This window comes from Carassius gibelio, chromosome B2 (genome assembly GCF_023724105.1).
Source record: "Carassius gibelio isolate Cgi1373 ecotype wild population from Czech Republic chromosome B2, carGib1.2-hapl.c, whole genome shotgun sequence".
Taxonomy (NCBI): domain Eukaryota; kingdom Metazoa; phylum Chordata; class Actinopteri; order Cypriniformes; family Cyprinidae; genus Carassius; species Carassius gibelio.
This window is the reverse complement of record NC_068397.1, coordinates 31,363,133-31,435,221: the sequence shown is the minus strand read 5'-3', so window position 1 is coordinate 31,435,221 and position 72,089 is coordinate 31,363,133. Positions and strand designations below refer to the sequence as shown.

The following is a 72,089-nucleotide window of genomic DNA, read 5'->3' as shown; positions in this document are numbered from 1 at the left end:
ATATACCATTTTTCTCTAAGAAGGAATATTATTGTGAGGATACCACCTTTTCAAATAACTCAGACAGAAAATCAGTACATTATTTAATCAAGTCTGTATGGTAACACTGCAAGTTGTCATAAAAATCATGTAATCATGTAAATTGTGTTTACATTCCATCTCGATTATCACAAAACCCTAGACGCATGAAAAACAGCTCCAATCACAGCATCCTCCATTCATTAGTTATTGACGTTTGTAAATGCTGTGAATAAAGACATCGCTGTCGCTGCTTCAGAGTTCAGAGTGAATATAACCAGGAAAATGGCCCGAAATCTATGTGGTGTGAAAGCGCCTTATATGTGAACTTTCTAGGAATAGTTTGGATGCTAAAACATCTAACAGCTCAAGCACATCAATGGAGTCTCAGTGTAGGGTTGAGTAGATTTGCTCAGGAAAAGCAGTCCAAAGGCTATGATTAGATTGACCATTGCTTATAACTTTAGAGACACCGAAACTTCACAAGAACGATGTCTTTCAGACGTTTCTGGAGCTTGACAAAGTAATTTAGTTGGCAGTCAATGAGACAGTCACAAAGTTCCCGATTTTCATCCAAAATATCTTAAATTGTGTTCTGAAGACGAACAAAGCTTTTATGGGTTCGCAAGGACATGGGGGTAAGTAATTAATAAATAATATTTTAATTTTGGTGTGGACTATCCCTTTAAGACATGCTCAGGTTTGGTTTGGTTTCAATCAGTGCTTGAAGTGGGCCAGTATGCACCACAGTACCGCCACTTCCAAATATAGCTCTAGAGCGTACCGCCACCTCTCCGTGCGGCCAGAATGTGCTTTTAGCATATCAGTACATCTTTTGGACATCTTTTGCTCATTTGGACATCTTTTCAGAGCGCCCTTCACAATGCACGCTTCCTAATTCGTCCCACCCAGAGCAGAGACTACATTACCCATACACCCTTGAGTTTTACAAGTGAAAAGCGGATGCGTCGCTTTTGCCGCTGTCAGTGTCAACAACTCTACGTGGCTGGAGAGGGTGTGTGAAACGCATACATTCGGCTCGGTAAAAATACAAATACAGTGAACAGCACTTAATATGCTCTCCTTTCTTCAGACTCTGAGTACTGAAAGAACATGGTCAGAATCAGATGACTCGCTAGCTGACACCCCACCAAGCCAGAATGATATCGTTTTTCTAAATCCTTTTGCACATTTTATTTATGTTCAGTAGCTCTTTCTAGCTCAAGCAAATCCACAAACGAATAAAAGGATTTATTATTTTTTATAAGGTAGTCTGTTGACTGCTGTATATAAAACCCCTTCGATATAGTTGTTACCTCAGGGGATGAGGGGAGTCATCAAAAAAAAAATATATATATATATATATATATATATATATATATATAGGCTATAATAGAGTACCGGCACCTCTTGTGAGCCACTTAAAGCACTATTAATGATTGTAATTAATTTTGCTTTGTGCTTTATTTCTTCTGCAGTGCGTTAGTATGTTCTTGGTGTTGGTTTTCACTACATTTATTGATCAATATTGATTTGTAACATATGGTTTAGATTTAGCAGTTTAAGAAATAATAAGAAGAAATATTGGAAGTTTAATAAAATAAAAAACTGTATATGTTAAGGAATACCACAGGAGGTTGAGGAATAACATAAAGACAGTTCATTGAGGCACAAGCAGAGGAGCGGGTAGTGCTGGGTAAAGTGATATGGAGTATGGCTGTGATGAAGTGATCTGTAGTAGCAGGGTAGAGACATCAAAGGAGGGAGGTGTACCACACACACGCACGGAGATGACTGGGAACTCCTGGAGATCGCTGGAGAGCGGGAAGTAGAGATAGAGTTAGTCCTTAGAGTTAGCATACAGGTAAGACCTTGTTGCGAAGGAGACCGGACGCTGACTGGGTGCGTGTGTGGTATTTGTAGTGCAGAGGTGATTGGATGATGATGAGGGTCAGGTGGAAGTGCTCAGTACTCAGGTGAGGGCGTGCGTTGTGAATGAGTGGAGGTGGAGCCTGGCGTGTCTGTAACAGTGTAGCTCTGAGGTTGCATTTTAATAGCTAGTTTTTTTTTTTTTTTTCACTCAACCCAATTCCATAATAATTAGACATAATTTAATATATTAAGCAGAAAAAGTGCATAAATTCTTAGCTTTTTATAAAAACCATTTTACCCTTTTTCATAAGAACATCATCTCACAAATTTAATCTATACAAGTAACAGAAAACAAGAATTTATTAGAACTGCACCTTTCATAAATCAATACAATTATTTCAAGTATTTTATATACAAACTATTCATTTTGAGTTATATATTCCTTTGCCCACCATTTTATTAATTTTTTCTTTGTTATTGTACAGTTATACCCCTTTGTCGCGGAATATCTATTTTTACATTGATTATATATTAATAATAACTAATATTTTGTATATGGCTTTCTTTTAAATATTAGAATATCTCTGTCATTTGTGAAGAAAATAATGTAGTGTGCAATTTTAAAATCTACCAGATCACCACATTTTATACATATCTGATAAATATATAGAAATAAAATATCCATATTTCCATTCCAAAGATAACTACATATTCAGGTGAGGTTTATACTGCTTACTAGTGAAACACTCATTAATAAGACGAGCTGCAGCTCAGAATACATGTTTGTGCTTAATGATTGCTGAGAGTTCAATAGAAATCATTTGAAAGCATCTCACACCACTGAAGTCAATGTTCAATTTATGTGATCGTATTAGTATATAGAGTAAAGTAGTCAATGTAGTGTAAGAAGTGTTTATTTGACGAGCTCTGTGCATGTGTGTGTGTGTGTGTGTGTGTGTGTGTGTGTGTGTGTGTGTGTGTGTGTGTGTGTGTGTGTGTGTGTGTGTGTGTGCGTGTGTGTGTGTGTGTGTGCGTGTGTGTGTGCGTGCGTGCGTGCGTGTGTGTGTGTGTGTGTGTGTGTGTGTGTGTGTGAGAGAGAGCCTATGTTTGCTCACAGATGCTGCAGTTAAACTGATTGATCAGAAGCCGTTCTTCGTTGTGTGTTCAGTGAGGAACACGCTGACAGATCTGCATGTGAATGTGTTTTCCTGCACTAATGCGGCTGGAATTACTGTAATTATGAGTTGGCAGCATGCTTGTTTCTTCACGCTCAGATGAAATTTGTTTTTATGCCAAAGCATCTGCGCAGCACTGCATTCTTTCACACTGGGAACTACTAAAGCGGAAGAAACACTATAAAAACACAAATATGTGTAAAACATCTGTACCTGTTGAGTCTGCTGCAGTTTACACTTTACATCGTGATATAATGATGTAAAGAGCAAACATTTAAATGATCTGGAAATGTGCTCATCTGAGATCAGGATGAGTTTGTTTCTTCATCAGGTTTGTAGAAATGTAGCACTGCATCAGTGTCTCATCAATGGATGCTCTGCAGTGAATGGGTGCCGTCAGAATGAGAGTCTGATAAAAACATCACAATAATCCACAGCACTCCAGTCCATCAGTGAACATCTGGAGAAGACAAACGGTTTAAAGTTTGGAGTGTTTTTTGGACTGTTTTGGCTTGTAAACAATGCAGATTTCTCTCCTGATTCAGACCAGAACACTTTTTCACTGGAGGAAGTGTTATTCTGGATTATAGACTCTATGTGTTTGAGTTAAAATCATCTTAATGCTGGATGTGTTTCAGGTTTTGTCTTCTCCAGATGTTCACTGATGGACTGGAGTGCTGTGGATCAGGGGCGGAGCCAGAAGATGTAAACATTCGGGGCTTAGCCCAAACCTAGGGGGCTGCAGGGGTTTACTCCGCAGGGGAGATTTCCCCCCCCCCCCATTTATGTCAGCTAAATGCACTATTTTTCAGGCTGTTTGAGATAACAGAATGCCTAAAAATCTATACACTATCTGGGAAAATGATGGTTACTAAATATTCACCCAGTAGAACCTACAAACTATTTTGTATTTAATTGTTCTCCAGCTATATTTCTCAATTAATCTATCTTCTTATCCCACTAATGTGCCGAGAAAAGTTGTAAAACATGCCCTGAAATAACTTAGCATTTGATACATTGGGATATATTGCTTTTGAATCTCTCTCTGGCCGGTGAGGTTTGCTGTTACGAGTTCCTTTTAAAAAAAATTGTTATGTCCATAATGTTAATTTCAGGCGGTTAGTCAGTGAGCTCGCTACGACGGCGGTGAAATAAAAAGCCCACCAGCCCCTAATGACAACGACGAAGAAGATGATTTATATTCTTCTTCGTTAGTTTTTATCAGCAGTTGCCAAACAAGCGAAGTGATGCGTGATGCTTTACCGTCCGCCACAACGCACAGTAATAGAGCTTTTGTTTCTTTTTTTTGCCGCTCCAGTCTGAGAGACTGAGAGGAAATGAAACAAAGTTGAAATTATTTTAAAAAAGCTAAAAGATTCGGGGCTTTTGACAAAACATTCGGGGCTTAAGCCCCATTAGCCACCCCCCCGCTCCGCCCCTGCTGTGGATTATTGGGATGTTTTTATCAGACTCTCATTCTGACGGCACCCATTCACTGCAGAGGATCAAAATCCTGTCTGGTGTTCCAAAAATTAACTGTAGTTATAAACACATTCTGAGTTCAGTTCTGAATGATGGTCAAGCTGAAACATCAGATTGCTTTCATCATGATCGCATCATCTCCCGGTGAATAAAGAGATGCACTGGATGAAAACCAGCGTGAAGGTGTTTCATGATGCATGATGAAGCGGTTGCCATGGCGACGTGGTCCTCTGAACAGCCAGTGAGCATTCTGAAGCGAATCTGAGATGACAGGTTGGATATTTGCTCATGTTCCTCTGGGCCTGACGGATTTGCCCTTCAGCACACAGACCTGCTGAATCCACCGCAGAAACAACTGCGTGTTCTGTCATCTGTCATTTGACCCACTTTCTCACAGAAGATGATGTGGTGTTTGGTGCTCGGGTGTTTTTATCACTGGCACAAGTTGTGGTTTTCAATTGTCTGTAACCCAGGAGAAATTTTGGTATCACATTCCTTGGGAAAATTCTTAAATTTATACATTTACATTTAGTCATTTAGCAGATGCTTTTATCCAAAGAGGACAATGAATAATTGTCTTCTAATTAATATTATAAATGTACACTTCTGCATTTGTTGAGATTTGTAAATTTTTCGGAAAGTAGTCTCTTCTGCTCATCGAGCTGCATTTATTTGATCAAAAATACAGTAAAAATATGATAATTTAATTCTAGTTTAAAACAAAGATGTGAATATCTGTTCAAATGTAATTAATCACGCTGAATTTTCAGCATCATTACTCCAGACTTAGTTGTTGTTTTTTCTGTCATTGTTGTGATAAGATTTATTTTTGAGAAATTGAAACTTTTATTAATCAAAGATGCATTAAAATGCTCAAAAGTGACATTTATAATGTTCCAAAAGATTTCTATTTCATATAAATGCTGTTCTTCTGAACTTTCTATTCCTCTGTGAATCCTGAAAAATAAAATGCATCACAGTTTCCACAAAAATATTGTGCAGCACGAGTGTTTTCAACATTTATAATAATCAAAGGTGTTTCTTGAATTATAAGAATGATTTCTGAAGGATAATTTAACACTGAAGACTGGAGGAATGATGCTGAAAATACAGCTGTGCATCACAGAAATAAATTACACTTTAACACAGATTCACATTTCATAATATTTCACTATTTTTATATCAACAACAACTTTATTTTTTCTTTTGATGTTCTATTTACCACTTTTATTTGATGCTGTAAAGCACATTTATCAGCTGCTGTTGTTGTCAATTGAAATAAATGGTGCTGTATGAAATAAATTAAACAAAACTATTTTTTACTGTATTTTTGATCAGTAGTTTTCATTTGGTTTTTTTATAGCTTCAGTTGAGTTTTTATACTTAGAGTATTTAACAATAGATTTTGTTAACATTAATAAAATGGCTCAGTCTTTCCTGTAATGTGCATCTGGTCCAGCAGCTGAAGATGGTGCGTCTGATCTTTCTTGTGTTCATATGCTTGTGTAAAATCTGAATATCTAAGTCTGATCTAATGAAACAGCATTAAACGGATCACTAGACTGTGTGAGGAGCTCAGCCTTTCCATATCATTCATTAATTCTCATTAGTGATTAAAGATGGAGACTCTCTGCTCTCTGAAAGCATCATGAAGTGACTCTATGAGCCGGTGTGACCCAGAAGGGGTTCATTGACGCTCCATCTGCGTCTCATTCATCCTCCTGCTCCAGTTCTGCTGCTCTGAACACAGTCAGAGTCTGTCGAGTCTCTCGTCTGACCTCAAGTCTTGCTCATTTGTTCACAGCTCTCTGGGGAATCTGTGGGATTTGCTGAAGCGCTGGAGATCTGTGTTACTGCAATTAAATATGACACTTACATTATGCTTTGCTCATAAAAAACAAGTCTGGCGGGAGGAAATATACAATCTGAATCTCGCAGAATGCAAAAATCACACCATTGATTATGATGTTTGTGCATCAAGGTGAATAATGCACACATCTTCTGCTTTATTATTCTCAGTGTTTGTGCTGCATATGCTTACAGTATTACCCCTCATAGTCTTCTGTTACTGTACACACAGATCTTTACATGAAAAAACATGACACAGGAGCCAAATAATCATCTTTAAAGACACTGCTTAACCAGAGAAGATATACATCCTAAAAACAGGCTAACTGAAAGAACACAAACTGATAAAAACACTGAACCCAATATTCAGTAATAATATAGCAATATTTCTGTATGTTTTTATTAGGAACACCACTGATTGATAAATAATCTCAAGAAAGTACAAAAACTATCTCAATTCTTAAGGAAGTTGTTATTCCCTGTTTGAGCAAAGTCAGTATGTTTTAGTCTGATGTGAGAACATTAGTATTTCCAGGAAAAAGAAAATCTGGGTCAAAATGACCCGAACACAGCGTGTTTATTCATGTATATTCATGAGTTTTCTGATTAATGGGAAACATGATGCGTGTCTGGACAAAACCCGTGAGAATACTTTAATTATTTCAGCACTCTAAGTGTGTGTGGTTGTGTGTGTGTGTGTGTGTGTGTGTGTGTGTGTGTGTGTAAGAGAGAGAGAGAGAGAGTGTGTGTGTGTGTGTGTTCTTGTTTTTGTATCATATCAGGACACAACTCTGTATAATGACATGGGTATGACACAGGTATTACAAGGAGAGGGTGACTTATGAGGACATAACCCATGTCCCCATTTTTCAAAACACTTATAAATCATACAGAATGAGTTTTTTTGAGAAAGTAACACAAAGTTTCCTGTGAGGGTTAGGGTTAGGTGTAGGGTTGGTGTAGGGCCATAGAATATACAGTTTCTACAGAATAAAAACCATTACACCTATGGGATGAACACACATTACACAAAAACAAACATGTGTGTGTGTGTTTGTGTGTGTGTGTGTACTTGTCTACCTTGTCTTGACCTGTAACACATTGATCAATTTGACCATGAGGACCCCAAACATGAAGTGAGGCTGTATATTAGCAATTCTTCAGTGTATTGAAACCAAACCAGACCTTAGCATGTCTTAAAGGCATACTCCACACCAAAATTAAAATATTGTCATTAATCACTTACCCCCATGTCCTTCCGAAACCATAAAAGCTTTGTTCATCTTCGGAACACAATTTAAGATATTTTGGATGAAAATCGGGAAGCTTGTGAGTGTCCTATTGACTGCCAACTAAATTACACTGTCAAGGTCCAGAAAAGTCTGAAAGACATTGTTCTTGTGAAGTTTCGGTGACTCTAAAGTCATAAGCAATGGTCAATCTAATCATAGCCTTTGAGCTGCTTTTCCTGAGCAAATTTACTCAACCCTACAATGAGACTCCATTGATGTGCTTGAGCTGTTAGATGTTTTAGCATCCAAACTATTCCTAGAAAGTTCACATATAAGGCGCTTTCTCACCACATAGATCTCGGGCCATTTTCCTGGTTATATTCACTCTGAACTCTGAAGCAGCGACAGCGACGTCTTTATTCGAAGCATTTACAAACGTCAATAACTAATGAATGGAGGATGCTGTGATTGGAGCTGTTTTTCATGCGTCTAGGGTTTTGTGATAATCGAGATAGAATGTAAACACAATTTACATGATTAAAAGTGCAAGGAAATCTGAATAAATTTTGTTATGACAACTTGCAGTGTTACCATTCAGACTTGATTAAAGAATATACTGATTTTATATCCGAGTTAGTTCTGGCTGCAGATAAAGTTTTAATAGTTGGGGATTTTAATATCCATGTCGATAATGAAAAAGATGCATTGGGATCAGCATTCACAGACATTCTGAACTCTATTGGTGTTAGACAACATGTTTCAGGACCTACTCATTGTCGAAATCATACTCTAGATTTAATACTGTCACATGGACTTGATGTTGATAGTGTTGAGATTATGCAGCCAAGTGATGATATCTCAGATCAATATTTAGTTCTGTGCAAACTTCTTATAGCTAAAACAGCAAATTCTACTCCTTGTTACTAAGTATAGTACTCAGGAGGTGATGCTGCTAAGTATGTTAGCATATCCAAAACCTCAGAACAACTTGATGATGTAACAGAAACTATGGACTCTCTCTTTTCTAGCACTTTAAATACAGTTGCTCCTTTACGCTTAAGAAAAGGTTAAGGAAACCAGTCTGACACCATGGTATAATGAGCATACTCGCACCCTAAAGAGAGCAGCCCAGAAAATGGAGCGCAGCTGGAGGAAAACAAAACTAGAGGTATTTCGTAGTGCTTGGTGGGAAATTAACCTATCCTAAAGAAAAGCATTAAAAACTGGTAGATCTGATTAGTTTTCATCTCTTCTAGAAGAAAACAAACATAACCCCAGTTATGTATTCAATACAGTGGATAAATTATCAAAACATAAATCATCAACAAATTTTGTAATTTCCGAAGAGCACAGAAGTAATGACTTTATGAACTACTTTACTTCTAAAATCAATACTATTAGAGATAAAATTGTAACCATGCAGCCGTCAGCTATAGTATCGCATAAGATAGCATGCTATAGATTGCCTGAGGAACAATTTCACTCATTCTCTACTATAGGAGAATAATTGTATAAACTTGTTAAATCATCTAAACAAACAACATGTATAATAATAATAATAATTCCTTACATTTATATAGCGCTTTTCTAGGCACTCAAAGCGCTTTACATAGACAGGGGGTATCTCCTCATCCACCACCAGTGTGCAGCATCCACTTGGATGATGCGACGGCAGCCATAGTGCGCCAGAACGCCCACCACACACCCGCTTATTGGTGGAGAGGAGACAGAGTGATGAAGCCAATCAGCGGATATGGGGATTGTTAGGAGGCCATGATGGTCAGAGGCCAATGGGCGAATTTAGCCAGGATGCCGAGGTCACACCTCTACTCTTTTCGAAAGACATCCTGGGATTTTTAATGACCACAGAGAGTCAGGACCTCGGTTTAACATCTCATCCGAAGGACAGTGCTTGTTGACAGTATAGTGTCCCCATCACTACACTGGGGCGCTAGGACCCACACAGACCACAGGGTGAGCACCCCCTGCTGGCCTCACTAGCACCTCTTCCAGCAGCAACCTAGTTTTCTCAGGAGGTCTCCCATCCAGGTACTGACCAGGCTCAGCCCTGCTTAGCTTCAGTGGGAAACCGGTCTTGGGCTCCAGGGTGATATGGCTGCCGGCCAATGTATGTTAGACCCTATTCTATCTAAGCTCCTAAAAGAGGTGCTTCCAGAATTCATAGATCCTCTTCTATTAATAATTCATCAATGTCATCAGGATATGTCCCCAAAACCTTCAAACTACTTGACCCCAAAGAACTAGTTAATTATAGACCGATCTCAAATCTCCCTTTTCTGTCCAAGATATTTGAAGGTAGTATTCTCACAATTATATTCCTTCTTAGGGAAAAATGGTATATGTGAGGATTTCCAGTCAGGATTTAGACCGTATCATAGTACTGAGACTGCTCTCCTTAGAGTTACAAATTACTTGCTTTTATCATTGTTATGTTCATGGACTTTGAGTTTCCTTATTTGGTCATGTTCCTGTCCTTGTTTGGTTAATTGATTAATCCCCACCTGTTCTCCATTCCCCAGATTACCTCTCTTGTGTTTAAAACCCTATCTGTTTAGTTCCTCGGTGTCCGCGATGTTCATTAAACTCCTCTTTTGATTTATTATCCTCCTCGTTCCCATGCCTGCATACACACCATTGTAACAGAATCATGGACCTAAAAATAAATTAATTTTTTTGTTTTGTTTTCTCCCTCTCCTGGAATGGCAATCCCAGCAGTCCAACTCCTGTGCCTGGAGCAACTGGACCATTCGCTGGAGGACCACACCAGGGACTTTCTCGATCTGGCGTGCCTTACCCACTTCCCCGACCGCTCGTTCTGTAACTTTTATTACACCGGCCTGAGCAGTGTAAGGCACGCATGCCAGCGAACAGTCCCAGAGAGGATTTCGCCGCTTTCGTGGAGTGGGTGCTGGAGAAAAATGGATCGTCGTTCACCATCTGCACCACTGAAGAGAATATCTCCAGCCCCACTCCCGAACCAGAGACCAGCCAGCCATCATCCCGCTGCACAGAGATAAAGCCAGAGCCCACCACAGCCGCAGAGCCCGAGCCAATCACTGTCGGGGAGCAAGGTCTCAAGAGCGTGACTGACCAGGTTTGTGAGCCGGCAACACCGTGCGTTGTGGGATTATTGGTGGAGATTGAAGGTGTGGAGGAAAGCCCTGCCCACACTCCTGCGACTGAGGATGAGCTACAATTGGTTTCTGGGAATTATATGGAGGAATTAATGGACCTTATAGACTGGTTTGTGAAGGTAAATCCTGAATCTCCTATTTTCCCGCTAGTTCTGCCCAGCCCTGTATCTCCTGTTTCTCTGCTGGCTCTGTCCAGCCCTGATCCTCCTGTGTTTCCTCCCGGCCTCCCTCTCTCACCTCCTCTTAGACCAGCCAGTTCCTTGACCTCATCTCCGCTGGTGCCAGTCAGTCCCTCAGCTCACCCTCGGTCAGCGCCATCTGGGCATGACGGTTCGCATCGGGACCTCCAGTCTCCAGCTCCGCCTTGGCATGAGATTTCCCTGTCTCCACCTCCAGCCTCCGACCCCTGGACTCCACCTCGGTCCTTCGACCCAGCGGCTCTGCCTTGGCACCCTGCTCCCTCGTCTTCACTGTGGCCCGTCATCCCACCAGCTCCACTGGGCTCCCTCGACCCTCCAGCTCCACCTTGGTCAGTCCTCACCCACCCTCTGTGTCACCCTGGCTCTGCGGCTGCTCTGCTCCATCTTGGGCTCCTCACCCACCGGCACAGTCTCCGTCAGTCGACCCCCTCCCACCGTCGACTCCACCGTGGATCATCATCCTGGCTGGTCTCTGGAGCACCATCTGGCTCCTCCTGCTCCGGGCTCCTCCCTGGCTCCTTCATCCACTCCACCCTAGTTCCATGCTCCATGCTCCCTCCTGAACCCCCAACCTCCCCCAAACTCTCTTTCGGTGCGAGGATGCACCGTTCCGGGAGGAGGCCAACTGTTACATTCATGGACTTTGAGTGTCCTGATTTGGTCATGTTCCTGTTCTTGTTTGGTTAATTAATTAATCCCCACATGTTCTCCATTCCCCAGATTACCTCCCTTGTGTTTAAAGCCCTGTCTTTTTAGTTCCTAGGTGTCTGCGATTATCAGTGTTACCCTGTTGATGTTCATTAAACTCCTCTTTTAATTTATTATCCTCCTCGTTTGTCTGATTCCTACGCCTGTAAACAGACCATTGTAATAATCGTCTGATCGTGGTTGTATTTCTCTATTAGTGCTACTGGATTTAAGCACTGCGTTATACACTATTAACCACAACATTCTTTTGCATAGACTAAAAAACTTTATTGGCATTGGTGGAAGTGCATTAGCATGGTTCAAATCGTACTTGACCGCCATCAATTCGTAGCAGTGAATGAAGAGGTATCATATCGATCACAAGTGCAGTATGGAGTACCTCAAGGTTCAGTACTAGGGCCGTTACTCTTCACGCTTTACATGTTACCCTTGGGAGATATTATCAGGAAACACTGTGTTAGTTTTCATTGTTATGCTGATGATACTCAGCTCTATATTTCTTTGCGGCCCAGTGAAACATACCTAAAGCTCCTGGCAATTTACAAAACTCTTTCCAAAATTTGGATATAAATTGAGATCCCCTGTCAGAAACCACGACTACCGGGAGGCCATGAAGCCGAAAGACGTGATCTAGGACAGTGACTGCTGTCTCCTTGGCTGTCGGTAATTTGGGCAAGGGAATGAAATGTCCCGCATTCGAGAACCGGTCCACTACGGTCAAAACGACCGTCATGCCATTAGTGGGCGGGAGGGCGGTAACAAAATCTAGTGTGATGTGGGACCAGGGTCTCGAAGGGACAGACAGCGGTTGAAGGAGCCCATCAGGAGGTTGCTAAGATGAATTACCACTGGCGCAAACTGAGCAAGCCAAAACAAAATCGCGGTCGTCACGAGCCATAAGTGGCCACCAGAATCGTTGTTTAACTAACCCATTAGTTCGACTTATCCCTGGATGACAAGCAAAGTAAGAGCAGTGACCCCACTGAATGACTTTGGACCTTAATTCCTCCGGCACAAATAAACGGTTCGGTGGACAACCGGGCGGAGGTGTTACCCCTTCTAAGGCCGTCTTGACCTTCGACTCGACCTCCCATATGAGTGCTGAGACCACTACTTTCTCAGGTAAAATACATTTGGGAGTCACCAGGCGGGCGGAGGGATCAAAAAGATGTGATAAAGAATCGGGTTTGACATTTTTGGAACCCGGGCGGTACGATAAAATAAAATCAAAGCGACCGAAACAAAGTGCCCACCGAGCCTGCCTGGAATTGAGTCTTTTGGCAGTTCTAATGTATTCTAAATTCTTATGATCGGTCCAAACAATGAAAGGTACCCCTGAGCCTTCCAGCCAGTGACGCCACTCCTCTAAAGCTAATTTGACGGCCAACAATTCTCACTGTTACCAATATCATAATTGCGTTCAGCAGGAGATAAATGATGGGAAAAAAACGCGCAAGGATGTACCTTATCGTTCGAGGCAGAACGTTGGGACAACACTGCTCCTACCACCACCTCTGATGTGTCAACCTCTACTATGAACTACCATGTGGGGTCAGGGCCCAAAAGGATAGGAGCCAAAACGAAGCGGCTTTTGAGGTTAGTGAATGCAATCTCAGCTGTGTCCGACCACCTGAACGGAGTACTGGGAGAGGTCAAGGCTGTCAGAGGTGAGACTAGTTGGCTGAAATTGCGAATGAAATGCCGATAGAAATTGGCGAACCCCAGAAACCGCTGTAGGGCCTTACGGGAATCTGGAGAAGGCCAATCTATCACAGCCTTAAATTTGTCAGGGTCCATACGTATTCCCTCGAACGAGACGATATACCCTAGGAAGGGAACAGACTGTGCATGGTATTAAAGGCGGTTTTCCATTCAAACCAGTTCCTGATGCGGACCAAATGATAAGCATTACGTAAATCCAATTTTGTGAATACAGATGCTAGCTGTAGACTCTCAAAAGCTGAAGACATATAATGGATAGGTGTTCTTTATTGTAAGGTTGTTCAGCTCTCGGTAATCAATACAAGGTAGCAGAGAACCATCCTTCTTACCCACAAAAATGAATCCCGCCCCCCCCTGTAGAAGAGGAAGGGCGGATGAACCCAAGGAATGCCAAGGAATCAGAAATGTATTTCTCCATGGCCTCCCTCTCTGGAATAGAAAGAGAGTATAATTTGCCTTTAGGCAGAGACTTACCTGGCACTAAGTCTATGGCACAGTCGTAGGGATGATGCGGAGGAAGAGAAGCAGCACGGGACTTACTGAACACCTCCTTCAGGTCCAGATACTCTGCGGGCACATTTAGTAATACCATCTTCTGAAAGACAGAGACAGGGACAACAGGACAAGCAGAAACCAGACAAGACTCATGACAACTTTCACTCCACAATGTGACTGTGTTGGAACCCCAATCCACTCGTGGATTATGTTTGATTAACCAGGGGTGACCTAAGACAATGGGAGCTATGGGGGAGTCCATGAGGAAAAAGGATATGGTTTCACGATGATTGTCTGAAGTGAACAGAGTGATGGGTTCAGTGTAGTGGGTGACGTGAGGCAGTTCCTGGCCGTTGAGTGCGGTGACATGGATGGGAAGAGACACAGGCAGGACAGGAATGTTCAGGTGACGTGCAAGCAATGAGTCGATGAAATTACCTTCGGCTCTGGACTCCAGAAGGGTGTGACAGTCATGTGTGTGATTCTCCCACCGCAGTTTCACCGGAAGGAGAGTCGATAATGTTGTTGAGGACTTCCCAGCGGAAATCCCACCCGATAGTAGCCTCATTTTTACTACTGGGCTGGCTTTTTTACCGGGCAGGAATAGATGGTATGTCCTGAGCCTCCGCAGTACAAACATAGTCCTTGGGACCTCCGGCGCGCTCTCTCCCTCTGGGACAGCTGAGCTCTACCCACCTGCATGGGTTCGTGTCTGTCGACGGGACCGACCGCGTTCTCTCAACTCGAGCGGCCCCTTTCCGGAGAGATGGGATGGCGTGTAGGACTGGTCTGTCTACCCAGACGATTAATCCGGGCATCAACTAGCAGGGCTAGGTCAATGAGACCGTTGAGTTTGGGGGGCAGCTCGAGGAGGTAGATCTCCTTCTGAACATGGTTCCACTGTTACGCGGCCGACAGGGTGCGGAACTGGATGGAGTAATCTATGACAGAAGAGGACCAGGTCTGGGCCATTATTTTATGTTTTGCTTTTTATTTATGCGCACCAGTCGTCCGTGAGGGGCTGGTGTGCTGTTTTGTGTGTATTTTGAATAATTAAAGTGTTATTTGATTGTTCGCCCGGTTCCCGCCTCCTTCTTCAGGACGACTATGGAGTTTTTATCATTACAATGACAATCCAAGATGGTGAAGGCGGTGAGTTATCGAGATGGTGGTGGAGAGTTGGCAGCAGGAGAGAATGGCACAGGAACTGCGGGGAATCGAGCCGAAGGTAAGTGGTGATGCTTGTGAAGGTGCGATGAGTGGATGAGGTTCCGGGGGAAGACATGGACATCCAAACGCAGAACAACACAGAAACAAAGAACAGTTACCAACATGAAACAACGCTCTCACAAACACAAGACGTGAGACAAGCCATTACATAGTAAGAGAGTGATGAGTGACAGCTGTTGCTGATGACAATTAATGGAGACGCCCACAAGCTAATCAGTGCAGACGCAAAACACACAGACTTCACCACAAAGTGCAAAACCCAGAGATCACTGTTTACCAACCGTGACAAGTTTCAGAAACATTACCAATGTATTAAAATAAAATATCTGAACAATGTCTTGAAGTGTGACTCCAGGCTGTTAAAATTCTTAGAGAGATAATGCTCTGCCGAAGTGGTTATGATGCCATGATCTCTTTCTCCATTCTCAAAAAAATTACATTAGTTCCCAAAAACTTCTATTGCCTATGTTCTTTTCCCAGTGTTTCTTTCTGTTTACTGCTCCTGTTTACTTTGTGCCTTGTTTGTCCTCATAGTTACCTTTGTTTGTTGCCATAGCTACCCTTTTAGTTTCCATGTCAACCAATCACCTTCACCTGTCCCTTGTAAGCCCCTGGTTTTCTGGTGTTTTTCCATGTTCTTTTTCTTGTGTTGTCTTTAGTGGAACCTCTTTCTTGTTTCTTAAACTAAACACTCAAGTTCCATATACTTCACTTTCCACATTCCGTAGCTCAAATTAACGATTTTGATAATTATGCAGAACCATCGAGTAGACTCATTCTGTCTGAACATTAACTTTGCGCCTGTATGTTTACCATCCACACTGTGAAAAAATAGGGCTCTCTTCTTATTTATTTACTTGTGTTCTTTGAGTGTTTGCCTGAGACTGAAATCTAGTACACATTTAATTGTCAGGGTTCCCAATTATTAGTCTAAGAGAATCACGTTTCCAAGTCAAATACTTTGCTTTTACTTTAATAACAGTCAGATGTGTTGAAACTAAACTCAGCAGGAATGAGGAAGCTGCTTCACAGACTCACACACAAACCTGTTTTACACACGTCACTCAAACACAGAACCAGGAAACAGAATCACGTGACTTCAGGGAAAGAGAAACTGAAGTGTAGTTGAGCTGTTGTGTGTTTGTGTCTGTGTTCATGCAGTAAAATGGCAGAAGCCAGATTTTCTCAGGATGAGTTCATGTGTCCGGTGTGTCTGGATCTCCTGAAGGATCCAGTGGCCATTCCCTGTGGACACAGTTACTGTAAGATCTGTATTACAGACTGCTGGGATCAGGAGGATCAGTGGAGAGTCTACAGCTGTCCTCAGTGCAGACAGACCTTCAGTCCAAGACCTGCTTTAGCTAAAAATACTATCTTGGCTGAAATGGTGGAGAAACTGAAGAAGACCAGACTCTCTGCTGACTGTGAGGCTGGAGCTGGAGATGTGCAGTGTGACGTCTGTACTGGAAGAAAATACAGAGCCGTCAAGTCCTGTCTGGTGTGTCTGGAGTCTTACTGTCAAACTCATTTTGAGCGGCACGAGGAGTTTCATTCACGTAAACCACACAAAGTGACTGAAGTCACTGGACGACTGCAGGAGATGATCTGCCAGAAACATGAGAAGATCCTCGAGGTTTTCTGTCGCACTGATCAGAAGTGTATATGTCTGCTGTGTACGATTATTGAACATAAAAACCATGACATTGTACCAGCTGCAGACCAGAGGACAGAGACACAGGTATTTAACACTAGACACTGATGAAATATTGGAAATTCGTTTCATACGTGTTTATATCTGCATCATATTAACAGCTCACAGCATTCACACGACACACAACCGCAGAAATGAATAGCAGCTGCAAGAAGAGTTTCACTTTCTCCTGAAAATGCACCGTAAACCTTTATTAACACTTTCTTTAAAAAAAAAGTCCTTAAGCAACATAAAATAATGAAAGGAGCTAGTCTTTGACAAAATAAACATCTGTCAATAAAAATAAAGCAAATTATACTACACAGCAGAAACATTGTCAGTGTGTAGCTCTACGTCTGTGTTAGTTTTGCTTTTCTAATGCTTAGAACTGTGCTGTGAAACAATCCTTAATCTTCATGTTGATTCGTGTGAGATGATTGTAACAGATCATCACTTCTGGAGTTTGAACCTACAGCCGTTGTTTATCAGTTGAGATACATAACCTTTAAACTGCCTCACCCTGTGTTTACTGGATTCATCTGTTCACATGATGATTTAGAGCCAGTAGTTTTCTGTGAGATTGACGATCATCTGTTTGTCCTGCAGAAGCAGCTGAAGGAGACACAGAAGACGCTCCAGCAGAGAATCCAGCAGAGAGAGAAAGATCTCCAGCAGCTGAGAGAGACTGTGGAGTCTCATAAGGTGAGTCTGGAGAAGAAGAGAAGTTTGTCTCCGTCTCAGTTCAGACTCACTGAAGCTGAATCACTGTGTGTCCTAACAGCGCTCTGCACAGACAGCAGTGGAGGACAGTGAGAGGATCTTTACTGAGCTCATCCGCTCCATTGAGAGAAGCCGCTCTGAGCTGATACGACTGATCAGAGATCAGGAAAAGACTGCAGTGAGTCGAGCTGAAGAACGACTGGAGCGACTGGAGCAGGAGATCAATGATCTGAGGAGGAGAGACGCTGAGCTGGAGCAGCTTTCACACACACAGGATCACATCCAGTTCCTGCAGGTAACACACATCTAGAAGAACAGGATCATAGTGGACTTGAGCAGATCCTGCTGTGACAGAGACTCACAGAGAAACAGTTCATGAGTGTCTTATTATATAATCATCAGTCAGACTCTCATCTGATCATCTTCTTCTGAAAGAGACGCTGCTTACAAACAGCTTTCAGCTCTGGAAATCTCTTAGGAATCATTCCTCTCAGCTCTTTCTTCTGGAAGATGTATTTAGCTGCTAAACACCACTAGAACCACCAACAGTTCAAAACTTCACTAACATTTCAGCTTTTTACCTCATTTTTCTGATTTATTACACAATAGTGAAGCCACTCCTCTAGTGCGAGTTTGATGGCCAACGATTCCCGGTTTCCGATGTCTTAGTTCTGCTCCGCTGGGGTCAGATTCCTGGAATAGTGAACTAAAGGCTGGAGGCGTGGAGGCTCACCAAACAGCTGCAATAGCTCGGTGTATTCCCTGACACAACCGCAGCAGTTGATCTGAAACAGAAATCTCACCAGTAGCTGAGCTAAATACCTCTGAGAAGTGTTAGTGAAAGCATCAAATGAGTTATTTATTACACTATTGGCATTCCATATGTCCTTTGCCCACGACAAAGCAAGACCAGACAGTAGCGAAATCAGGAATGCTACCTTGGAGCACTCAGTAGGGAATTTCTGCGGTTGCATCTCGATGTGTAACGCCACTTGTAAAAGAAAGCCGCCACATCCAGCTGGATGACCAGGGATCCATAGAAGTGTCCTGTTGGGTCCGGTCTTTTGTCACAAACCAGGGGATAGACAGGAGGTTAGTGATGATGAGGTTTAGACTTGAAACAAAGAGTATGGCTGGTGCGATCAGTGATAAAGGCAATTGTCCAGAGACAAACACTGAAGCAGGAGGATGATGATGATACTTGGAGGCAGATTATAGAGTCCAGGTCTAGGAAACTGTGGAGACAACAAAAGAGAACCACAGAAGGATCGTCTGGGTTTCTGGGAGCAGAATCTCTTCAGTGTAGTGAATGATAGACTGGACGCCAAAGTACTGAGGTGATGGTGTGTTTGTCCTGGGTTTGATTACTGAGTTCAGGTGCAGGTGATCAGTTCTCCGGCGATTGGGAGCAGGTGATGGTGATGATGGAGGTGGCTGTGACGGTGATGATTCCCTGACAATGTGATCATGTATTTTTTTTTGAATCATCAAATTATTTTGACAGATTAAAAGCACATCTTAAATCATTTATTAATCATTTGTTCATGTTTTTGCAGTACCCACTCGAAAGTAGAAACTATTCATAATTTGTAAATGTTTATAAACATCTACTATTGTTTTGTATCTTTGTTGGCTTTGCAATTTTAGCCACATTGCGCAGTTAGTTTGGTAGTGGTTAAGTGGTTAACTAAACGCTTGGTAAAGACGTATCTCACATTGTAATTTGGGGGCAAAACGTTTTTATCACCTCAACACTTATATTACTTTAAGTGTTGAGGTCATAAGAGCTTCTTATATTGTTCATACATGCCACATAATAAATAAAAAAAACTTTGCATATTATTCACTGATACCTACACGAGGTACTCTATAGATACTCTGTTATTACAAAACATTACTCTGTAAATTCTGTTTACTTCTGCTGTAAATCTGTGATCTAAAGTGTTTCTGTGTTTTCTGTAGAGTTTCCAGTCTCTCTCAGCTCCTCCTGAATCTACAGACGTAAATGATGATCTCTTCAGTTCTCTCTTCTCTTCTGATGATCTGAGAGAATCTGTCCATCAGCTGAGAGACAAACTGGAGGATTTCTGTAAAGAGCAGCTGAAGAAGATCTCAGACAGAGGTAAAGTCCTGGAGATTCATCTGCTCTCAGAAACCAGTCCATCATCATCTCATATCATGGAGAACATCATATTAGAAATGTGTTAGGAATAGATACAGGATCATGAGAATCACACTGTTCATGTCTGTTGATTTCCACAGTCACATTCACCAACATTGATCTCTGGACCAGGAAGGACTTCCTACAATGTAAGTCAGTAAGAAAACCAGCAGAAAACTCATGAGTGTGTTCATGTTCCTCCTGTAGAAGGAGAAAGAAGAGTTTATAACTGATGATGTAAATGATGATGTGCACAGATACTGAGACACTGATGATACACTGAACATGAAGAGATCAAACAGATTCATAATTCCTGATTCTGATGTGTTTTATCTCCATCAGATTCCCATCAGTTCACTCTGGATCTGAACACAGCACATAAACTCCTCCGTCTGTCTGAGAACAACAGAGTGATTACATACACTAAAACAGTTCAGCCGTATCCTGATCATCCAGACAGATTTAATGGTTGGTATCAGGTGTTGTGTAGAGAGAGTGTGTGTGGACGCTGTTACTGGGAGATTGAGTGGAGTGGAGATAAAGGTGTGTGTATATCAGTGTCATATAAGAGCATCAGCAGGAAGGGAGCGGGTGTTGAGTGTGGGTTTGGATGGAATGATCAGTCCTGGAGTTTGTACTGCTCTCCCTCCAGATACTCATTCACACACAATAACATACAGACTGTTCTCTCTGTGAAGTCCATCATCAGGAGAATAGGAGTGTGTAGTGATGATGATGATGATGATGATGATGATGATGTCAGGAGAATAGGAGTGTTTGTGGATCACAGAGCAGGAACTCTGTCCTTCTACAGCGTCTCTGACACAATGAGCCTCATCCACACAGTCCAGACCACATTCACTCAGACGCTCTATCCTGGGTTTACGGTTTATTACGGATCATCAGTGAAACTGTGTTGATGAATCAGAATAGATATTATTATCATAATGGCCTTTCAATTCAAAAGATCTCACTGTGAATAAATAAATGTCATTATTAACCTCATGTAGCTCCGGCCCTTTCCAGCGTTTGTGTTCTTCTGTATTCTGCTGTTTTTATTCTCATGCATTTAAATGTTAAACATTCATTTCATTGTTCATTTGTTTTAAATTTTAAGTTACAGCATGTTAAATAATTAGTGTTAAAATTACAATTTTAAACTCTTCAAGCTTGTTTATTCAATGTGATTTCATGCGTTCAAGGAAAATAGTCTTGTTCTTTTTGAACTTCATTTGTCTCCCCACATTATTAAAATGCTTATTATATAGAGCTTATAATATGACAAAACTAAGTGAATTCATATTGTGTAAATGTAAATTATTGACAAGTGTAATTTAACAAAAATTAATATTATGTGGCATATAACATAGTTCTGAATTTGATTTCTTTCTTTTTTTTTACTTGAATATTAAACATTTAAAATTTAACACAACTTAATATTTTTATGTATTTTATAGTTTTATATACATGTATTTTCAAACAGTATTTTTATTTTTTTTATCTTAGACTGCAAATATACAGTTTTAAAAAATACAGCTTCAAGTTTTTAGTATGAAAGGAAAATTCTGAACATCAAATTCAATCATCTAAAATTCAATATGCAGAAATTCAGATCGTAGAGGAAGTAGGTCAGAGGTCATCCACGGGGAAGAGTAGATAAACTCTGAAAAGTCTAACGAAGTCTTTCTTACAGTTAACAGTTTTCTAGTGTGAGTGTGTGGTTTAAGATCAACCTGATCATGAATCATTCAGAGTCTACACGATTCTTTAACATTTATGATTTACACTTATATGTTAGTGTTCTCAGCATCTGAAACATGTCACTGCAGATATTCTTTACAACTTAAAGGTACTTAAAAGTACAAAAACTTTAATTATACAGTAACTTTAACAAATAAGCACAAGTCATCGTCATTCTCTTAATGCCTGGTGTTTTCTTCAGGAGCATCAGTGGACGTCTGAATCTTCTGTAATAGTTGTGTTTGAGTCTCAGTCGTCCTCAGAGTGAAAAGATGGATCTCACAATCACACAGTCACTGCTAGAAAGGGTTCAGATATGCAGAAGATGCTGGAAAACAGAAGAATCTGCAGGAGCTGGAGGATTTTTGTGAAGAACAGAGCTCAGTTTAACTCTTCAGAACAAACAAGGGACTCTTGAAGAACCATCACAAAACAGAAAAACAGTCTTTTTCAGCTCCCATCCTTGTTGCCCCTGACCTGTTGTTTCAAGTCTAAAAGTTATATGTTTACATTTTAATATTAAGGTTTAAACCAAGAGAGACTCTTCAAGCTCAAATCACTCATTATTTTAATATTCAGGTGATTATTCAGGTTTTTCTGTGACCTGATGTATCAGGACTCTGAGTTAACTTCTGCTCTCTAAACAATCCATCATCACAGACCGACCCGAATCCACAGCAGTATCAGCACACACACGTGTGTGTTCAGGTGAAGGAGAGCTTGCCGTGTTTAGTTACAGTCACTGACAGTGATGTGATCGAAGCTTCTGTCATTAATGCTGCATCAAAGTCCTGATTCTTAAGGCGAAGGAGGATCTGTGTGATACAGAAGCTGTTAACAATACAGATAAAGTACACAGAAGCATTCATAATCTGCTAGAAGATCACCAGCTGATCCTACATCGACCCAGATACAGAAGAATAATGAAATCTAACTTTTTGGCCCGCTTCGATGTGTGAACTTAATTAAGAGGAACAGGTGTGAAGCATCGCGCCGCCAAACACATTTATAAAACTTACAGAGCACGAGGGACCTGCTGGATCCCAGACCTCATTACCAGAGCAGAGTCTAGACTTTCCCAAGTCTGAGAGGAAACCTGGCGGATTCACACACACACACACACACACACAGAGAGAGAGACACACACACACACTCAAACACACACACATACACAGAGAGAGACACACACTCACACTCACACACACACACACACACACACACGCACACACACACACACACACTCTCTCTCTCTCTCTCTCTCTCTCTCTCTCTCACACACACACACACACTCAAACACACACACACACGCACTCTCTCTCTATCTCTCTCTCTCTCTCTCTCACACACACACACACACTCAAACACACTCAAACACACACACACACACATTATCTCTCTCTCTCTCTCTCTCTCTCTCTCTCTCTCTCTCACACACACACACACACATTCACAAACACACACACTCTCTCTCTCTCTCTCTCTCTCTCTCTCACACACACACACACACACACACACTCTCTCTCTCTCTCTCACACACACACACACACACACACACACACACTCTCTCTCTCTCTCTATCTCTCTCTCTCTCTCACACACACACACACACACTCAAACACACACACACACACTCTCTCTTTCACACACACACAAGGAAAACACAGTTTTTCCATATTTCACTATGTTCTTTCACTATGTGATGATATTACTGCTCTGAGATCGAATACTGCGAAGTGCTCTCAGGAGTGACAATATTACTCTTCCAACATATATTATACAGTAGTTATCATTTTTATCCACAATTTTACTGTTTCACAACTTTAAATATGAGGTAGTGTAGTTATTTTTACGTCTGGAAATGATATTTAATAGTATTTCAGATCTCTAATATTATTTAATTTATTAAAACTAAACAAAAAATGAATAAAAACTATATAGACAAAAAAAGTGCAACAAAATTCTAAAACGTTTAACTAAAATTGTAATTAATTAATTAATGTTAAACATAAATATAAAAATTCAAACTAATTTAAACTTAATGAATTAATTAGATAATGAATGATTAATTAATACTACAATAGCATAAATAACTACTAAAATAACACTAGAATACAATAATAAACTCAAGACTCAAAAATCTCCATTTGAAATGTCTTCTTCTTCTCTTTCTTTTCATGGGTCTATTTTTTCATATAAAATAAGTTCCAGACCTGTATCTCAGAGTTAACCAGAGGTTTTTCAGCATCATGTTTTTCTGTTGTAATGTGAGATGTGTGAGATGTGTGTGTTCTCAGAGCTGCTAGAGCTCAGCTGTTCGGTCTCTTGGCTCGTTACACAGCATCATTAATTGTTTTGGCAGCAGCAGCGTCTGATGAAGGTCATAGACACAGCAGATATGAAATGAGAATTAGGCAGAGACACTAAATAAATATATGCTGATGAGCAGAACAACAAGAAACACTCCAAACATGAGCTTGTGATGTGGATGTCCCACTCTCTCTGTCTCTCTTGAGCGTTTTCTGAGGGTTTCATTCTTTGTAAAACTTATTTTAAATATTTATTTTAAAGCACAGGCCTGGTTTTCGTGAACGGAGATCTTTACTATGACAGCTGACAGTATTCAGCCAAACTCTTGCATTTACAGGATTCCCAGCACACTGGAGGAGCGTCTGGACTTCCTCATTTTTATTTCCGGAGTCAGCTTTGTCAAACTGAAGTATTCAGAAACCCATCATCTGTTCAGAATCACATTCTGTTACTCATATTATTAAAACAGAAACCCAGTCTGATTCCTAAATGACAATGATTGAGCTTCAGTGTCAAGTCATCTTTATTTATATAGTGCTTTTAAGAATACAGATTGTGTCAAAGCACATGCTGCTATGGAGTTGGTTTATTGTTTAAATTCTTCCCTTAGGAATTAGTTTGGTGCAGCATTCTATTCTCAATTGATTCATTCAAACACGTGGATTCATTCAGAAACGAACAACGCAGTCTTAATGAACGAGTCACCGAATCATTCATTCACTCAAATGATTCATTCAAACACGTGGATTCATTCGGAAACGAACAACGCAGTCTTAATGAACGAGTCACCGAATCATTCATTCACTCAAATGATTCATTCAAACACGTGGATTCATTCGGAAACGAACAACGCACAGTCTTAATGAACGAGTCACTGAATCATTCACTCAAATGATTCATTCAAACGCGCATTCTCCAAACGCGTGGATTCATTAGGAAACGAACAACGCAGAGTCTTAATGAACGAGTCACTGAATCATTCACTCAAATGATTCATTCGAACTCGCAGATTTTGTAAGACTCGCAGATTAGCCAGAAACTAACCACAAGAAGTATTTATGGACGATCACTGAATCACTCACTCAAACGATTCATTCAAACAATGAATTCATACAAATTAAAAACGTTAAAATAAACAATATTTCCCGCAGTGTGACATGATAGTTATCACCAAGCTATTTTACACTGTAAAACATTTTATGTATATTTTTCCACTTATGAGGCCTATTTTATGCTCTGATAAAAAAATAAAAAAATAAATAAAAAGTATTATTTTTGTTTATTGAAGCAAGGATAGCAAAGATTGTTAAGACTTAAGTAAATTGTGTTGCTTAATAGTCCAATATATTGATTCAGCAAATCATTGATATAAATTATTTTAGCTCAGTAAGTGCCAAAATAGCCTTAAATGCAGCAAAGATCTTGGATCGTGATCCTGCCCGAAAAAATATTATAATTTGTTTTATATGATATAATGCCAAGTATTTGAAATATTTTGTTTAAAGCTTTTCACATCTTGAAGAACAATCCCCAAACCCCATGCCAGCAAATCAAAGAAAAATTAATAAATTACACAAAGTGCAATTAAATACACATTGTTACACCTCCATAACCATACACAGTCCACAGACATCTACACATACTAAATCATTAAAAAAATATATTCCAATACCAATACCAGTAAATTCCCAATTATGCAAAAGTAAAATTGTTATACACTGTTATATTTGATCATATCACTGTCATTAACATTTATTTCTTGATTTAGTATTTGGTCATTCAAACATTTATTATTATTATTATTTAACAGTGTAGTGCACTCAGCAGTGTGCAGTGCGCGAGCCGCTGTTCTGGCCAATGGGCGGCGCGCCTCAATGAAGAGCTGCTCAGATCAGCTTCAGCCTCAGCCTCAGCCTCAGCAGCATCAGATGAAGATGAAGAAGATGACAGATCCTCACACATGGACTCGAGCTCTGGCTGATGGACGAACACAGTCTCGGTGAGAACATCCACACCCTCCACACACAATGATGTCTTTGACACTTCCGAAATCATCCTGCTGTCGCTGTTTGAGAGGAAATAATCGCGCTTTTGTGCGCGTTCAAATCAAATCAGTGATGGGGATCTAAATGTCTAAAGTGATTGTTCAGCGTTTGACATTTTGCTTTACATTGGTAGATTTACATTGTTGCGTTGTGTTGCATCTCGTGGAGTCCTGTTATAATATTTTTTCATACCTATTTTTAATGCATGATTTTATTTGATTTTTTTTATTGTTTTGCACATGTTGCTTTGTATCTTTGTCCGCGTGCATGATTTACTCTATTAGTTGAATCTCTTCGAAAACAATAGAAAGAGCGATTAATATAACACGAATGAAACGAAAAACACATGATATTACTGTCAGTTCAGCAGTTTGGGAAACCCAAGTGACTTTAATATGAACCATCTACTGATCCAAAAGATCTACTTCCTCTTTACATAGCTAGAGTTAAGGACTTGTTAAGTTTATTATTGTTGTTATAACTAGTAAAAAGAAAGAAGAAGAGTGAAATGGAAATCTCTCAAGGTGACCTCAAAGTTGGGCGTGAACACAACACGGATCAGGGCTGTTTACTGATCAATGCATTCAACCTTTGCATTATTTTAAGACAAGCGTTGTGTTTGTTCTTCTTCAGTCCAGCATTTATAGACATTTATAGACATAATCAGACACTTCCAATCCAATGCAAGCGGCTCCTGGAGTTAGTTGAAGCTGCTTCAGCTGCAGAGAGTTTGATTCATGTCTCTTTGATTTCAATGACGTGTCTTCTTGACATTGCTATGAAGTTGGTTTGGTGTTCTGTCTATTTTCCTTTAGTCTTGCACAAATCTGGTGTTTAGATATGATAGTAAACATGCATTTGGCAGTTTTCCATAATTCATTTGGATGAATTGGTTTCATTTGCCGCAGGTTTCAATTATTATTATTGTATTATTGTGATTGTGTCGCAGTATGGAGAAGTTGAAAGCGCCTGTGAAGTGTCCTGCCCCCGTCGGCCCTCATCGACGCTCTCTGAAGGGGGTCTGACTCACGTCTGTCATTCGTAGACGCTGACATTTCCAGTTTTACTGAAGACTATTCATGCCTTCAATTATTCATAAAAGCATCACTGTATGGCACGCATGATTCTGAGGGATTGGGCAAAATGAAATCCTGCGGGCAGAGGTGAATTAGGTGATGCCATCTGTCTCTCTAATTGATTAATTGATTGAAATGTATGAGTGGGTTTGTGAAGGGTTCGAGTGGAATCTGAGAATGAACAGATGATGTTTAACTGAAATGAGATGGATTAATGAGAGTGAGGATGGTGGTGATGCTGAGATATTAGAGAGAAACCGATCAAATCCAATGATAGCCCCCTCAGGCTGTCAGGAACAGGAAATAATTATGTCTGTAATTTCAGATGTTGAGTGTTTTTGAATCCATCTGTCTGTTTGATGATCATTGACTGGAATCATCTGAATGTGAGAATAACTGTGTTCATAAAACAGATGCAGTGTTACTGAAAGACCATCATAAAAACAACAACAACATGTTGAACAGAAATAGGTCAGCTTGCTTCATAATGACACACTGTTTTGCCAGAAGATGTTATTTCTCAGAAGTTTCTATTTTAAATCTCAAGGAATGTAATGAAGCTCTAAGTTATGTCTCACACTGAAATATATAAAAAAAATGAATAAAAAAAAAATATTAAAAGTGATTTTCTTACTTTCTTATTTCTGTCCTGTTTTCTAGTAGAAATATCAAAAAATTATTTATTCAAAAACAGGGATAGTATTGTTAATTAAACCTAAAACTGAAACCTTTCAAACATTTTGATTACTTGAAAAAATAAATAAATAAATAAATAAAACACTAACTGGAATAAATAAAATATTAAAAAAAAAATGAAAATTTCATTTAGTTTATTTAGTTTTATTCTAATTTTTCATTTCTTATTTTTGTTCAGTTTAAGTTGAAATACTACAGTAAATAAAACTAAATAAACTAAATCTTAAGAAGAAATAGTCATACGGCAAAATAAAAATAAATAAATACAAAAACAAAATAACTAAAATGAACTAAAAGATTCAGAACAGTAATCTTCTTTTTTTTAACCTTTTTAACCATTAATTAATATTATTATATGATATTTGTACTCTAAAATCTAGATGAGATTTTAAGTCTTGTTTTCTAAAAAAAAAAAATAATTAAAATATCAAAATTTTGTTAGCGTTTGCTAAAACCAAGCAAAAATATCTGTCAATGTTGTTAGAAAAATAATCTTGTTTAGCTTTTGAATTAAGATTATCTTTCTTACCGCACTGGCACATAGTTTTGATCATATTCAGCAAACACTAACTAAATTATATTTATTTTATTATTAAGTCATTGTGAGCAAAAAAGAAGTAAATATATCTAAACGTAATGTTTGATTAGTAATATTCATTGCTAAGGACTTCATCTGAAAAACTTTAAAGATGATTTTCTCAATATTTAGATTATAATAGTTGCATCTCAGACAGATATTGTCCTCCGAACAAACCACACATCAATGAAGAGATCATTTGTTCAGCTTCAGATTTCAGATTCAGTATAAATCTCAATTTCAATTATGACTGGTTTTGTACTCTAGAGTCAACATGTAGTACTAACCTTGAACACAAGGGGGCACTTAACTGCAACTTTTATTTATTGTGTGTGACGTGTGTTCTGTTCTTCTTTGTGTCCCGCCCACAGGATGATTGACAGCCTCGTGACCCAATAGACAGGATGATCGCCACCGGCGGGCTGCTGAGGATTTCCCGTCGCCAGGACTCGCTGCGAACCAAGAACCACGCGGAGAACAAGAAGAAGCGGAAAGCTCGGAAGAAGCGCAAGAACGACGTGGTGGTGGTGAAGGGCAAAGTGAAGCTGTGCTCCGTCTCTGGGCTGGTGGCAGCGCTGGGGGTCTTGATCCTGATGATCGGCATCACCATGGCCGTACTGGGATACTGGCCCAAAGAGAGGAACCAGGAGAAAATCATCAAACCCGTGCCACAAATAACAACCGAGAACTTTACGAGCAATAACGAGTTAGTGAAGTCGAACGCTTCCTCCAGCTTCTTCAGAAGTCTGCTTGTGAGATATTTATACTCGGACAACCTCAAAGTCTTCGGACCGTTAGTGATGGGCATCGGGATTTTCCTCTTCATCTGCGCCAACGCGGTTCTCCACGAGGATCGCGACAAGAAAACCAAAATCATCAACCTGCGAGACATTTACTCCACAGTCATCGATATCCACAGTTTGCGCGCCAAAGACTGCGTCCCGTTCAACGGCGTCATCGTGCAACCGAAGAGCGATAAACCGGCGTCTCCACGAAACAACAGACGCCCATCGTCTGCGAGGAAACACAGCTTGTTTGCGAAGCACCCGTCGTTCGCCGACACGATCTATAGCATACATCACGGAGCCGAGTGGGAGACGCACTCCATCGTCACGTCGTCGCTCAATGCCTTCACGCTCCCCGTCATCAAACTCAACAACTGCGACGTGCAGGAGAACGAAGCTCCGCGGCGTAAGAGCTGTGTCGCGACGCTGGAGACCAAAGCGGAGGTCTCGAGGACACGGATGTGTCTGTCGCACCTGTCTCTGAACGCACTGATGGATCCCGGAGCCAGGCGTCTGGACGAGAGCTCGCGCAGGTTCAGCTGTCCCAGACTGGAGCGATCGGGGAGCAAGGGCTACTTTAAACTCTCCGATCTGGGACAAGATTCGCTCGAGACGCCCGACGCGGGGCGAGAGGAGGAAGAGACCCACGCTCTTCAGGAAAACTCAGATACACGTCTGCAGAAACACACTGCGTGTCATTCGTGAACCATGACCTAGGCGCACATTAAAAGATAGAAATGACTTTGAGACAAAACTATTTTAACTTATACATGTCCGAAAAGGAGTACATTGCGAAAAAAATAAGTTTACGTAGTATTTCTTGTATAAATATAAAAAATGTATTGAATCAAGATGCATTTAGTTTAATAGTAAAATGACTTATGATATTAAGTTGTTTTCTGAATTAATATATATATTTATAATTTTTGCTTAAAACAAGCATGAATATCTGCTAATGGGACAAGAAAAATAATCTTGTTTAGCCTTTGAATTAAGATTAGTTTTCTTATCCCAATGGCAGATATTTTTATTAATTTTAAGCAAAAACTAAAAAATTTTAAGTTTGTCAAGTAAATGCGTCTTGATTCAGAAAACAAGACAAAAATACTAAGAAAATACTTTTTTTGTTTGAAGCATAAGCTTATTTAATCCTACCCCTTCTTCACTCAGTATTGATTATAATAATCATAATGTATAATTATTCATATTGTTTTCATGCATTAAAATAATTAGACGTGCTAAAACACAGAATTTGGTAACAATTAAACATAAAATGAGAAAAAATACAACATAGAGCTCTAAACGTGTGATTTTTGTTGAACTTTGAATAAATTGATGTTAAATTGTAAAGTTTTCATAATTTTAATTAATTAGATATACTTTTTAATTAATTACATTTAATTTAATTTACAAATTAAAAAGGATCCCAGAAAAAACACACACACACACACACACACACACATTATATATGTATACATATATATATATATATATATATATATATATATATATATATATATATATAATAAAACATTTCATAGGACCTCCCATAAAAACGATTTTAACCCCGTAAAGCCTGAATGTTTTGTCTCTTAAGGCTCATATCGTGAGAATATGCAGCTGGATTTACAGACCTCTACAATCGCTATAAGACACATTACTCAACACTAAACTCTTCACACAGCTCTAAACATCTTTCAGCTCGACCCTGCAGTTCATTTCTCATTCAGAATGCACTCAAACTAACAAAACACTTCATTAATGTCTCAGATTAACTCTATGTGATATATTTCTGTCTCATTCATTTCTGTGCTAGGTTTTAAACTGATGTTGACTGATGTTGTGCTCGCTGTGTGAAGAGTTTTATAAAAGTGACCCAAGTATTGAGAAATGTGTCTTAGCGATCATAAAAGACTGTAATTCAGAGACTCAAAAAATATGAATAAATTACACTTTAACACAGATTCACACAGAAAACAGCTGATTTTCATTGCAATAATATTTGACTATTTTTACTGTATTTGTGATCAAATAATGATGTTTCGGGATGAATATGTCTGACATGAATGTGTTTGTGGATTATTTGGTTGCTGTTGTAGAGTGTTTCAGATTCTTGAACGACGAGGAGGAAGTGTCACGTCTGAAAGTGTCTCTGTATGAACCTAAAGTGAAGAAACTGTCTTTATGAACATGTGATTCAGTCATTTGATGGTTAGTTATAATTACTGTAGCTGATTAAGATTTTCAACCTGAAAATTAAACTTTCTATTTTATTCTTTCTTTTTCCTTCTTTCATTCATTCTTTGTTTCATTGTCAATTTCATTGTTTTCTTACTTTTGCTCTTCGTGCCATTTTTTTTCTTTTTCTTTTTCTATCATGTTTTTTCCTTTCATGTTTCTGTTTTATATTTATTGTTTTCATTTTATGTATTTGTTATTTATTGGTTTATGTTTTAATTTCTTCATTTTCTTTTTTATTGCTTTGCACTTCATGCAATAATTTTTTCTTTCTTTTTCTTTCTTTTCTTTCTTATCTTTTCTACATTATTTTGTCTCTTTTCTCTTTTATTTATTCTTTTTTCTTTAATTTATTTTCTTTATTTTTATTTTTGTTTTATATTTTCATTTTGTTTTTCATTTATTTATTTTTTGTTTGTTGTTTCATTACTTTAATCCCTCATTCATTGTTTCTTTTTCCCTTCATTTTATTTTTTTATTGTTTTCTTACTTTCTGTGCTTTTTTATTTTTATTTTTATTTATTTTTTTCCTTTCTTTTTTCTCCTTCTTGTTTAATTGTTTTTCTTTTATTTATTTTCTTTTACTTTTTCTTTAATCTAAACCCTTTTACATTTTTATTCCCTAAAAAAGTTTTTATGTTTTTTAATTAATTTTTATTATTGTTTTATTTTCAATGAAATTTTCCTTTTATATTTTTTCCATTTGTTTCTGGTTTAATTTCTTTATTTTTATACGTTTGTTTCTTTTTTCTTTTAAATACATCCCAGTGTTTCACTTCGCATGTGTAATGTACTGTATATTGTAATAGTTTCAGTTGATAATTCACATGAAGCCCCTCATTAGTTGTTAGAGTCATTAACATGAATAATAATTATCCCGATGTAGAACAGTGTTGTGCCTTTATGACTTTAACTGTTTTGTGTGGCTCTGATCTACTCTTGTGTATCTAGACTCCACAGTTCACTGTACATCTATCATGATTTATATGTTTCCTGTAAAGTGATGATCAGCACTAGATCCTGAGACTGGAGTTACAGTAGGACTGCACTGATGTTCATGTGTTCAGGTGATAAACACACATAGATATACTGTAGATCACATTATGCAACTTTGCACATGCTGTTTCCTCTTATTTTAGTGAGCAGCAATAAGTGATGTAGCTGAGGACTCAGATTTTCTTCTGATTCTGAGTTTGTAGCTGTTCAATAGTTTTATCTGCTACATTAAAATAAAGTTATTTTAGATAATAGTATCTTCTGTGCTATAATTGGATTCATACTGACACCTAGTGGACAATTACTGTCACTGAGGGTACACTTCATTCAAAATATGATTACAAATATTATTCTAATTTCATAACAGATGAGTAGTTTGTGTGAAGCTGCCGTTAGAATAGATTTTAAATTATATTTAAGCAAAATTATCCCATGTTTCAGAAATATGCATAACTGATCACATTCATAAACTCTGCTTGACTCATATCTCAGCCTGTTTATCTGATCGAATGACTTTAAGAGATGAACTTTGACCTTCACTTTACTGATATTCTACGTGGCATCAGATGAACAACTAAACGATGATCTTATTATCGAAGATCGTCTCTTATCTTAATGTATTACACATTCAGTATTACTGCAGAATATAATAAAGATGGGGAAATCGGCCTTTAATTGTTGTAAAAGTTTTTATTATTTATTAAAAGGCTGCAAACTCTAAAATAAAAAACCTTCTGAACTTCGCAAGCAAAATCTAGCTACATTTTTAATATCATTTTATAATATAAACATAATATTTATGTTATAAAAATTATAATACATTAATCAACTATATACACACAAATAATTTTTTTACATTACAATAGGTTAAATATACCACATACTATACTAAATTTCCTATATATATATATATATATATATATATATATATATATATATATATATATATATATATATATATATATATATATATATAAATGAGAATAATCATTGCTGAAGAGTCACTTATATAATATGAGACTCAGTTATGACCCCAGGGAGGAGGGGATCACCGTCGGGGCGTGGTCAATACCTCAGTAAACCAATAGCAAGCAGCGGGGGCGTGGCCTCTCCGCCCCTGACTCCGCCCCGATTCTTGTGAACGCGAGCGTGATTGAAAGCGGAGCTCCGCAGGTGAAGCGCTCTCTCTGTGTTTGGAGCTCAAAGTGGATCAGATCTGCTCTGTCTCTGGTCCAGGATCATCTGAGAGCCACTCTGTGTCAGGTGAAGTCTGCTTCCTCTCTCTTAAGAGTCTGTGTCCTAGTGTATACGAACATACAGACGGGCTTGATAATGCATGCATATGTGATCACATGATATCAACATCGAAAACCTTCAGAGTTGAACTTTTGGTGTCCAACCACGGGAAATATTTACTTACAGTTTCCTAGAATCGTCAAATATAATAAATTATTTTTTTTTAACAGAGAAATATGATGTTGGCACATGCATTTGCAAAAAAATTGACAAGTGGGCAACCACTAATTAATTTTTTTTAATGTTTTCAGTATTTTTAACTATCTTTTTTACTTCAGGTCTTTTTTAAATGTTCACGTGGTGTTATAGATGAAATTTAGTAGTATGGTATTTCTGTAGTTTTAAATTATTATGGTTTTACAACAGCTGTGTGTGTAATAAGTTATGAAAGAATAGTTAAAAATGTAATTTTGATGCAATATATCACATCAAATTGCAGTATTGCGTGTCATACTTGTTTAAACTCTAAGCACATGTTGAATGTCTGATGTTGAAGCGGCTAGAGATGTTGATCGCTGTTTTTCCTTTCTTTTCTCCCTGGAATATGTGCTGATGGTGTGCGGATATGGATGTGCATCGCTGGGTGAGTCACTTTCCAAAAGAAACACGCGGATATCTTTGACATCTGGGGGTTTTCCAGACAAATCTATTTGGTGTAGCCTATTTACAGCACAGGAAACCCCCAAATCTGCCAAATCATTCTGCAGGAACTCTTTCAGATTCACTTTGGCATGCTATGGTTTAAAGAGCCCAAGCTGAGGCTGAAGATCAAATCAGAAAGAAAGCAATGAGCCGATGACATCAAAACAGTCAGATATCTTGGTTCCTCAGTGCTTTAGGAGTCAAAAGTCAGGTCTGGAAATTAAATCCTCATTGGTTTTCTCCAAAGAGAAGCTGATTTCAAACAGTAACTTTTTAAGAAAGAGCTGCTTTGATCTTTTGATACTTTGTGTATATGTGCTTCAAGAGATTGTAGCTTCCAGTTTTTGGTCTGGTTTTCCTACGCTTTCGTGTGTATAAGGTGCTGAGAGTGTGTTTCGTGTGTTTGAGTCATTGCTGTGTGACTGCAAACTCTTCAGAAAGAGGAAGAGATTTTCACTACGTTTCATTTCCTCTCGCCGGTTTTGCTGACGTGCGACAGGATTTTGGGCTTCTTCGAGACGTTATTAAAGGAGAAATGCATGCGAGTCTTCTCAGTAATCTGTGAGGAGCTTGATGAAGCACTGTTGCTTCACTTTCTGATTGATCAGCAGTCACTGGGGCAGATAAACGGGAAGAATTTAACCGTTCATGTTTATACAGTAGATGAGGAGCTGCTTCACATCAGTATACAGTCAATAAAGACTTTCAAGTATTACTTGTTTTTTAATTTTTATGTAAACACGGTAATTCTTAAGGACACTGGTTGCAATTTTACATTAAAATACTGTTAAATGTACAGTATCTGAGAATGAGTCATCTTATAATTTACAGTGAAAACAATCTTCGCATTTGATTGTTGTTCGTTAAAATAATTTTGTTTTGTTCACAATTAAACTCTAGTTCCATGAAACTTATTGTCCCTTAAATTTAGTGTTTTATTAATTTATTCGGATTCAGTTTTTTATGATTCATAAAAAAAATATATAAAAATGTATCATAAATAGTGGTGTCTAATAAAACTCATTAATAATACTATAGGAACTTATTGCATTTTTAATAAAATGAAAATCAAAAATTTAATTTACATCAACAAAAACACTGCATTTTATTGATTAAGCAAATAAATGTTATCAAATAAAATGATCTTATCATCAAATGATGCACAGCATGGCTTTTTAAATTAAAACATGAATTAAAAATATATTTGTTGATTTTTTTCTTATTATTATTACTTTAAAAATAACTTTTTCATATTTAATGCATGTTATTTGTTTGTTTGTTTGAGCTGGCAGTGAGATCCTGACATTGTCTTTTTAAAACCACAAATAAAATGTTGGTGTAAACAGAAACGAAGCACTGTTTGGGACGCTTCTTCAGTGCACGAGGGTCGTCTGTGATGCTGCTGGCCGTCAGCTCTCGGGGTCAGAGGTCACGTGGGCGTGGCTCAGTTTATCAGCTGATAAGAAGCCGCTCAAAGGTCTGAGCTCCTTTAGACTTTGCTCGTGCTCGTGTTGCACTTTTCCGTCCGAGTTCTTGAGTCCTGGTCCACGTGAGTTTAGCTCCTGATAACAGCACAGACCTTGTGTTCGGTCGAAGGTCTGATAAGACACTGCTTTTGTCCATATAAAGACAAGACAAGAGCCTATTATAGTGGATCCGTCTGAGAAACACTCCTGAGAAACATGAACATGCAGGAATCAACAGGGTTATAATTATGACATTCACACTTTTATAGCAGCTATCTTGACTGTTTACTTTTAAGAGTACACTACAAAAAAAATACAAAAATCACTCAGAAATAATGAATAGGCTTTGATTGCATTATGCAAATGTATAGATGTGTGAGAATGACCTTGAGATGTTCTTGACATCTTTTGTGAGATTCTCTTCATTAGCACCAGATAAAGCCTGATGTAAATACACTGTGTAATGATCTGAGGTCTGTGCGTTTAATGCTGATTGTTAAATGTGATGCTTCCTGAGCCTTTATAACTAACTGGAAGCAGAAGTTAATTAAGGATTTTGACATAGTCAGTAAGTGTCTGACTTCTGTGTGTTATCTTTTGCTTATGCAGCATCTAAAAGTGTTTGTGAAGCAGTATGAAGAAGTGCAGCGCGGTCATGTGCGGTCATTGTGCGTCTGAAACCGGTTTAGGATTGCTCAGACTCATACACTGGACTTTGTGTGTCATTCTGAGCTTGAGAAACGTCTCTGATTCCAGTTTAAGCTGCTCATGGTTCACAGCCGTTCGACTACAAGCGACTAACTTACTGACTGATTATATCCTTTATTTAAATTTAATATAAGCCGTTTTCTGGCACTTTTCAGGGACGTCAGCAACAGAGATTGATTTTACTGAATTGCTTAACTGGCAAGAATGTTTCATTAGAATGAACTGGACCGGTGATTGTGAATGTCATATTGCTTTAATATTAATGCAGGATGAACAAATCATTACGTTTGCATTTGAATTATATGCATTGATGAATTATTCACAGTGAACGTGAATTACATTTATGCATTAAGCAGACACTTTTATCCAAAGTGACTTACAAAAGATGAATAAAAACTATTTTCCAACACAATTTAAAATATTTAAAATTGAAAATGTATTTAAAAAAGAAATTATATTGCATTTGGAAACTTAAGATTATTTTATGGCATTAATATCTTTGTTGAATTGTTATGAAAATAATAGACCGACCACGACTTCAAAACACACGCTTTGTGTGTGTGAGAGGTGTATAAATACAGTTATAATCTCAAAACGTCATGATTAACAAACAGAACCTACAGCATTGAGACACAAATATAAAGACAAGAGAGTACAAAAAACCATGTTGTTTTCATCACAGACGCTGTAGAGTCAAAAGTTTGGAAAATAGCTTCATTTGCTTTAATATTTTCATTTGCTCTTTGGCTGTTTGTTATTTTACATCGAGCTTCTATTTATTTAAAATATAATATATTTTAATCATTGTAAAATTGAAAGAACTGAAGAGAATTTACAGATAAACAAGACATCCAAGAAAAAAAATGACATTGAGTTTACGAAAAAAATAAAATAATTATAATTAAAAAAATTGAATAAAATACATTTAAATAAATTAAATACAAATATAATATGTAATTTTTACATTTCAGTTAAATCAAGATCATCTAGATTTTTGTCATCAATATTTTTAATAGAGTTGAGAAACAAACAATTCTGCCATAAACACATGGTTTACTCTTTTACTTTTGTGTTAATTTTGTCTATAATGGAATTCACCTACAGTAGATTTAAATAAATAAAACTAGATAAATAAATTAAATGAGTAAATTCAGATGAGAACATTGAGAACAAACTATAAATAAAGAATAAAGTTTCGTTTTGATTAGGTTTCGTTTTTTTTTTTTTTTTTTTTTTTTTTTTTTGAGTATATTTAAGAGAACCAAGAAAAAAATAATAATTCGACATTAAAACATGGTTAAGAATACTTTTCTGTAATAATTGTAGCATTTTTTATTGTTAAATAATAATATCATTTTGCTTTTTCTTTTTTGAGAATATAAAAAATTACCAATTAATATAATACGGTTCACCAGATTTTGTTTTCTTTTATTTCTTCATTGAAAACGTATCTTAATAGATATCTAACATTATTGCGTGCGTCACAGCTGTTCGTATGATCTCGTGCTTTCAGCTGTTGCGTACAGTGCGTGCTGACGGTGACGTGACTTTGAATGCGCCGCTCGCTGCGCGCGCGCTCCCGCCAGTGCCGTCGGTGTGGTGTCGCTGAGAGAGGAGCGCAGAGTCCGGTAACGTTAACGAGTTTGTGTTGTTTTCTAGCGTTTGAGTGACATGCTTACCTACAGAAGCACCGAACATTGTGGATTAAACACATCTGTTTGTGATGTTTATGTTATGTTTAAAAGGCGTAGCAGCGAAACATCTGCGTGTGCGATAGAAAATAACGCTACATTCAGTATATTAGCGTCACGGATATTTAAGATTAACGTAACAGGTGTTTTATGAGTACAGTTATCCACAAAACATGATTTCTGCGCTGTCAAACGCAAAACGCTGGACATTTAACCAAAAACTGGGTTAGAGAAATATAGAAAGCTTGAGATTTGGATGTACAGTAACTTCTATATTGTATTGTTATTATTATTACTGACGCACGGTTATTATTTTTGGCGCGTTTTGTGTTTTTAAATACTCGGAACGCTTGACAGGTTTGAAATGAAGCAGACTGACAGTTAATTCCGATTAATGTTTCATGTCAGTGAAAAACTATGCTGTTCAGAATACCATTGATTTTATTACAGTACAGTACCAGTCAAATGTTTGGACACACGAATGTACTGTAATATACACAAATAATATCGGCTGATATATCGATATCGGCTATTACATTGTTTACTTTTACATATTTGTAGCTCATTATCCTAATTGGAATCAGTTGTTTGTTGCTTGATTGCATCATGCTTGCAGTAAAATCATAGACGGCTCTGTTGATTCCGGTTTAGATCATGTTTCTTACATTCCAGGAGTCACTTGTAGAATGTAGCTGATTGTGAATCAATATTATGTATTGATCAAGAGATAGAAGACTGTTTGTGAATGTTAACCAAGTTTGTTCAGAGATTTGTCACGTAACTTGATTTGCAGCGTGTTTATTGCAGGTTAAAGTAAGTTTCCAATGATACTTTATGATTTGATGATCACCGGCACAAATCTTTAACCACTGGGCCACAGAAACCTCACACAAGTCTGTTTCTGTAGACTGTTAATAAGTTTAGACTTCGCACTGTTCACTCGCATAAAGATGTTGGGAATATTTAAGATTTTTATATTGTTCATCAAGTTCACGGCTCACAGAAGCTGCATTTATTTTGAGAAAATGCTGTAAAAATGGTGAAATATTATTCTAATGTAAAGCATCTGTTTTCTGTGTGAATCTGTGTTAAAGTGTAATGTATTTCTGTGATGCTCCGCTGTATTTTCAGCATCATTCCTCCAGTCTTCAGTGTCACATGATCTTCAGAAATCAGAATAATGATTCAAGAAACATTTCTGATTATTATCAATGTTGAAAACATGAAAAAATAGTAATGATGCTGAAAATACAGCTGCACATCACAGAAACAAATTACACTTTACACAGATTCACACAGAAAACTGATGTTTTAAAATGTAATAATATTTCACAATTTGACAGTATTTTTGATCAAATAAACGCATGCATGGCGAGTATTTATCGTGTTATTCTTCTGTGAAATGTAATAATAAAGGGATTAACACACGCTACACTGACGTCAGGTCAGGACGGGTCGTGTGTCTCCAGCATCTTCTGTTTGGATGGGTTTTGCACAGATTTTTAAAGATGTTGTGGTATAAAGACTTTTATTTCATAAATGTGCGTGTTTTACGGCTCAGTGTGGAGATATTGGATGTACTTTAATTTCCTGAAGGGAAATTCCCAAAATATTCCAGAAAGTGAGTGAACTGTAAGTTTCCCTTCTGACTTTATGAAAAGAGATGGTTTATGCTCCAGCCACGAAAGTTGCGGAAATTGCATGTCACTGTCGCGGCTAGTTAGGACAAAAACTGATTACCACGAAGAAGATATACCTTTTATCACGGTGTTGCATCACGTGTAGTTAGGACACATGTTAGGCTACGTTTACACAGTGCTTTTTAGTTTTAAAATGCATAACTTTTGCTACATTTTTGTCTGTCGTTTACACTTCTCCAGGTTTTTGACCCTTGAAAATGGAGACGTTCGTAAATGCTGGAGACCCTGTTTTAGTTTGATGGGATGAGAGCTGTCACCTACTGTTTACTGTTTTTAGTTTGTGGAAAGAAAATTGGTATTGGCAGGTCACACTTACAAAAAAATCTGAATCAGCCAAGAAAATTGCAATAGGTGCATCTCTATTAAGAAGGCATTTGATTACAGCGATGTGGATGTTTGCACGAGTTCTAAGTAAAGTCCAGTCATGTTTATTATGCAATAGATAGCCTTAAATCAAGCAGCTTTACTGAATTAAGCATGAAAAAGCAGAGTTAGTGTTCTCTTTCTGATCTAAAGCGTCTCTCCGGTGTGGAGTGTGTTTGAGTGTTGCTGTCACTAGTTGACGCCGGTCACAGATAAACACAAGCTGACACGCTGTGTACAGGAACACACTCTGATCCTGGAGTTCTTGTGCTTTCAGAAACACAGCGTAAACATCCCGCTAAATATAAACTCCTGTCATGTTTCTGTGCTCTGATTCCCACATTAACACACACTGCTCACTCCAGTCCAGTGCTGTTGTGAAACGTCTGAAGATAGATATATGGGTGCGTGTCGTTCCAGTGTAACTGACCATGACGACAGATCCAGACTCAGAATCAGAGCACAGCAGACGGACGATCATCAGCACACGACGGCCCGGTGAGAGCCTCACAGACATCCAGTCTTTAGTGTAGTGTCGGATCAGAAGCCTATAGTCTGCTTCTCTTTACAGCTTAGTCACTAGTTACTAATGTCATGCGTTACAATGTTGCGCTACTCACTAAAAAAGTTATGCATTACGTTACTTAGTTACTTTTTTGGGAAAGTAATGTGTTATGTTACTTTTTAAATCTGGACAGTGCTTAAATGTTTGTTTTTAATGTTAAATTGTATGTAAAAGCCCTTTCACAACAAAAGTGAAACGCACACGTCTGAGTCTGAAGGAAATGTGAGTTCAGATCTGTACAGTAGAGGGCGCAGCTGTCAGTCAACACATGAGAAACAAAAGATGAGATTAAAAAGTAATGCATTAGTTTACTAGTTAAAGTAAGCTTCTAATGCGTTACCCCCAACACTGCTAGTGATTTTAATGAACCAATGTCCTTTCTTTAATCCCAAGAATCAGTCCATGCTGCTTTCAGCTGATGCATGAACAAAACTGAATCAGACAGTCTCATCCTAAAATCTATGTTACTTTAAAAATGAAGCAAAGTCTCAGCTTTCAGATTCTGTCAGTTTTATTATGTGGCTATTTAATAACAGATGGCTGTTTAAAGTTTAAAGCCAGATTATTGCTCTAAAGTGAAAGATGTTCATTAACATTGAAATAAATCTATTTTTAATGAGACTGTCCTTTCTGATAGTTCATTTAGATCAGATTTTTTATATTTAAAACCATACAATTATATTTTTTAAACGTATTTTGTTTCAACAAGTTGCCATTTTAAATTTGTATTTTGTTTAACCTGATGTACTAAAGTGGAAATAAAATTTATAAAAAACTTTTAAGGACTTATTTATTACAGTTGTTATCACAAGTAAACCTGTGGATTCTTTTATAGAATTTTGAATCTTTTTGTCGGAGTCATGTTTTATAAAAATAATGTTTAACTTGCATCTGCCGTTATTGTAAATACAATCAACCAATTTACAAACTAATTCAGACTATTAATAAAACTGTAATAGCATCTCAGTGATGCTAAAATAATATAATAATAAGACTGGTTGAGATATTTGGATGAACTGGTTTGCTGTGTTTGGGTCCGCAGGGTCACGCAGAGGTCAGATCGGCGGATCAGCAGCAGCACGAGGACGACTACGTTTCCCAGAAGTCTTTGAGCAGCAGAGGCAGGACTCCGAGACTGAAGGTCATGGAGTGTAAGGTCAGACTGCTGGACGGCTCAGACTACACCTGCACCGTGGAGGTGGGTGATGAAGATGAGGATGAAGGACAGTTACAGATCAGAATAGTGTCCAGAAATGTGTGAATTTTATTTACTTTTTTTATTTTTCTCAGCTAAACATTTTGAATTAAATTTCATGTTTAAGCTTGTTTATATGGTTGCACAATTTGACCAAAAAATATTGTTTGGTTTATTCATCAATATGACTATAAGATAATAATACTTTTTATTGTGATGATTATTATTAAATAAAAAATAGAAGTAAAACAATAAATATACTAACATTGTAATACTATTGTAATTCTGTTTTACACAAAAACTAATATTTTTTCGTAATATCTTCAAAACCTTTGTGATTCAACAATTACAACATATTGCATTTTTCTTTAAGTAATTAAAAAAATGTTTATTATCATCGTTTTTTTTTTTATTGAAGCCTGTTTGTGTTTGCATCTGCAGTCCAGAAATCTTTTCCATTCTATCGTTTCATATCGAGACTATTGTGATATTGATAATATATTTGCATCCCTACAGAGTGCTGATTATTGGCTGTACTGTCCCTTTAAGACTCTGTGTGTGTTTGTGTTCTACAGAAAAGAGCGAAAGGTCAGGTTCTGTTCGATAAGGTTTGTGATCACCTGAATCTCCTGGAGAAGGACTATTTCGGCATCACGTACCGGGACGATGAAAACCAGAAGGTGTTTGTCAGTCTTCTTCCTCTGATCTGATTTCATGTCTCTCAGCCTGTTTTTCAATGAAGAACCTCCTGCTTTTCCCACAGAGCTGGCTGGACGTTTCTAAAGAGATGAAGAAGCAGATCAGCAGTACGTCTCTCCCTCACACACTCCTGCTTTGTCTCCATCCAAACCTCTTCAGGTTCTTACAGGAAGGTCTTGTGTTTTTCAGCTGATCCCTGGAACTGTGCCTTCAGCGTGAAGTTTTATCCTCCCGATCCATCGCAGCTCTCCGAGGACATCACCAGGTTTATTTTATTAATTAAAATAATATTAATAACAACGAAGCCAAAGCTAAATTTCTCATTTGCATTGAATTCAACTTGATGTACCAAAATAACCAAAACTAAAATGGAAATAATACAAATAATGAATAAAATAAACAATAATTGTATTAATATTTTATTTATAATTTTTTTTCTTTTTTGTTGTTTTATTTTATATTATTTTTAATATTTTAAATATTTATATTCATTAATACATAAAAAAACTACATGGCATAAAAAAACTCATTACTATAAATGTAACAAAAAAAAGATGAAAAGAAAAATGAATTTAACTTCTAATATTTCAGTGATTCTAAAATAACACTTGTGTTAGATACTTTTTAGTATCTTAACACTTTTTTGTATTAGATGGAGTTTTAGTAAAGTTTTTAGTAGTGTAATAGAGGTCTATTAATCACTTCTCTCTCTCTCTCTCAGGTATTTCCTGTGTCTGCAGCTGAGAGATGACGTGGTTTCTGGCCGTTTGCCGTGTTCTTTCTCCACACACGCAGTGTTGGGCTCCTACACGGCTCAGTCGGAGCTGGGAGACTGTGACTCGGAGCTGCAGGGCTCCAGTTACATCTCTGACATGTGTCTGGCCCCGAATCAGACCAAAGAGCTGGAGGAGAAAGTGCTGGAGCTCCACCGCGGACACAAGTGAGTTTTACATCATGAGAAACACTCCTGTCACACCCTGGTATTTGTGTGTCATCGAGATACTATTAAAATATATTTCATCTGTCCTTTAAATATTTTCCATTTTGGTTAAAGTTGTAATTATTTTGCTGTTCAATGTAGTCCTCTCTTATTAAAATGTACCATTATTCTTCTGTAGTATTATTTTGGACAACTTCAGTGATTTTGTGTGATTTACTTGCAAACTGAAGAAAAGTTTGTGTTCTTTAAGACACTTAGCGACTTTGCTTCATGCATAAAAAAAGTGTAAAATCCTGAAAAAATCTGATTTCTTGATGATTTGATATTTAAGAATAGAGATTTTATAATTTCTAAATATAGAGAAAAAGTAGAACCGAATGACTGAGAAGTCAATAAGTGCTCCTCTGCTGCCATCTACTGGTTATAATGGGGATTTTATATGAAAAAAAAATAATTTACGCAAGCGTTTGTTTGACACAAAGTATATTTTGGTCATCCCATTCAAATATAATATTCAGATTTGATCATTTTAGAGTTTTTAAGTTCTGAATGTTTAAGGATGAGAATGAATGAATTCCTTCATATTCATATCAAGTGTTTAAAAGTTCACCTGCAAACACGGGGAATCTGTAGGTGTGTGTTCACCGGTTCATTTATCAGTAATCTGTGTGTGTGTGTGTGTGTGTGTTTACAGAGGAATGACTCCTGCTGAAGCTGACATGATGTTCCTGGAAAACGCAAAGAAACTCTCCATGTACGGAGTCGACCTGCATCATGCCAAGGTGTGTGTGTGTGTGCGTGTGTGTGTGCTGTTTTAACACTTCTCTCACCAAACTGCTGCAGTGCTGCTCGTCCTGACATTACAACAGTTAAAAATCACAATCAATTAAGACAATTGTTGTCTTATACAAGTTTTCTGAAATGTCTAAATAGGCAAATTAGGCATGATCTAATTAAATGTGCACACATTTACGCAAATAGACAAAAAGTGAAGTCAACTCATTTTCAATAGAATCATGTTTAATAGTGAAGTTTGTTGTGGAAAACTACATTACCCATGATGCTGTACAGGAAATTCCACCAATCAGGGAGTTGGAGCAAACAACGTGCCCAAAAGCGATCTTTAGCTCCGCCCACTCCCATGAAGCGCAAAATACTTTATTTTCTTGCTTCAAATGAAAGTTTGTAGTGCTTGATTCTCTTTGTAGCTGGTTGCTTTAAAAAATCCCTGTTAGAACAATGAATGGCAAAAATACTTCAGAAACCAGCGCTGCTGAAAAAGTGGGCTGATGAACTCCGCTCAAGTGAAGTGCATTAGCCCCGCCCACTTTTTCAGCGACAGCTCATCCAATCAGATTTCCGATCATGATTTATCATTGTATAATGTTTATTTAAACACTTGTGTTACACCGATAATGACACTGATCCTGAAGTGAAGTGTTACATAAAAGCATCATCAAATTATTTCAGATATTTAATAAACACAGCCATTTTAAAGGCACAGGGAGCAATTTCTCAGAAACACTGTTGAAAGCAGATTGAACCGAGCAGGTTTGAAGGTTTTTTTTTTTTTTTTTTTACATTTTAAAAGTTATTGAATTTTTCCCAACATTTCTAGCTCTCACTGCCCAACGCGTTATTTTCAGAGTGTCTCACTTTTACACGCTTGGTGTTTCTAATACACATCTCCTGAATGAGTCTAGAGTCACTCGATCAAAGCAGATGTGACCCTGGAGAACAAAACCAGTCTCAAGTATCTGGGTTATATTTGTAGCAATAGCCAAAAATAAACATTGGATGGGTCAAAATTATAAAAATAAAAAAATGTATGCCAAAAAATCATTAGGATATTAAGTAAAGATCATGTTCCATGAAGATATTTAGTAACTTTCCTACCGTAAATATATAAAAATGTAATGTTTGATTAGTAATATTCATTGCTAAGAACTTCATCTGAACAACTTTAAAGATGACTTTCTCAATATTTAGATTTTTTTGCTCCCTCATATTCCAGATTTTCTAATAGTTGTATCTCAGACAGATATTGTCCTCCGAACAAACCACACATCACTGGAGAGATCAGCTGGCTGCCAACGAAACATTTTAAATTTGTTAAACTTTTTACTAAAACAATTAAAATTTTATTAGAAATTTAATAGGAAAAAATATCATACATACAGTACTATACATGAAAAAAAAAAATACAAAACAGTTTTTATTAATATTTTAAGTTTTATATTACATTTTCATTTTAATGTTGAAATTTTAGTTGTGTTTTTGTCCTTTTTTAAATACATTTTTATTTAAATAAAATAACATAAAATAAATTTACTTTAATTTACCAAGACAACATTTCTTAAAAAGTAAAATATGAAACTTAAAAGTAAAATATAATAAAATCTAATAAAAAAAAATGTTTTTTTACAAAAACTCTTATTATATCAATGATATAAAAATAACTTTTGGGTATAAAAAAAACTATGTGTGTGTGTGTGTGTGTGTGTATATATATGTGTATATGTGTGTGTGCATATAATATAACATGTTATATATATATATATGTATATATATATATAATTTTTAGTATTTTGTGGATGTAGTTGAAGTGTTGTAATAACCCTGCTGTGATCTCTTGTGCTGCTGATGTGAGTGTGAAGCGGTTCCTGTGTTTCTGTCAGGATTCAGAGGGTGTGGAGATCATGCTGGGAGTTTGTTCCAGCGGCCTCCTCGTCTACAGAGATAAACTGCGCATCAATCGCTTCGCCTGGCCCAAAATAATCAAGATCTCCTACAAGAGGAACAACTTCTACATCAGAGTGCGTCCAGGAGAGGTGAGATGGACTGCTGCTTGTCTGATGGAGTGTGAACGAGTCTCAGACGCTTGTCTTTCTGTCTCCTCTCAGCTGGAACAGTTCGAGAGCACCATCGGATTCAAGCTCTTCAGTCACAAAGCAGCAAAGAGACTCTGGAAAGTGTGTGTGGAGCATCACACCTTCTTCAGGTCAGCTGTGCGCGTTAGCATTCAGCATTTTTATTTCTTATCTAATCGTTTTTGTCATTTTTATCCATTTTTATTTTTTACTATTTGTTTCTTTCAGTTTGTCGTTTTACTGCTTCGGTTTAAATTGAACATTTATATTATTGAGATATTAATATAGTGTTTATTTATATTTTGAGTTGGTTTTGATTTTTTTTTCTATTGATTTTTATTTTATTAATCTGAAATTGTGTTTTTGTAATTTTGTTAGGTTTTTTAAAAATATGTACATTTAGTTTTTATTCATTTTTATTTCAGTTTGTCATTGTAGTAATTCACACTAAAAAAAAAGTTTTATTTATAATAGTTTTATTAATAATATTCATAGGTTTATAATTAAAATTAGTTTTTATTATGTTTTTATATTTTCTGCTTTATTTTTTAGAAATACGTATTTTTAAAAAAATATGTATTTTATAGTTATTTTTATTTTAAAATATATACAAATATTTTTTTTGTTATTTTAGTTCGTGAAGTTAAATTAAAATGAAAATGAAAAATGTTGCTTTGGCAACTAGATAAAATAAAATATTATTTCTTATTTTATTTTGTTTCAGATAGCAGTTTTTATGTTCTTAAAATACTTGAGTTTCTTCAGTGCTTTATAATTAACTAAAAAAAATAAAATCTTTCTCCTCTTTGTTTTTTTTTTACCAAATAACTGGTATAAACAAATGTTTTGTCATAATATTTCATCTTTTGTGGTTGAAAATGTGTAAGGTTTCCATTAAAAGCATCAGAGGATGTTTAGATGTAGATGATCACTAACTAGCGTTCTGATTCTTGCGTCCTGATAGGCTGGTTTCTCCTGAAGCTCCGCCCAAGCGCTTCCTGATGTTGGGCTCAAAGTTCCGCTACAGCGGCCGAACACAAGCAGAGACGCGCCGCGCTAGCTCTCAGATCGCTCGGGCCGCTCCACAGTTCCAGCGACGACACACGGTCACCGCTAGCATGGACAGCAGTGCGTAACACTAGCTCACACTGACCTGCCGGACACGGCTGTGCTTAAAATGCATTACAAGTCTGTGTGTCCTAAATGCATCCTTCTTCAGAAATTACAATTAATGTACACCTAAAAAAAAAATATATATATATATCTCATGTGTATTATTATATATGTAATATTTATTTAGAAATTATTTATATTATTGATATAATTCATTAACTTTAGTGACATAATTAAAGCAAATTAAAGCAAAGCCGTTAATATTGTTCATGTATAATAATATGAATGCAGATAGTGATTTATTTTATATATATATATATATATATGGTATGTTCTGGTGTATAAGGTACAAAGGAGTTTTGCATATATAAATACTGATTTGTTCCTCTCTTTTGATGTAGGATCAAATGTATCTTTTCTGAATGATTGTAACAATGTATCTGTGTGATCAGTGACGGTCACCCATGACAACGGGAAGAACGCCACACCTGCTGTTGCTATAGATGACCTCATCACCTTGGAAACGCCAGAGAAGAAGGAAGAGGAGATGAACTCAGTGGAGGAGGAGAATAAAACCAGTGCTGACGAATCAGAACAGGCCCCGCCCCCCTCCGTCACCAAGGTAACGTCAAATGAGTGACACTTCAGTAAAAGTCAAATGACTTTTTGTTGCATAATCACTAATGTCTGGATTTTAAATGATGACAGTTTATCTCGTAGCAAAATGTTCAGATAAAGCTTTGAAAGTTTCCTAAAAATGTAAACCTCAGATTTCAGGGTTAAGTCTTAATAATAATTGATTAATAAATGGATTTATGTATTTTATCTGCTCCATAAATAGTCCTAGATAACTTCTCCGAATAGTTTAAATGTGTAGAATTAAACAGAGGCTTGTTTTTCATCAACCAGTCACAATTTACAGCAGGGCATGCAATTTGAAAATGTAGTACCATTTCTCTGAAATTTCTATAATTATTATTTTTTTTATAATAAAAAAGGATGTCTAATCAATTCTAACCAGCTTTCTTGCTCCTCTCTTGACCACACACGTTTTTGTTTCAAACATTATTTTTTACGCATGCCTGTTTTCTCCCGCACAAGTGAATGTGTAGAAAAGCATCAGATCGGATCAGATCGATGTTGATCAAACTGTTGTTTTCTCTTCTCTTGACCACACATCATTTTCTGTCAAACATGCATACTTTTATTTCATGCATGCATGTTTTCCCTCCACCGTCATCAGTCGTGTCCGTACTCATCGGATCCGTTGGGATCTGAGCTCTCTCTCCCGTCTTCTCCCGTCTCGTCCACTAAAGTGCGCAGGAGACGCAGAGACATCAGCCGCAAGCACGCTTCCTCCGTCAGTCCGGCCAAAACCACAGCGGGCCGCCGGCGGCGTCAGGCCCAAGCGGATCGTAAAGCGTCTCGCACGCAGACACTGGACCAGAGGAGCCGAGGAGGAACGCTCTTCTCCTTCTCTCTGCCCTCGCTGCTGGACCTCGACGGTTACCTGAGCTTCCCTGACCGAGAGCCCATCACGTCTCCCTCGCTCATCCCCTGCTTCCTCTTCATCTTCTTCTTCCTGCTCTCCACCTCGTTCTCCGTGCCGTACGCGCTCACGCTCTCCTTCCCGCTGGCGCTGTGTCTCTGCTATCTGGAGCCGCGTCGCTCGGATCGTCTCTGACGCAGGGCTTCCAGGACCGCTCGGACGCGAGGTGTGTGTGTGTGTGTGTGTGTGTGTGTTAGAGAGAGTGTTTCATCTGTTCGTTCTCATTCACCACATACTGTGCGCTTAATGTCATCATTACTGTTTGGAAAAGGCTCTTCCACAGTTCATGTTCTCATGGTCTCTGCTGCGAGACGAAGAGCAGACCTTCCTTTCGTGTCGAGTCACATCCTCATCAAGAATATCTGGTCTGTAATGATCTGATCAGGGTTTTTTTCCTTTATTGCTGCGTTCTTCCGGGATGTTCTTTGCTCGAACAGACAGACAGCGATCAAACAAACTTCACGTGTGATGAGGACACATCAGCGACTGAGGTGTGTAGTTTAGTGACTTTTATTCTCAGTAGCTTGTGTTTTTGTGCTTTTAATGAGTGTATAACTCGTCTCTCGTCCTCTCTTTCAACTTCTTACTCCTTACAGTCTGACTTTGAGGACAGCTTTGACATAAGGACACAGGTATCGATCATCTAAGGTGTTCTGAGAAGAAAGAACCCACTTTAAGGTGGTTCGATGGTCTTTTATGGGTTTTATTTCGAGCTGGTCAGGCTGAGAAACCAGCAAACCTCCATAGACTGGTTTGAAGCCAATCATCATCATCCTGTTTGTCTCCGCTGCAGATACTGTGATGCTGATGCTTCTCACAGGCATTTAACCCAATAAAACCATCTCCTGACTGTTGGATATGAAGCGTTTGTTTAGTTCCTAAGCCGTTTAGTTTTCTGGAGTGTTTATTTCACACCACCAGCCTCTGACACAATTATCTTCTTTAACGAACGCTTCTTCTCTCTTGTGTCTGTAGATGTCAGAGGAGGATAAAGCTGAACCTGAAGGTGTTCCAGTGAAGCCGGATCGTTCGTCTGATGCTGTGGAGGTTAGATATTTCTGTTCACTACATCATAAACACGTGTTTGTTTACTAAATGCATAGTGAAGATCGTGTCTCAATACATGAGCACATGAACGATCTCTAGACCTGCTCTGAGAGCCCTTCTGAGAAAAACTGAAGTCAACCTGTCAAAATAAAAGTTCGGTTAACTCAAAGAAGAAACGGAGACACATAACGTAATGTAATGATAGTATTACTAGTAATAATACAGTTATTATTTAAACATGATTTGATTAGAAAGATGTTCCAGAAAAAATATTTACGTGAATTTATTGAGCAGAAAAAACACAGTATTTCTGAAAAAATTAAACAGAATTATTATTTTTATTTTTATTTTATTTTTTGTTGGGGCGGGGGCATATTTAATAGGACCTTAAAATGTAATTTATGTTAAACTTTTAATAAATTGCTGCTCATTGTGTAAGTTTCATGGTTTTTATTAATTAGACAAAAAAGATGGTTAATTATTAAAACGACTAGAAAATTAAAATGGTAAAAAAAACGAATTTTGAAAAACATAAAACTTAATTTGGAAAAAATTAAACAGTCCTACATATGCTTAGAAGAAATATGCTTTCGGGGTGTAATATAACCTGAATGTGTTCACGAGATTGACCTGATTTAGTCAGACGTGATGTTGTGAAGCTCAGAGCTCATTTACAGCGCTGTCACAGAATCGTGGGAACTTCTGCATAATCTGGAAAACCGTCGAGCGGATCTTTCTGAAGCCCTCCCTGAGCAGCGCTATCTGAGTCTGAAACTCAAAGAGGAGATCCCCGTCTGACTGTGAGACGCTCTTCAGGATCACTTTAATCCGTCTGGGAAACGTCTCTGAGATTAATAAGACGAAATCTCATTTAACACTTCCTCATCATAGATCACATCACCGTCGTCGTTTCTCAAAGACCTGCGGTAAATCTACAGATTGATGTTGTTCTCTCAAGCTTCAGATAGCAGCTGTGAGACACTGAATTATGAAAGAAGCACACAAGGGTTGTGTATCTCACAGACAGATGGAGATCAGATCAGACAGTAGAGATGCTTCTGGACTCAAACTAAACCTGGATTATAGAAATCTTGTCAAGACAAGCCAGAGAAACCTGGAGCGTTTGTCCATCAGATACGCAGCTCAGCTGAAGCTTAGGTTCACATGCAGCTAGTGTCAGTCGTTCACGCTCACGGTAATATTGCATTGATTTGATTAAATCCTGTCTGCTCTCCGGTCAGCTTTATATTACTGTAGTACAGTAGAGATGAGTTAGAAGCAGATTAGATGCGGCAGGAAACAGCGCTTTTGTTTCCTGTCTTTCTTTTAATGAAGTGAATCAGGGTGATTACGGTTAACGGTTTTATTGCTGTGTTTGAAGGATTTTATTTCAGCTAGATGCTAAGGTAACATTCTCCATTTCAGTTTAGTTCCAAGCTAGAAATTAAAACTTCATTGGAACTTTATAGACATTTAATAGAACTGATGAAATGGACAAAAGCACAACTAAATGAATTACTTCAACTTTAACTAAAATTTAAAATGAAAATCGTAAATATAAAATTATTCATAAAATCTATAAAAGTATAGAAATGGTATAGTATATAAATACTAAAATAGCACTGAAATTAACCATATATTTTTTTCTTGACTTTTTGGCAATTTTTCAGACATCTTCTATATTTAGACATTCTCAAAGAGTAATGCTAACACTAGTTTGTGTATATATATATATTTTATACACATGTGGGGTATAAATGTGTACCTAACAGTTGTTTAAACCTGACAAAATCTCCTCTTGCTTCACTACTGGAGGTGTTTGATGAGTCCCTGATTAATTAAGTCTTCATCTCATGATCACACTCTTCATCACGTCTGGAGGAGTTTCTTCATGAGCTGCTGGACATCTCCATCTTTTGAGAACGTTGGGCCTGGTTTAGACTTTGACAAATGGTTGAATTGAAACTGATTGTCAAGTTACATTTATTTCTGTTGCGCTTTATACAATACAGATCATTTTAAAGCAGCTTTACTTTAATAAACCGGAGGATATCATCAGAAATGGATCAATAATCCTCTCAGCTGTACAGATTTATACAGATCTTGACAATCTGAAGAGTTTAGTGTTGGGTCCCTTATCACTTAAATGAGCAGCTGTCTTCATAATGAACAGAAATGATTAATCCATCACTGAAGGGTCATTCAGCAGCTGTGTTTGAGAGAGGTGTGTGTGTTTGTGAATCAGCAGACGGAGGAAGTGCTTCAAGATGTTTCTGTGGTTCACACCGAGACCAAGACCATCACATACGAGTCTTCAGAGGTGAAGCGCTCTCATCACGGTCTGATGCTGCTGCTGGTGTGTGTGCTGGTGTGTGTGTAACACCTGTGTGTGTGTGTGTGCAGGTGGATGCGGACGGTGACTCAGATGCAGGCGTCCTCATGAGCGCTCAGACCATCACATCAGAGAACGACAGCAGCAGCACCACCACACACATCACCAAGGTCACACACACACACACACACACAAGTGTTGCTTTTGATAAAACAGGCTCGCTTTCATCATCACAAAACATCTTTATCCTTGTATTGTGATTGTGAAGAGCTGTAAGTTCAGGCTGTTGCTGTGCTGGAGTGTTTTCTCCTCAGATGTGATGTGAATTGATGGTGTGTGTGTGTGTGTGTGTGTTTGTCAGACGGTGAAGGACGGTGTTTCAGAGACTCGCATCGAGAAGAGGATCGTCATCACAGGAGACGCAGACGTGGACCACGAGCAGGTGCTTAACACACACACACACACACACACACACACACTCATCAGCTCTGCAGATCACCACTAACATTTACTCGTACATCTCGTTATAAACACAGTTCACAATACTGCTGCAAGACTGCGTGTATTCAGACTCATCAGCAGTAAATGTCACATTATATATATATATATGCATTATTTGTTTTGAAGCAAAAATATTGATTTAAACAACTGTATTAAGGCCATTGTCAGGCATAACTATTTGTTCAATATTTATTGCATTAATTGCATAAAGGTTCAAGAAAAAAAAATAAAGCTGCGTTTACTCTATTAAGGTTTTTTCAGACCATTTCTTCCATCTTTTAAAAAGACACATTTTCTATTATTTGAAATGATTTCTTTAAATTGTGTGTGATATGATGATGATGGATTCTTCTGACTATAATCAAATCTTATAATGGTTCAGCAGATCTGTATTTAATGCACGTTACTGATGATTGATCTGTGGTCTCTGTCTCCCTCTGCTGGTGCATTGTGGGTCAGGCTCTGGCTCAGGCCATTAAAGAGGTCAAAGAGCAGCACCCAGACATGTCGGTCACTAGAGTAGTGGTTCATACAGAGAGCGAGATCTCAGCGGCTGACGGTGACGTGTGAACCTCGGAGGTAAGAGGGTTCGAGCTCTGCATGCAACCGCTGCCGCTCTGGAGTCTAACGCTTCATGCTTCATCATCAACCTCCTCCCAGAATGCCTTTCAGTGCTGACCTCTGACCTCACGCTGTGTCTTGTGTGGCGCTCGCAGTGACGTGTGAAGCATGCTGGGAAGGTTTCAGAGCGTGTTTGTGTGTGACGCTGTGTTGCTCTGCTCTGCTTCTGTTCACAGAAAACGTCTGGCTCATATTTATCTCTTAAAAACAAAAAAAAGTCTTATTTAAAATATTTGTTTCTGATTACAGTAATGAGAATCTACTGTTTATCATTGAGCATTTCAATAAAATAAAAGATCAATTATTGGGTTAAATATTAATTGCCATGAACAATAAAAAACAAAAAACATATTTTTATTTTTTTAAGTTGTATTTTTATTTTTGTAGTTACTATGTATTTTTTCGCTGAGGTAGAATATGCAGGGTTCCTCCAGGTCTGGAAAGTGTGTAGGAATCCTGAATCTGATCCGGACATGTTTTCTCGTCTGATTCCACACTCTGATTGTGTTTTTTAGGAATGAGCTCGTGACCTCTGACCTTTGACCTCCAGATCTTCATCATCAAGCCATCAGCTTCACCCTCGTCAAACTGAGATGATGGACTCAGAAACCAAAAAGGGGGAAAAGTGAAATTTCCAGGAAAAACCTTCGCCTTAAAACACCTGATTTCTTCAAATGATTCAAAATATAAATTTCTGCCACTTGGGTTTCTTTCACAGACACACGTCCAGGTCTAAATCAAATCAGATTTCAAGCTCCAGAAGACAAACGCAGCTGAATTGAATCAGAAGTCCATTTTTATTGCAGTAGTTGTTTCACGAGTTGATGTTTTTCTGGCACTGTGCATTAAACATGCAAATGAGTGAAGAGAAACACACTTTATAAAACACTGAAACTCCCTGAGAAATCCCTCCGCCTGACCTTTGACCTCCTCCTACATCTGACCCTGTTTCAGAGTGTAACGGGACAGAACTGAGAGATGCATGTCATCGGTGTGATCTGTTTTGAGTTTTTATTTTGTAATAAAAGACTGTTGAACTGGATGTTTGTGATCATTGAGGATCTTCTCACGCAGCTTCACCAACACGGAGATATCAGAAATAATGTTGCAGATTATTCAACTTATTATTTACAGAAACTAGGAGAGGCAATGTATTAATTGAGTATTTTTAAATAAAAAGCATGATTTCCAAATGCATCTCAATGAATTTCCTTGATTCTTCCTCTGTGTGTGGAGTTTGCATGTTCTCCCGTTTCTTCCCAAAGACCAGACCGTAAGAAGAAAACTGATTCCTCCACTGCTTCGTGATTAGAGAAGTTTGTTCAAAAACAATTTCTTACCTGGTTAAATATTTTCAAGTCTGATCGAACCCAAAAAAATCCATATTCAATATAGAAATATCTGTATACTTGTAAGACTTGATTCATTTCCGGGACTTTTTCGCATCTATAGATCATACTTTAAATACTTTATTCCTGCTTCTGAAATCAAATATAACATGTCAGTTTTCATCTTTTGATGCGTTTGCTCTGATTTTTTTAAGGCTTCTTATCAGTTATTATTTTACTATCATTGAGATAATATTATGGTTTAGTTTTTGTGTTTACAATTAAAATTGATGTTTTTGTCATCATTGTTTTTTAATAGGCCTCTATTCTTTGTATTAATTTTCATCTTAGTTTCTTTGGCGATTTGCTAAAATAAGTGTATATTTTATATATAATGTGGATTATTGTTTATTTGAAGTGAGATCTTTCATGAACTATAATAACCCTTTTTCTTCTCATCTCTTAGGGTTTGGGTTGATTGAGAGCCAAAGGCAAATGTTGAATCATTAAAATATTTATTTTTAAATCAACTTCCAGTATATTCTCTAAATTCCAATCCATGAAGAAACAGAATAGAAATGTTTATTGTATCGTGTTTTCTGGTTTGTTGAGTGCAGTTGCTCTGAGTGTTCACTAGATGTCCATCTCTGGGTTCTTCTGATGGAGACTTTGAGCTTTTACTCGAGTATTTTAGCAGACTCTGTCTCTCTGTAATTTATTTATGACTGATTGTTTTGTTCAGTGTTTTAGCTCTTAGTCACTGGTCCTGCTGGAGCCAATCAGAGCCTCGGGTTTGATGTGCCGCTCATATTTCCTTCAGCGTGTGTGTGTGTGTGTGTGTGTGTGTGTGTGTGTGTGTGTGTGTGTGTGTGTGTGTGTGTGTGTGTGTGTGTGAAGCACTAATCCTCACATCGCGAGCTCTCATATATAGTGTCCAGGAGCAGGTTTGATGTGGTTTCTCTTCTTGTTTTCTCTCTTTACTCCGAGATGAACTCACTGTGTCTCATACGGAGCACAAACACATGATGTCTCCACTCAGACTCGTCTGTCCGGCTTTGATGAAGATGATGATGATGTCCTGAGAGAGACGATAATAAAGAAACGACCACAAAGAGAGAAAACAGTGATATACAGCAGAATCTCACACACTTTCAACCTTTCACCTCAATTAGTAATCATGTGTCACAGAAATTATAAAGAACATTCTCACATTTAAGTTTATGTAATCAACATACCATTTGAGCCAAAAGTGAAAATAATTTTAATTGCCAAAATACTGTTTCAGTGTGATGCACTGAAATTTTGGTAGCCAGAACATCAAAAATGCAAAAATGTTCTGATATTTTCACTGCACAGCTGTTTCATAATAGTGCATGCATGAAAAAAAAAAAACATTTGTGGTTAAAAAATTTTATTTGAAAAGTTTTTTTTTTTGCCGTTTCATCCCAAAATATGATATATTTATATTATATAAATTATATTTACTATTAAAATATTAATTTTCTACTATTTTCAGGTGCCGAACTTTCTGTGTATCACTATTTCATAATAGTGCTGGGGTCAAAAAACATATTTTGTTTTAAAATTGTATAAGAAACATTTTGAAAATCTTGAAAATTGAATTTTTTTTTGTCTATTTTTTTATATTAAATATTTAAATGTTGATTAACTAAAAAAAAGAAAACAAAATAATATTTATTAATAAACAGACAGGTTTTCCACTAAATTAAAACTTTATGTTCACTGTTTGCATTTTGGGAAAGGAGCAGTTTCGGTGCATGACTAGATTAAATCTTTTTTTTTTTTCTTTTTTTTTTTTTTTTTAGTTTTTTGAGTCTAACATCATGCACTGAAGATTTCCACAGTATTGTTGACAGTAAGGTTTAAGGTTTGATTGTTGGTCTGAGCCTGAGTTTGGGATCTTATGAACCTGTTGTTAATGTTTCAGAAACACTCTCTTCAGCTTGTTTTGAATCAGGACCTGATGTTTGCTGAGGAACAGATGCAGCACATTAACTCTCTGTTCTCCAGATCAACGTGTGTGTGTGTGTGTGTGTGTGTGTGTAACCCGAAGTGTGGGTGGTCCGGCTCCGTCTGCAGCAGATCTGGACGTTTGCCAGTCAGACGATGTGACCTTTATCTGCGAGACCTGTGAAGGAGAGTTTAAGAGCACAGCATCCTCATAATTCACTGAAGCAGTGAACATAAACCTGGATTCACTGAAGTGCCACGAATCCACATTAAACTCTTCTGAAGACTCCTCTGAATCAAGGTGAGCTCCTGGGGGAAAATAAACACATCTGAATCTTTATTTCTATATTATTAGAGTATAAAACAAGGACATATATACATATATACAGTATATTTCTAGGATGTGCCTGATTAATATTGAGTGTTTGAGTTCATGAGAGAGCATTATTGCTGGTGTTTGTGTGTGAGAACGGTTGGTGGTTTCACTGAGATCATTCATGTTTGTTCTGGATGAAGCCGAGAGCAGCTGGATTGATCATTTCATCATTACAGCAGATAAAAGAGCTTCAGGAAACATCTCAAACGATTGTGTTCCCTTTGAACCTTAAAGAGCAACAAATCTAAACAGTGATTTTCCCGTGAAGACAACAGATTAGAAACAAAGCTGTTGATCAGATCAGAAATGCAGTAAAACACAGATGAATCACGAGATTTACACGTCATTTTAAATGTGATTAAAGTAGATTGCATGCACTGGACAAACTTGTTTCTTCATCAGGTTTGGAGAAATTTCTCATCAGTGGATGCTCTGCAGTGAATGGGTGCCGTCAGAATGAGAGTCCAAACAGCGGATAAAAACATCACAATAATAAATAAATAGAGAAATGATTCATCTATTATTCAGAAAACACTGATTGCCTTGTTCAGGTGTGTTTAATTAGGGTTGGAGCTAAACTCCAGGACCAGAGTTGCCTGTCCCTGCTCTCGGTGTCTGAGGTCTCAGAAAGCACTGACCCGCTTCACTCCGTCTGACTGAACTGAACTGTGTTTTTCCTGAACTCAGACATCAGAGACTGAAAGGCATTGTGGGATGAGAGACTTTCCTTCTCTTTCTTCAGGTGAGACTCACTTTGCTGAGTCACTTAGTTGTGAACAGTTCAGTTCTCAAAGCAAACACGAACACGTTTTGATGAAGCAGGATATAAATGAGCAGAAGAGTAACGTAATGACATTTAACCACAGAGCTGCGTCTCTTTTAAATAAGTGTGTCTTTATGAACATGATTGATGAGAGGAATCAATGTGAGTTACTGCCTGTGTTTGAGCGTTTTAATTATCCGCAGATGTAGACACACACACACACACACACACACACACACACACAGCAGAATCATCAAAAACATTCATTAAAAACAGAAAGTCTGAGTGGAGGAGTCTTTGGGGATCTTCATCAGTGAGGAGCGTTAATCAATAATGACAAGCTTTTACATATTTATTTCAGATTTCAAATTTATGACCTTCTGAAATACATAAATACATAAGTGATCGCAGATATTATTGAAATAAAATATACTGAATGTATTATGTGAAAGTTATTGGACTTAGATTTAGGGTTTCTTAATCAAAAACAAATCATTTCTTTCCACAACAGGATGAATATATATATATATATTGCGACTTTATCTCATATCTGTAATTTTTCTCAAAATTTTGTTCACTCATATTGTGAGATAAAGTTCCAATTACCTTTTTTATTTTGTATATATATAATATATATATATAAAGGGGCTACATTTGTTAGACTTAAAATCTAATTCAGAGAAAAATGTTACATTTTTTAAATTCAAATTCAGAATTCTGAAAAAAGTTTACACTTGTGAGATTTAAAATCAACATTCAGAAAAAATGTAACATTTTTGAGACTCAAAATAAAAATTCTGAGAATTTTTTTTTTACATTTGTGAGATTCAAATTCAGAATTCTGAGAAAAATGTTATATTTGAGAGGACTAAAATCAAAATTCAGATTTTTTTTTACATTTGTTAGACTTAAAATCTAAATTCTGAGAAAAATGTAAAAAACTGTAAACTTAAAATAAAAATTCAGAGAATAAAATGTTACATTTGTGAGATTCAGAATTCTGAAAAAAAAAAATCACATTTGTGAAACTTGAAATCAAAATTCTGAAACAATTTTGAAAAAACTGTAGATGTTGTCTTGGCAACAAACAGAATATTTTAGTTTTTATTTTATTTCAAGTAACATTTTTGATACTGTTATAGTTTTTGTTAATATTTTTTATGATTTATAATTTATTAATATCAGTTTTCATATTCATTTTACTTAGTTTTATAATTTTTTTAAAATACATCTTTATACATGAACTTTTCTTTCAGTTTTAGTTTTAGATATTCCACTAAAATACCATGAGAAATATTGCCTTGGCATCTAGCTGAAAAAGAAAAGTTTTTTATATGTTACTTAATTCCAGTAATCTATTTATTTCTTTATTATTATATTTTGTGTATTTGGTTAGAATGTATGAGTTCATAACCCTGGTTATTTCACCATGCGTTAAAGGATATGAACAGGTAATGTATTAGAATTGGATGTGTGGTTGAGTGTAGTTAGAGTCAAGTGTTGGCTGTGGTTGGATCTGTGATCCTCTGACACTGCTCTCGACCTCAAACAGCTTCTGCTCACAGGAGACAGACAGAAGTGCTGCGAGTTTCTCTCAAGCTGAACTTGAGCTCGAACAATAGAGACAGGAAGAGTGAACAACGGTATGAAGTCACTGCTTCAGAGACTTCACCAGCATCTCTGTTTCCACACATTCACAGCTGCCAGCGGGCGAGAGACAGGCACACAGACTGAGAGAGAGAGAGAGAGAGAGAGAGACTCAAATCCCATCGGACTGCAGCCGAACCTCAAGATTAAAGCGCTTTGAACAGAGAAACTCAAGGCAGTCTGTGCGCTTAGAGCTCGCTTTGTTTAGCTTTTTTTAACTCTACATATGGTGACACCATTTCCATCTTACAGAGACATGTTTTACTCTGCAAATATCCTGTGGATTCACTTTAACACGCACGGAGTCATCGAAAGCATTCTTTTAAAAGGACAGATCACTCAAAAATGACAAGTCCGTGCTCTTTTACTCTATTTTGTGGTGCTTTATTGGCACAACAAATATTTTGTACATTTGCATTGGTGAAGTAACTGTGGCATTGCATGCAATGAACATAAGTGGAAAATGAAAATATGCATGCACGAAAAACAAAGAAATACAGTATAAATGACAAATATAATAATCATACCCAAGACCCTGCAAGCGCCACACGTTACCGTTTGAGCTACAGGAATGCATTCAGATGATAAAGTCCTAGCTTTAAAACGGTTTCATCCATGAAGATTGATTGGACTTCTCTGACCGTCTCTATTATTGATGTATTTATTTAGATAACATAAAGTAATACAGAATGACTGGATGATGTTAATATATGCCACCGAGCAAGAAAATAATATATATTTTTGTTTTTACAGATTTCTTATTAGATGAATCAGAAATCAGATATTCATGTATATTTTCAAGAAAAAGTATTTCTTTTTTTTAAGCTTAAATGCAATATTTTTCTATTGTTAAAAAAATATATATATATTTTTTAGATATGGTTTTAATATTGTGGATTTGTTTTATATCTATTTTAATTTTAGCTAAAGTCAAACATTAAATGCATATTTAGATACATATGTGTGTGCTACTTACAAGCCTTATTACACAAGAAGAAGTAAATGAGATCGCATTTAGCCAAGAAAAGCTGCAGGTTAGAACTGTTCTGAGATCAGGATCTGTTTGATGTGGTTAGGGTTTGAGATTCCTAATGAAAACCAGCTCTCTCTCTCTGTCTCTCTCTCTCTCTCTCTCTCTCTCTCTCTCTGTCTCATATTTCTCCAGTCAGTCTGTAAGATCTACTGGTTTTCTGTGGATTGCTGCATGATCTCCTGCGGGAGCAGTAACTTCTGCTCTTATATGAATCTGCTTCTGAAGCTCGACTGTTTCAGATGTTTCTCCGGTGCCAATGGACATCGCCAGACTACAAAAGATCTGGATTAAAGAGAAACTTCATGTGTGATTAATCTGAGAAAGGAAGATGCGGAAGGAAAACGGCTTGCAGTCTTTGGGAATAATGGCTGTGTGTCTGCTGATGATGATGATGAGGATGATGAGGATTGGTGAGTGTGTCATCTCATCTTTGTTCAGGGTTAGAGATTTAATAAGAATGTCTGTTTAGAAAGTTCATCTCAGTTCAGCAGCATCTGAACTTTTTTTTTAAATTGAAGATGAAATTAGAATAGTTACTAGTAACTTTATGTTAATAGTAAATAGTTCAATAAAATGTTAAAAACTGTAATAGAGTTGGATCTGTTGTGAAAATCAACAGCAGCAGACCTGAAACTCTGTCAGAACACTTGTCAGCTTCCATCAAATATCATTCAGATTCTGTGGAATGTTCATTAAGTTTGCTTGAACTCTTGATGTCAGAAATTAACACTTCTCCTAAAGTAAATATTTGCCTCCTGCAGTTGATTTTCAGGGTCATTTCTGTGCTTCATATTAGTCTCTAGAGGCAATAAAGTCTAGAAAAGAATTTTATGAAATACATGACATTTTGCATAACAGAAGAACTCACAGCTTTTGCCCTAAACATTTTAATCTAAGGTGATATATATATGTTGTTATTTTATGTGTTATATGTTATGTTATATCTCCTATGTTATGTTATGTTATGTGTTATATGTTATTTTATGTGTTATGGGTTATGTGTTATGTTATGTTATATGTTATGTTATATCTTATATGTTATGTTACATTGTTATGTTATGTTATGTTATGTTATGTTATGTAATGTTGTGTTATGTGTTATGTGTTATGTTACATGTTACATGTTACATGTTACATGTTATATGTTGTTGTTGTTATGTAATGTTATGTGTTATATGTTATATGTTATATGTGATATGTTATGTTATGTTGTGTTTAGTTGTGTTATGTGTTATGTTATGTTGTGTTATATTTTATGTTGTGTAATATGTTATGTTATGTTGTGTTGTGTTATATGTTATTTGTTATGGGTTATGTGTTATGTTGTGTTATATGTTATGTTGTGTTATGTGTTGTTACGTTGTTATGTTATGTTATGTTATGTTATGTTATGTTAGGTTATGTGTCATATGTTATATGTTATATGTTGTTGTTGTTGTTATGTTATGTTATGTGTTATATGTTATGTTATGTTATGTTTTATGTTATGTGCTTAATGTTATATGTTATGTTATATGTTATTGTATGTGTTATGTGTTATGTGTTGTGTTATGTGTTATATGTTATGTTATATCTTATATGTTATGTTACGTTGTTATGTTATGATATGGTATGTGTTATGTTATGTTATGTTATGTTATGTTATGTTATGTTATGGTATGTTATGTTTTATGTTATGTTACATGTTATGTTATGTGCTAAATGTTATATGTTATGTTATGTTATGTGTCATATGTTATGTTATATGTTGTTGTTGTTGTTGTTGTTATGTTATGTTATGTTATGTTATGTGTTATATGTTATGTTATGTTATGTTTTATGTTATGTGCTTAATGTTATATGTTATGTTATATGTTATGGTATGTGTTATATGTTATTTTATGTGTTATGTGTTGTGTTATGTGTTATATGTTATGTTATGTTTTATGTTGTGTTACATGTTATGTTATGTTATATGTTATGGTATGTGTTATGTTATTTTATGTTATGTTATATGTTATGTGTTATGTGTTATGTTATGTGTTATATGTTATGTTATATCTTATATGTTATGTTACGTTGTTATGTTATGATATGGTATGTGTTATGTTATGTTATGTTTTATGTTATGTTTTATGTTGTTTTATGTTATGTTATGTTTTATGTTATGTTACATGTTATGTTATGTGCTAAATGTTATATGTTATGTTATGTTATGTGTCATATGTTATGTTATATGTTGTTGTTGTTGTTATGTTATGTTATGTTATGTTATGTTATGTTATGTGTTATATGTTATGTTATGTTATGTTATGTTTTATGTTATGTGCTTAATGTTATATGTTATGTTATATGTTATGGTATGTGTTATATGTTATTTTATGTGTTATGTGTTGTGTTATGTGTTATATGTTATGTTATATCTTATATGTTATGTTACGTTGTTATGTTATGATATGGTATGTGTTATGTTATGTTATGTTATGTTATGTTATGTTATGTTATGTTTTATGTTATGTTTTATGTTGTTTTATGTTATGTTATGTTTTATTTTATGTTACATGTTATGTTATGTGCTAAATGTTATATGTTATGTGTCATATGTTATGTTATATGTTATATGTTGTTGTTGTTGTTATGTTATGTGTTATATGTTATGTTATGTTATGTTATGTTATGTTATGTTATGTTTTATGTTATGTGCTTAATGTTATATGTTATGTTATATGTTATGGTATGTGTCATATGTTATTTTATGTGTTATGTGTTGTGTTATGTGTTATATGTTATGTTATATCTTATATGTTATGTTACATTGTTATGTTATGATATGGTATGTGTTATGTTATGTTATGTTTTATGTTATGTCACATGTTATGTTATGTTATATGTTATGGTATGTGTTATGTTATTTTATGTGTTATGTTATATGTTATGTGTTATGTGTTATGTTATGTGTTATATGTTATGTTATATCTTATATGTTATGTTACGTTGTTATGTTATGATATGGTATGTGTTATGTTATGTTTTATGTTATGTTTTATGTTTTATGTTGTTTTATGTTATGTTATGTTTTATGTTATGTTACATGTTATGTTATGTGCTAAATTTTATATGTTATGTTATGTTATGTGTCATATGTTATGTTATATGTTATATGTTGTTGTTGTTGTTATGTTGTTATGTTATGTTATGTGTTATATGTTATATGTTATATGTTATATGTTATATGTTATATGTTATGTTATGTTTTATGTTATGTGCTTAATGTTATATGTTATGTTATATGTTATGGTATGTGTTATATGTTATTTTATGTGTTATGTGTTGTGTTATGTGTTATATGTTATGTTATATCTTATATGTTATGTTACGTTGTTATGTTATGATATGGTATGTGTTATGTTATGTTATGTTTTATGTTATGTTTTATGTTGTTTTATGTTATGTTATGTTTTATGTTATGTTATGTTTTATGTTATGTCACATGTTATGTTATGTGCTAAATGTTATATGTTATGTTATGTTATGTTATGTTATGTTATGTAACAGCAGTGTCTTTTTAACTACACAGTGTCTGTAAATTGGCTAAAATGATGTAAAATCTGGGGAAAGTAAATAATTAATTTAGAAAAGTAAGCACTAAACTGTTTGAGAGAAAGTAATCATTGAGCTGAACGTCCAGGGCTGTGTTTCCCAAAAGCATCATAAGCCTACACTGATCGTAGCTCCATGGGTCTATGATGTTTTTGGAAAATACAGCCCTGGTCAGAGACTATTATCCTCCTCTAAATGCATGTGCTGTAATCTCATGTTCCAGTCTATCCTTACCCACATCAAACCCTCTACTCCTTTGAATCATGCCTCCATTAAAATGTCTAAAGCTCATAAACTTGCATTTATAATCAGAATTAACGAGAGGGCAGCGTGTGGTAAAGCGGTTTGAGACGACTGTGTGTTTGTCTGTAAGCTCACCCATGGGCTTCGTTCAGCTGGAAATGTTCTCCATTGAGAGACCGTAGAAAAGCAGCACTGGGAACCGAACGCTCTCCACGTTTGACTTCAGCAGTAACGACAGAACCATCAACAATATGTGTTTGCTGTTATCCAGCCATCTGCTCTGTGTGCTCCAAGTGTCATTATATCAATTCTGAAAATGAATAATAAATTGCTGATCTCAGTCCAGCGGCGGCTCGTTCCCACATTCATTAAGCGCTGTCTATCCTCAACATTCATCTGATACGAGTGTCTGATACAGTTGGGCAGTAAAGTCTTCCTTCATTAGGGCCCGAGCACCGATGGTGTGAGGACCCTCTTGGAATTGCTCCGTTTATTATTATTATTATTATTATTATTATTAGGGCCCGAGCACCGATGGTGTGAGGACCCTCTTGGAATTGCTCCGTTTATTATTATTATTATTAGGGCTCAAGCCCGAAGGGGCGAAGAGCCCTATTGTTCTTCTAAGGATTATTCTTGTTATTATTAGGGCTCAAGCCCGAAGGGGCGAAGAGCCCTATTGTTCCCCTAAGGATTATTCTTATTATTATTATTATTATTTTTTTTATTTTTTTTTAAACCTTCCGGGCATTTTTGGGGGCCTTAACATGCTCAAAAACTCTTGAAAATTGGCACACTCATTGGAATCTGCGGCCATCAGGACGCCACAGAGACTGGAACCCGGGCGTGGCACAGGGGCTCTACAGCGCCCCCTGGAACACCGTCAGAAATCTTGAACCATAGCTCACACACGCTTGCATGTATTTATATGAAACTCACTACACTTATAGATCTCATTGAGCTGAACAACTTTCGCGCTCTATGTCATAGGCTCCGCCCAACAGGAAGTCAGCTATTCAGGGCTGTTTAAAAAAAGCATGCTCTGGAATTTGAAATACTCCTCTGAGGTTTTCAACCCGTTCGCCACGAAACTCGGTGAACACGATCTCAAGACATTGAGGATGAAAAATTGCGAGGGGATTTTTGATATCTCGAACGGTTTGCTCGTGGCGAGGCTTTGAAATTATGGCGAGAAATGAGAAACAGGAAATGTCTAATAACATCCACATACATTTCCTGAATTTGATCAAGCTTCATTGGTTTGTTCGTTGTATGATACTGATCGTATATATGTGACTATTAAGAGTCAACATTATAGCGCCACCAACTGGCAGCAGGAAGTGTGTCATTTTCCAAATGCTTTGAATTCAGCATCTTATTTTTACTCTATTTACTTAAAACTTCATCAGAATAATGACAAAACACGGCCGATGTAAATCTGTTGTGGGGATATTGATATCTGATATAGTGTTGCCATGGCAACGTGTCAAACTTGAATGTTCTGTTATGGTGAGTTTGAGGCAGACAACAAGCTCAGATTTACATGAAACTCAAAACACATATCAGTATTAGTGATAGCTAGACAATGGCAAAAGCTTTTAAAAGGGCGTGAAGGAGGCACTCTATAGCGCCACCTTTTGTCAAAAGTGGGGGGGGTTAGTTTTAGCTACAGACACCAAACTTGGTACATAAATTGTTCTTCTCAAGACGGACAACTTTGTAATTCACAGTCATCAGCTACGACCAACAGGAAGTCGGCTATTTTGATTTGAATATTTAAATTGAGCTCTGATTTAATGCATACTCCTCACAGGAAATGTTCACTATACTCACCAAACTTTGTCTACATGTGGAAAAAACATTGAGGAACTTAAATTGTGAGCGGATTTTGGTTAGCTTGAACAGTTTTGTCGTGGTGATTTTTTTAAATGACAGTAAAAAGGGAATCATTAATTGTCTTGTATTTTTAAATTGCAGCTTCCAAACACTTAAAAAAAAATCATACAGAGATCAAATCATTCTGAGGACATATGCATAGTTTCATGACTTTACAACACTGTATGATTAAAAGAAAATTAAAGAACTGTCAGACATCTCAACTCACTCTGTCCCTCTGTTTGAGGAATGTATGTGTGCTGACTGAGAGTGTGTGTGTCTGTGAGTGGGGGATGGGCATGAGCTGAGTGGCAGACACAATGAGAGAGAGAAAGAGACTTAATCATCTCTTTAATCACCAGAAAAAAAATGTATTTTAAATTGTTATTTTTTGTTGCTTTTGCTAACATTGCTGTTTTCATTACAGCTTAAGAAATCTCTTAGGCCTTATCCTTTTCTGACAGTTTCAGGAATTAAAAACAAAATTCTAAAAATACTTATTTGTGCTGCAAATAATAATTTCAATCTCATTTGATACTGACCTATTCCATCCTGTGACATGACATTTATCTTAATTTACATAATCTCATGGATGTAACAGTAAAACTGTTCAGCTCACAGATGAAGACTAAGCTGTAATGCAAGCAGAACTTTCACAAATGCTTATAAGTCATTAAAGGATTTTATAACACTGTAAAATAATGTCTAATTTGTTAACATTAGTGAATGCATTGGTAACACTTTATAATAACTGCACTCATTAGTAAATAGTCAGTTCATGCTTTATAAAGTCTTGTCCCAACTTAAATAGTCATTAATAAGCAGCTTATAAATACAGCTATAAATAGCTTGATCTTGGTTTATAAGCACATTTATTAAAAAGGAGAGTAAAGGGTCAGTTATCTTCCTATGAAAAATAAAAAAATGAAAATAAACAAACAACAACACAGATTGATACAGAACTCAGAAATTTTATTGTGGATTTATGATCAAATCAGCCTGTAAATGAATCATACTCCTCCAAGAAGACACAAGTAGTTCACACCAAACTTTTTCAACATGATGCCAATATACTGAAGATGTTAAATTGCGAATGGGTTTAGGATACCTTAAATGGTGTGGCCATACCGATTTATTAAAGTAACATAAAAAAATACAATAGTTATTTTACTATTTTTAACATTCTTTATTCCAACTCTTCATAATTTTTTATATACGTAGAAGTCATCATTTGAAAGAAGCACAGTAAGTTTCATAGCTTTATCATTTTCAAGAGCCAGCTTAAAATTAAAACTATCATAACATATAAATCAAGCTTGCAATTCTTAGTACCAATAATGGCCACCAGATGGCGCTATATGATTACTTTTAAATAATTATTGTAGAAACAAGTATGATTTAAATCATTTATAGAAATCTTTCAAAGAAAAATAATATGTATTTTACTGATAAAATGACCCTCACTTAATTAGAATAATATGCTGAAGTATTGTGAAATACTGTGTATTAAGAATAATTCTTTATAGGCTTTATGGACAGATAAGTTTGGAGTGACTCTTGAAGGATCAGCATCATATCCTCTTTTACCACTGTTTAAAGAATTTATCTTCCAGAACAGGTGCGACTTAATTTTGGATAGCTTGGATGGTTTTGTCATGGTGATTTTTTGAAATAACAGTAAAAAAGGAACCAGTAAATGTCTTTTATTTTTTTAAGTGCAAGTTCTAAACAATTCAACAAAATGTACACATAGAAGACAAGTCATGCTGAGGAAATATGCATAGTTTCATGACTATACAACACTATATGGATGATAGCAAATTAAAAAACTACCATACATCTGATGTCACTCTGTCCCTCTGGGTAATGTGTATGTGTGTGTTTGTGTGTTAAGTGTGTGTGTGTTAAGTGTGTGTGCTGAGTTTGTGTGAATGTGTGGGAGAGGGGATGGGCTTGGTGTCAGAGAGAGAGAGAGAGAGAGAGAGAGAGAGAGAGAGAGAGAGGGAGGGAGACTTAATCATCTCTTTAATCACCAGCAGAAAAAAAAGCAATTTTGTGTTGTTGTTGTTTTTTCATCATTACAGCTTAAAAAATATCTTAGGCCTCAACATCAACTGTTGCTAGCCTACTCCCAAAATTAATAGTCATTAGTAAGCATTTTATAAATACAGCTATAATTAAATTGTTCATGGTTTATATGCACATTTATTTTGAGGAGATTAAAGGCTGTAATCTTCCTAAAAAAAAATGTAAAAAAATAAAAATAAAAAAAATAAACAAACACAGAACTCAGAAACATTTATTTCAAGATGCAATAAAAGAAAACTGTACACTATATATATATATATATATATATATATATATATATATATATATATATATATATATATATATATATATATATATATATATATATATACACACAATTGCATAAGTTTATATTTAATTTTTTTTATCAAGTGTACAGCTAATAATAATAATAATAATGCATTTTATTTAAGGCGCCTTTCAAACCACTCAAGGTCACCGTACAACAAGTAACAACAGTAACAATATTAAAACAAAAAATAACAGCAAATAACAATGTCAGTAAAAAACCACAATAATATTAGAATAGCACAACATATTGTGGAATACTATATTAAGACTTTATATATAGGCTTTATGAACAGATAGGTTTTGAGAGATTCTTGAAGTACTAGCATCACCTCCTCTTGTATGATGGTTTGAGGAATATATTTTCCAGATAGTACCGCCGCTCCCTATATGCAGAATACGCAGTCTTCGTAGGGCACCAACTCCCAGAGGGGCACCATCCCAGTAGCTCAAAAAAAATAAAACATGCGCCATTCTCCCATCCGCTCTCGCGACCGCTCTGACATTTGCGGATGAATGTTCGTAATTGATGGATGGACATCTATGCCCGGGTAAAAGACATCAGCAATCCGGCACAGAGAAAAGAAAAATAAAGTAAAAAACAAAACAAAAACAGGCATAACCGGATTAACCCTTTAACTGCCATATCCCTTAAAATTTGATTGCCAGAGGGTTACTGTAAATGCTTATGCCCGCTGGGCACAGTTTTCCCGATGCCACCGGGGTGGTGTTGCACTGACGGCTTGAGCCCGCCATCGCTGCTTGCAGCTATATTTATTATTATTTTTATTTTTTATTAAACCTTCCGGGGTGTTTTGGGGGCCTTAACATGCTCAAAAACTCTTGAAAATTGGCACACACATTGGAATCTGCGGCCATCAGGACGCCGCAGAGGCTGGGACCCGGGCGTGGCACAGGGGCTCTACAGCGCCCCCTGGAAGACAGTCAGAATTCCTGAACCATAGCTCACACACACTTGCATGTATTTATATCAAACTCGGTACACTTATAGATCTCATTGAGCCGAACAACTTTCACACTTTATGTCATAGGCTCCGCCCAACAGGAAGTCAGCTATTCAGGGCTGTTTAAAAAAAGCATGCTCTGGAATTTGAAATACTCCTCTGAGGTTTTCAACCCGTTCGCCACGAAACTCGGTGAACATGATCTCAAGACATTGAGGATGAAAAATTGCGAGGGGATTTTTGATATCTCGAACGGTTTGCCCGTGGCGAGGCATGGAACTTATGGCGAGAAATGAGAAACAGGAAATGTCTAATAACATCCACATACATTTCCTGAATTTGATCAAACTTCATGGGTTTGTTCGTTGTATGATACCGATTGTATATATGTGGCTATTAAGAGTCAACGTTATAGCGCCACCAACTGGCAGCAGGAAGTGTGTCATTTTCCAAATGCTTTGAATTCAGCATCTTATTTTTACTCGATTTACTTAAAACTTCATCAGAATAATGACAAAACACGGCCGATGTAAATCTGTTGTGGGGATATTGATATCTGATATAGTGTTGCCATGGCAACGTGTCAAACTTGAATGTTCTGTTATGGTGAGTTTGAGGCAGACAACAAGCTCAGATTTACATGAAACTCAAAACACATATCAGTATTAGTGATAGCTAGACAATGGCAAAAGCTTTTAAAAGGGCGTGAAGGAGGCACTCTATAGCGCCACCTTTTGTCAAAAGTGGGGGGGTTAGTTTTAGCTACAGACACCAAACTTGGTACATAAATTGTTCTTTTCAAGACGGACAACTTTCTAATTCACAGTCATCAGCTACGATCAACAGGAAGTCGGCTATTTTGATTTGAATGTGTATTTTTGAGATTTTACAGTTGTGAATTAATGAATACTCCTCACAGGGGAAGTACACTATACACACCAAACGTTGTCTACATGAAGAAAAAACATCGAGGAACTTAAATTGCGAACAGATTTTGGTTAGCTTGAACGGTTTTGTCGTGGTGATTTTTTGAAATGACAGTAAAAAGTGAAACATTAATCGTCTTGTATTTTTAAATTGCAGCTTCCAAACCTTTAAAAAACATTTTTAATTTAGAAAACCAGTGATTCTGAGGAAATATGCATAGTTTCATGACTTTACAGCACTGTATGATTAAAAGAAAATTAAAAAACTGTCAGACATCTGATCTCACTCTGTCACTCTGTGTGCTGACTCTGTGTGTGTGTGTGAGTGTGAGTGGGGGAGGGGTGTGAGCTGAGTGGCAGACAGACAGAGAGAGAGAGAGAGAGACTTAAACATCTCTTTAATCACCAGAAAAAAAACTGTATTTTAAATAGTTATTTTTTTGTTGTTGCTGCTAATTGTGCTGTTATCATTACATCTTAAGAAATATCTTAGGCCTTATCCTTTTCTGACAGTTTCAGGGATTAAAAAAAATCCTAAAAAACCTTATTTGTGCTGCAAATAATAATTTCAAACTCATTTGATACTGACCTCTGTCACCCTGTGACATGACATTTATTTGAATTTACATAATCTCAAGGATGTAACAGTAAAACTGTTCAGCTCACAGATGAAGACTAAGCTTTAATGCAAGCAGAACTATTTCACAAATGCTTATAGGTTAATGAAATCATAACAAAACACTTTTAAATTATTTAAGGATTTGGTAACACTTTAAAATAATGTCTCAATTGTTAACATTAGTAAATGCATTGGTAACACTTCATAATAGCTGCAATTCTTAGCTAAGCATTAGTAAATAGTCAGTTCATGCTTTATATAGCCTTCTCCCAAAATTAATATTTTAGTAAGCATTTTATAAATACAGCTATAATTAAATTGTTCATGGTTTATATGCACATTTATTTTGAGGAGATTAAAGGCTGTAATCTCCCTAAAAAAATGTAAAATAAAAAAATAAAAAAATAAAATAAACAAACACAGAACTCATAAATATTTATTTCAAGATGCAATAAAAGAAAACTGTACACTTGAATTTATATATATATATATATATATATATATATATATATATATATATATATATATATATATATATATACACACAATTGCATAAGTTTATATTTAAAAATGTTTAGCAAGTGTACAGCTAATAATAATAATAATGCATTTTATTTAGTTTTAGCTACAGACACCAAACTCGGTACTTAAATTGTTCTTATCAAGACGGACAACTTTCTAATTCACAGTCATAAGCTACGATCAACAGGAAGTCAGCTATTTTGATTTGAATGTGTATTTTTGAGATTTTACAGTTGTGAATTAATGCATACTCCTCACATGGGAAGTACACTATACACACCAAACTTTGACTACATGAAGAAACAACATCGAGGAACTTAAATTGCGAACGGATTTTGGTTAGCTTGAACGGTTTTGACGTGGTGATTTTTTGAAATGACAGTAAGAAGGGAAACATTAA

At 36.7% G+C, this 72,089-nt stretch overlaps 4 protein-coding genes across 13 annotated transcripts in view; all 4 read left to right on the top strand.

Moving 5' to 3' along the window:
• The first annotated feature begins 16,218 nt into the window (after positions 1-16,218).
• Positions 16,219-20,713, top strand: LOC127950826 (tripartite motif-containing protein 16-like). The gene is made up of 6 exons (XM_052548155.1): positions 16,219-16,875; positions 17,434-17,529; positions 17,609-17,842; positions 19,510-19,669; positions 19,810-19,857; positions 20,051-20,713. The coding sequence occupies exons 1-6, from the start codon at positions 16,303-16,305 to the stop codon at positions 20,626-20,628; spliced, it is 1,689 nt and encodes a 562-aa protein (XP_052404115.1). The 5' UTR covers positions 16,219-16,302; the 3' UTR covers positions 20,629-20,713.
• Positions 20,714-25,577: 4,864 nt separating this feature from the next.
• On the top strand, positions 25,578-30,380 carry LOC127950833 (transmembrane protein 200A). Its single transcript, XM_052548164.1, has 2 exons — positions 25,578-25,754; positions 28,521-30,380. Exon 2 carries the CDS (start codon positions 28,554-28,556, stop codon positions 29,637-29,639), a length of 1,086 nt encoding a protein of 361 aa, XP_052404124.1. The 5' UTR covers positions 25,578-25,754; positions 28,521-28,553; the 3' UTR covers positions 29,640-30,380.
• A 2,891-nt stretch (positions 30,381-33,271) lies between these two features.
• Positions 33,272-54,508, top strand: epb41l3b (erythrocyte membrane protein band 4.1-like 3b). 10 transcript variants are annotated; one of them, XM_052548151.1, is made up of 18 exons: positions 33,327-33,431; positions 40,476-40,532; positions 41,642-41,797; positions 42,370-42,474; positions 42,558-42,600; positions 42,683-42,758; positions 43,215-43,433; positions 44,128-44,215; positions 46,112-46,264; positions 46,337-46,434; positions 47,268-47,431; positions 47,869-48,038; positions 49,941-50,012; positions 52,258-52,332; positions 52,416-52,514; positions 52,706-52,786; positions 53,305-53,424; positions 53,982-54,508. In XM_052548151.1, the coding sequence occupies exons 3-17, from the start codon at positions 41,744-41,746 to the stop codon at positions 53,413-53,415; spliced, it is 1,608 nt and encodes a 535-aa protein (XP_052404111.1). In that variant the 5' UTR covers positions 33,327-33,431; positions 40,476-40,532; positions 41,642-41,743; the 3' UTR covers positions 53,416-53,424; positions 53,982-54,508. The 10 variants fall into 10 exon arrangements, with proteins under 10 accessions (XP_052404107.1, XP_052404110.1, XP_052404111.1 ...); XM_052548148.1 differs by lacking the exon at positions 33,327-33,431 and adding an exon at positions 37,849-37,908 and having other exon boundaries at positions 40,455-40,532; XM_052548147.1 differs by lacking the exon at positions 40,476-40,532 and having other exon boundaries at positions 33,272-33,431; positions 41,652-41,797.
• Positions 54,509-60,778: 6,270 nt separating this feature from the next.
• LOC127950830 (protein APCDD1-like) overlaps positions 60,779-72,089 on the top strand; it is a 112,398-nt gene continuing 101,087 nt past the window's right edge. The window contains exon 1 of the mRNA XM_052548161.1: positions 60,779-60,994. Coding sequence (XP_052404121.1) covers positions 60,913-60,994 — 82 coding nt within the window. The 5' untranslated portion in view covers positions 60,779-60,912. The remainder of the gene's footprint in view (positions 60,995-72,089) is intronic.

Coding starts and splice junctions, on each gene's coding strand:
- epb41l3b (XM_052548142.1), top strand. CDS start 37,834: ATGCGCCGCTCGCTGCGCGCGCGCTCCCGCCAGTGCCGTCGGTGTGGT. Junction 46,435..47,267: donor GAGCATCACACCTTCTTCAG/GTCAGCTGTGCG, acceptor GCGTCCTGATAG/GCTGGTTTCTCCTGAAGCTC. Junction 52,333..52,415: donor TCACATACGAGTCTTCAGAG/GTGAAGCGCTCT, acceptor GTGTGTGTGCAG/GTGGATGCGGACGGTGACTC.
- LOC127950826 (XM_052548155.1), top strand. CDS start 16,303: ATGGCAGAAGCCAGATTTTCTCAGGATGAGTTCATGTGTCCGGTGTGT. Junction 17,843..19,509: donor ATCACATCCAGTTCCTGCAG/GTAACACACATC, acceptor TGTTTTCTGTAG/AGTTTCCAGTCTCTCTCAGC. Junction 19,670..19,809: donor GAAGAAGATCTCAGACAGAG/GTAAAGTCCTGG, acceptor TGATTTCCACAG/TCACATTCACCAACATTGAT.
- LOC127950833 (XM_052548164.1), top strand. CDS start 28,554: ATGATCGCCACCGGCGGGCTGCTGAGGATTTCCCGTCGCCAGGACTCG.